The 62,500-nt window shown below is 44.5% G+C and overlaps 2 protein-coding genes and 2 non-coding genes across 8 annotated transcripts; 3 read left to right on the top strand and 1 right to left on the bottom strand.

Moving 5' to 3' along the window:
• Positions 1-3,122: 3,122 nt before the first annotated feature.
• Positions 3,123-13,446, bottom strand: Mgme1 (mitochondrial genome maintenance exonuclease 1). 4 transcript variants are annotated; one of them, NM_001289630.1, is made up of 5 exons: positions 13,007-13,446; positions 11,866-12,435; positions 7,819-8,035; positions 5,224-5,356; positions 3,123-4,869 (listed from the first exon to the last, which is right to left on the bottom strand). In NM_001289630.1, exons 2-5 carry the CDS (start codon positions 12,368-12,370, stop codon positions 4,708-4,710), a joined length of 1,017 nt encoding a protein of 338 aa, NP_001276559.1. In that variant the 5' UTR covers positions 12,371-12,435; positions 13,007-13,446; the 3' UTR covers positions 3,123-4,707. The 4 variants fall into 4 exon arrangements, with proteins under 4 accessions (NP_001276559.1, NP_083260.1, NP_001276560.1 ...); NM_028984.5 differs by having other exon boundaries at positions 13,278-13,446; NM_001289631.1 differs by having other exon boundaries at positions 13,336-13,446.
• A 1-nt stretch (position 13,447) lies between these two features.
• Snx5 (sorting nexin 5) lies at positions 13,448-34,227 on the top strand. 2 transcript variants are annotated; one of them, NM_001199188.1, is made up of 14 exons: positions 13,448-13,649; positions 13,891-13,973; positions 22,326-22,430; positions 23,515-23,625; positions 25,172-25,293; positions 26,357-26,480; positions 27,155-27,250; positions 28,746-28,851; positions 28,935-29,010; positions 29,408-29,447; positions 29,538-29,624; positions 30,529-30,688; positions 31,820-31,905; positions 33,118-34,227. In NM_001199188.1, exons 2-14 carry the CDS (start codon positions 13,923-13,925, stop codon positions 33,166-33,168), a joined length of 1,215 nt encoding a protein of 404 aa, NP_001186117.1. In that variant the 5' UTR covers positions 13,448-13,649; positions 13,891-13,922; the 3' UTR covers positions 33,169-34,227. The 2 variants fall into 2 exon arrangements, with proteins under 2 accessions (NP_001186117.1, NP_077187.1); NM_024225.5 differs by lacking the exon at positions 13,448-13,649 and having other exon boundaries at positions 13,778-13,973.
• Positions 18,148-18,368, top strand: Snord17 (small nucleolar RNA, C/D box 17). Its single transcript, NR_030762.1, has one exon. It is a non-coding gene; the product is annotated as a small nucleolar RNA, C/D box 17 (small nucleolar RNA).
• Positions 22,624-22,761, top strand: Gm26165. The gene has a single exon (XR_003954181.1). It is a non-coding gene; the product is annotated as a small nucleolar RNA SNORA70 (small nucleolar RNA).
• Positions 34,228-62,500: the final 28,273 nt, after the last annotated feature.

The following is a 62,500-nucleotide window of genomic DNA, read 5'->3' as shown; positions in this document are numbered from 1 at the left end:
TTCTTGTAAGGAAGCCGAGATGGCTCACTGAGCAAAGCCAGCTGCTTTCAAGTCAGACAATCTGAGGTAAGTTAGAGTCCCAGAACTCGGGCTGGAGAGATGGCTCAGTGGTTAAGAGCACTTACTGTTCTTCTAGAGGACCCAGGTTCAGAACTCACACCCACAACTTCAGATTCAAGGTATCCTCTTCTAGACTCAATTACTCCTGTGCACAAACTCAAACACACACACACACACACACACACACACACACACGATTAAACATATTAGATTTCTTGCACGTTTGTATGTACACCACACATGTGCCTGATGCCCCTGGAGGTGAGAAGAGGGCATCAGCTCCCCCGGAACTGGTGTTACAGGTGACTGTGAAACACCACGTGAGTTATAGTAAACCAAACTCTGGAAGAGCAGCAAGTGCTCTAACCAGTGTGCCACCTCTTCAGCTCCTAAGCTGTTGTAGATACTAAAGCTTTATTGTATTTTGAGACAGGGTCTGGTGTCACTGTATTGCCAGCCCAGCCTTGCTTTGAATATTCTATATAGCTGTATCTAGTTGAGTCATGGCAATCCTCCTGCTTCAGCTTCCTGAGGGCTAGGATTGCAGGTGTGTATGCTTGTACCACACTTAGGTTGTATATGTGTGGATGCACAGAAGGACGATCTGTAGAGCTGGGTCTCCTTTTGTCCTGCGGGTCCTGGGAGTTATTTTCCTTTTGAAAATTGGAAGCTGCCAGTATCTAAACAACAGCTTACAACTGTCTGTAACTCCAGTTCCAGGGCAGCTGACACCCTCACATACACATACAAGCAGACAGAACACCAATGCACATAAAATAAAAATAAATGAATCGGGCTGGTGAGATGGCTCAGCAGGTAAGAGAACTGACTGCTCTTCCGAAGGTCCCAAGTTCAAATCCCAGCAACCACATGGTGGCTCACAACCACCCGTAATGAGATCTGACATCCTCTTCTGGTGTGTCTGAAGACAGCTACAGTGTACTTATGTGTAATAATAAATCTTAAAAAATAAAATAAAATAAAATGAAATAAATGAATCACTAAGAATTTAAAAAATGTTACAAAAACAAAACAAGCCAGGCAGTGGTAGTGCACACCTTTAATCCCAGCATTTGGGAGGCAGAGGCAGGCGGATTTCTGAGTTCGAGGCCAGCCTGGTCTACAGAGTGAGTTCCAGGACAGCCAGGGCTATACAGAGAAACCCTGTCTTGAACAACCAAAAATAAAAAAAATAGAAATTAAAAAAAATTTATACTCGGAAAATCTATTTCATTGGATTTTAATATAAACACTATTTTTAGAGCAGTGGTTCTCAACCTGTGAGTCGTGACCTCCTTGGGGGGGTGTCACCTATCAGATATCCTGCATCTCAGATATTTACATTATGATTCATGACTGTAGCAAAATTAGTTATGAAGTAGCAACAGAATAATTTTATGTTTAGGGCTCTCCACACACGGGGAACTGTACTAAGAGTCCCTGCACTAGGGAGCCTGAGAACCATTTAGGGGGAAAGGAGGCATCCAAAAGTTAGTGATATTACTTATTCAAGTTTGGCTTTCTTGTTCTATGCCTTTAGTAGTGATCCTTGCTTCTTGAGCGTCTCACTATTTTCCTAGGCTGGACCCCACCTTTGGGGCCTTCCCACCTCAGCCTTCAGAGCACCAGGGACTGAATACATGTGGCACCGTGCCCCATGGTTTTTGTTTGTTTTTTTTTGAGACAGGGTTTTTCTATATAATAGAGCCCTGGCTGTCCTGGAACTCGCTCTATAGACCAGGCTGGCCTTGAATGCAAGGAAATCTGCCTGCCTCCCGACTGCTGGGATGAAAGACTTGTACCACCACCAGCCAACAGATTAAAACATTTTAAAGAAAATTATGCTTCTGTGTGTGGGCAGGTACCCCGAGAGGCAGAAGAGCGCCTCAGACTCCCTAAAACTGGAGTCAGACTATTGTTAGCTGCCATGTGGGTGCTGGGAAGCAACCTGTGGTCCTCCTGAAGGCAGCCACTGCTCTTTACCACCAAGCACTCTCCAGCCCTCTCCCTGTCTTTTAAAAACATGTATCTTGGGGCTGGAGAGATGATTCAGTAGTTCAATGCCTCCTGCTTTAAGAGGACTAGAGTTTGGCTCCCAGCACACGTCTGGTAGCTCATGCTGCCTGTAACTGCAGGTCCAGAGGATCTGATGTCCTCTTCTGACCTCTGCCAACTGTGCCATACACTCTCAGAGACATATATTCATCAGACAAATACAAATTAAAGAAAAAAAGTCTTTACAATGTCAATATCCCTCTCCTCAGGTCGAGGCTGTAACTGATGTGGTAGAAGTTAGCGATGCTGTGGACAAGCTGTGGCCTGTACGAAGGGAGCCCGTCTGGAGTTGTGCTTCACAGAGCTTGGAAATGCATTAGCATTTTCCAAGTCAGCCTTCAAACAGGGACTCAGCACCAGTAGCTCTCCAGGGAGCACTGAGACTGTCAGCTGTACCAGGAACTGCGCAGGCATTCAGCCTTTTGGAGTGAGCAGCTACCATGTTCTCTGGCCCTTCAGCACTGATCACTCTTAGACTACCCAGCCCTATAGTTTAAGTCAATCCAGTAAATCTTCTTTTAAAAAAGATTTATTATATACACAGCATTCTACCTGCATTTATGTCTGGAGGCTGGAAGGGGGCACCAGATCACATTACACAGATGGTTGTGAGTCACCACGTGGTTGCTGGGAATTGAATTCAGGACTTCTGGCAGAGCAGCCAGAACTCTTAACCTCTGAGCCATCTCTCCAGCCCCAGTAAATCTTTTTATATTTTCTTGGCTCACTTCCGCTAGAGAACCCTGTAGACATATCTATATCCTGGTGACTTTGTCAGGTAACTATGGTTGAGTTCACCTAGGACACCTTCTTTGGCGCATTTTTAGAGCTCAGTAAACTCCTGGGCCAGTGGTAAAATTTCAGACTTAAAGTCCAAGTGCAATGATTAGACTCAACGCATGTGCCAAGGGTTTGATTCCCAGGACTGCAGGAAATATATAAACAAATGATGATAAAGTCCAAACAATTTTCAGGTCTATGAAATCACCCTATAAATACACCTTTAAACAAAAACAAATAAAATGCTTTATTACCTTTTCTTTTAAATAAGCTCATTTTTGCTCAGAGAATACTGTAGAAGAGGCAGGAGAGAGTATTGTAGGAGCCATAGGGGTCATGAACACCACAAAAAAGCCCAGAGAATCAACTAACCAGGCAGGACTCATAGGGGCTCAGTGAGACAGAACCGGCAGTCAGGCAGCGTGAACCGGTTTGACCTAAGTCCCTGCATCTGTGTTAGGACTGGGTAACTTGGTCCTCTTGTGGGACCCCTAACAGTGGGAGCAGGGGCTGTCTCTGACTCTTTTGCCTGCTTTTGGGACCCCTTTCCTCCTACTGGCTTGCTTCATATGAGGGAGGTGCCTAGTCTTATTGCAACTTGATATAACATGTTAGGTTGATATCCCCGGGAGGCCTGCCCTTTTCTGAAGGGGAACTGGGGAGGAGTGAACCAGGGGGAGAGAAGAGGTGAGAGGCTGGGGGAGGAACTGGGAGGAGAGGAGGGATGGGAAACTGGTTAGGGTGTAACATGTGAGAAAATAAATAAAGATGAGAGAAGTCAGAAAAAAAAGCTCACTATTCATGTGGATGTATGTCTGTGCACGAGTCCTCAAAAGGCCAGAAGAGGTGCTGGGTCCCCCGGAACTGACCTCATAGACAATGTGAGCTGCCAGACATGGGTACTGGGAACAGAACTCTGGTCCACTGAAAGACTAGGAATCAGTTAAATATCTTTTATTTTTTTTTAAGACTAATGAAAACTAAATGTGATTGTGTAACTTATAATTTTAATGCTACTAGATTTACTTTATAAAACAGAAAACCGTCTCCCAAGAACAGCCAATGATTTTTTTTTTGTTGTTACTTATCAAACACAGAAAAAAAGTTTTACCATTGTTCCTCTTTGTTAACAAGTTCCACAACAGTATTTTTTGTAGTCCATGGCCTGCTGACACCAGAAATAGATACCCAAACCCTAGCGACGGTGACTTCCACACTCAGGCTTCCTGCTGCTGGGGCTTCTCTGGTAAGGAAAAGGACCTAGCCAATGATGTATTGCCTGCCCCAGCTCTCTAGGCAGCCAGGCTTCCTTAGGCTGAAATAAGTTTTTCCTAATGACACAGAGTGTATAAAACACCTTCTAGGAAACTGTGGTGGCGATGCCTACGTGCTTGCTTGCTCACTCTCTCTCTCTCTGTATACCCTGAGGGTGCAGGGCCCCTCCCATCCCTGAGAACTCTAGGGACATGTGTGGCACATGATGCTTCATTTGGCCTTCTGATCTCAATTCAAAGACTGGGCATCCTGCCAGGGACACAGAGGTTTGCAAGGGAGCCCAGAAGTCCCTGGGCAGCTGCCAATCCCAGTGTCCTCCTCTCAGGTGAGAAACAGCCAGAGGTCGTGCAGCTGGTGAGTCAGGCGCTGACCTCCAGACTCTCTGGCTTCTCGGTGGGTACATCCCAACCCACCACACCTTCAGCTTGTGTTAATGTAGCCCTCAGTTCCCCGCATTCCTCTTTAGAAACTCAGTGGACAGCAGTGCATCTCCCAAACAGAGATCGCCGCGCAGCATCGCCAAGCAATCCCGGGCCTCTACGCTGGCTCTGGAGCGCTCAGGTTCTTTTGCTTTTCTGTATATTCTTCTAGTCGGAGAAGCCACTTGGCCCAATACTTGGAACAGAGCTCTTCATCCATGAAGTGAGGGTGCGCAGGGGACCCATCCTTATAGGCCACCACAATTAATCCACACTGAACCTACAGAGAAACACAGTGCAGCTTCAGCACTTCCTCTCGTGCCAGGGCAAATTAGCCAGTGCTAAGCATGCTATAGGAGTATCTCCAAACCCACTGCTAAGATGGGCCGGTTAAAGACTGCACCAGGACACAGGAGAGCACAAAGATGGCCGACAGACCCTGAAGAATGGACCGTGCTCACGAAGCAGCAAAGCAAGGCAAAAACCCAAACCAACCAAACAGCAGCAGTAGCCCAGGAGGGGAGGAGAGTGCGCTGTAGTTAGAGAACGCTGAACAGCAGTAAGCAGTGCTTTAAGTACGAGTAAAACCCAAACCACCACAACCAGCTTATCACGCAGGAGCTCATGTTCTGACCTGAAAACTGTAGTGGGCATCATGGTTTACGGCACCCATGTACGCCACAACTTGCAGCGGGTTGTCATATGTATTTCGAATTAAAGGTTTTGGTTTTTCTGATGTCTTCCAATCAATCACACACAGCTTGCCCCTAAGGAGAATCCAGAGGAATTCTTTGTAAGTAGCAGTTCAAACTGAAAACTCAGGCCACCAAGATGGCTCAATGGGTAAAGGCGCCCTGCTGGCAAGCCCACAGACCCAAGCACAGTGCCTGGGACTCAAACGGTAGGAGAGCAAACTCCCGAGGTTGTGCTCCAATCTCGACTTGCAAACTGTGGTGTGAGAACCTACACATATGTACATGTACACACACAAACACACACACACACACACACACACACACACACACACACACTCACACACTCCAAATAAACACATAAACAAACAAACAAGGGGCTGGTGAGATGGCTCAGTGGGTAAGAGCACCCGACTGCTCTTCTGAAGGTCCGGAGTTCAAATCCCAGCAACCACATGGTGGCTCACAACCATCCGTAACGAGATCTGATTCCTTCTTCTGGAGTGTCTGAAGACAGCTACAGTGTACTTACATATAACCTATAAATAAATCTAAAAAAAACAAAACAAACAAACAAATAAATAAATAGGTAGATTATGCATGTATGTAATTTAAAATCCTATAAAACAGAAAAACTACTAAGTTAATTCCTGTGTTAAGTTCTTTGGTTTTGGTTCCTCGAAGACTGTTGCTTTTATCCTCTACTTTCCAAAGCAGGCTTTACTTCTTAGGATTAGAAAAGCATGACAGGCGTGGTCTTCATGCCTATAATTCTAACAGCTATGATGTTGAGGCAGGAGAATAACCATGAGCTCAAAGCCAGCCTGTGCTACAGAGTGACTTCTTGCCTTCAGAGAAAAGCCAGGATAGATGGGACTGGGCATGGCTCAGCAACAGAGAATCCTATTACACAGGAAGCTATTCAGGAGGAGTAGGAAGCACATTTTTGGTTAAAATAATAATTCTCTTTATTCCTTGTGACTCCTTTAACCACTAACAGCAACTGATATTACACCTCACATGTTTTTGGTTAATTTTTTGGAAGCAGAATGTATCAGTAGTAAAGAACTCATTATAGATTGATACATGTTATGGCACTTCACCATAAAAGCTGAGTTCAATCAGTAGGAACCTGTGATATGCAAACATAGAAGTAAGAAAACCTGGACCCTTGCCTAAAAGTTCCTATATAGACAGATACTTCCTCACTCGATCCATTCTGGTGTGATACTATACCTACTAACTATACATATTTAGAAGATCAGAATGTGGGGCCAGGTTTGGTGGTGCAAGCCTTTAACCCAGACACTCGAAGAGGCAGAAGCTAGCATATCTCCATAACTTTGAGGTTAGCCTGATACACATGTTGAGTTCTAGGCTAGTCCAGGCTACGTAGTGAGACCCCATTAAAAAAAAAAAAAAAAAACCAACTAATAAATAAATAAATAATTAGAAACAAAGAGGGCAGTTCTGTTACTTGGAACAACATGGATTAATAAAAGAGTATGCTAAGTAAACAAAGTCAGGGTCAGAAATGACGTCAGATCCATGGGCATCCATAAAAGTTAAGTTCAGAAGCTGGGCATGTGGGCGCACGCCTTTAGTCCCAGCACTTGGGAGGCAGAGGCAGGTGGATCTCTGGAAATTCTAGGCTAGACTGGTCTATGTAGTGAGTTCCAGGACAGCCAGAGCTACACAGTGCGACTGTTGTCTCTAAAACCTTACTACGTAGGCAGAGGTTCAACCGTCACCCAGATTCCACACTCTTTCCCTCGTATCCTGGTATTGCTCTCATGGTGTATTTGGAATGGAGTATCTGCAGATGACAGCAACTCTTGGAATCTGCAATGACTAGGAAAAACAGTAACAGCAGCAACTTAGAAGCGATAGGAAGTTTTAGCTGGTTCAGAGTCCTTATCATATCAGCCACTGCCTGGAAGCCAGGAAGAGAGTTGATGTTCAGGGCCAACAGATCACTGTACAATCTTTGGGAAAACAGGAAAAAAAGCATGGGGGAGGGGGAGAAGAAAGCCAGAAGAACACAACAGTGGTTAAAGAGGAAATAGAGAAGAGCGTTCAGGAGCCACATTGGGGCCTGGGACAGGCTGGAGGATAAGCCATACCCCTGACCAGTTTGATTTTCCTATTGGCACAGAGGAGGTGGCTTTCCTCGGTATGCCTCATGCCTCTCCTACCTCCTGCCCTGCTCTCCCCTTTTTACCTTAAAAAGATGGAGGCCACAATTCCTTTTTTTGTTTTTGTTTTTTTTTTTTTCCGAGACAGGGTTTCTCTGTATAACCCTGGCTGTCCTGGAACTCACTCTGTAGACCAGGCTGGCCTCTAACTCAGAAATCTGCTTGCCTCTGCCTCCCGAGTTCTGGGATTAAAGGCATGCGCCACCATGCCCGGCTAAGGCCACAATTCCTTAAGCACATCTTGAAGTAGGAGTTAAGAGACAGCAGCCCCATAGACAATCCTGGCCCACCCATTCACCCACAGTGACTGAAGGAGGCACGGGTATGTACCTGGTTACTTACCGGTACTCAGCCACACAGTCCAGCAGCCCTACATACTTCAAGGCCTCATGCTGGACGGCACTCTCCAGAGCTTGCACACCACTGATTTCTGTCAGAATATGCTGGATGCTTTCGATGTAGCCACACTGGGGGTGCTCTTCTCCCCCTGTTAGGTTCTCCTGGGGTGACAGTATGCTTTCCAAGGCTTTATGGAACTGTTTGCCTTGTAAAAACACATCTAAAAAGAAATGGAGAAAAAAATAAAAACAGAGCTAACCAAAACCAAACCAAAGCAGGATTTAAAATGAAATGCTATATAAATCATATAATAGAAATAATTTAAATTATACAAAAATTATCTTTAAATGGAAAACCCTTAGATACAAAATTTCACCCTTTTTTTGAATTTGTAGGCAGGGTCTTGTTTGTGTTATAGGCTGGCCTTGAACATGAGATTCTCTTTCTTCAGTCTCATGTGCTGGTAAGTACAACTATGCCCAGCTATATTCAGTTTCCTGTGAAACTCAATAATGCAATTTTTTTTGAGATGGCTCTCATTATGTAGTTCTGGCTGTTTTAGAATTACGTAGGTTAGGCTGCTTTTGAACTTACAGAGAACTTTGCTTCCTGAGTGCTGGGATTAAAGCATACACTACCACATCCTAGCTTATCTTTAAAAACATTCTTTTTGAAAGTTTAGAAGAAAAAGCATAGGACAGGAAGGTTGTAATTTTTTAAAAAAATGTGTATTTTGTCTAAATGTATATCTGTGTGTACCACATGTGTGTGCCTGTTGCCCAAGTAGACCGGAAGATGACATCAGAGCTCCTGGGACTGGAGTAAAGATGGTTGTGAGCCCCACGGGTACTGGGAATCCAACCTGGGTCCTCTGGAACAGCAACAAATGCTCTAAACCACCGAGCATCTCTCCAGTACACAAGCTATAAATCTTGGCAGCTGTCTAGAGGAGGGAAATGAGGAGGAAGAGGCACAAAGACATTCCTTTCTGAGAGAGCCATGAAGGTTTGACAAGCAGCCACATGCCAGAGTAAAAAAAAATCAAAAGTACCAGAAAAACAAAAACATACATAGGCTATGGTCAGAGTCGTTGTCCCCCCCCCTCCAAAAAAAAAAAAAAAAAAAAAAAAAGGAAATGTATGCCTTCAGTAAGGACTCAGAAAGGTGTCAGACCTAACAGAGCCTCATGTTGCTCAATTATACGTGTAGCCCTTGGGCTTCTGGGAAGGAAAAGTATTATTATTTTATTAAGGGGATAATTATTTCTCTCATCTCTCTGTGTAGTTAGGTGACTATACCTTCCTGAGGAGTGGTCTTTGAGGCAGGCTGACTGACCAGTTCAACTGGCTCAACTCTTAGTGTTTTGGGGTAGGTTGTCATGCTTGGTGTCCACCCAAGCTGGAGGGAGAGTTCATTCCTGAGAATGGAGGCCTTACTGGGGCCCTGCTCAGGCTGCAATAACAATGTCTGTGAGGAACTCGCTTAACCAACTACAAAGCCATCTCCCGAGGCTTCCTTACATTCTTTTACGTTAAGAACAGGAAACATAAACATACGCAATCAAAGTGCAACACAGTCACTTGATCGCTGCTGAAGGAGAGAGAGCAGTGTTAGGCTAGGGAGTGGCCTTGGTGCTTTCAAATAACTCAGCAAGATACTGACAGCGGCTCCTCCAGCAGCCTTGGCTGTCCTGTTAGTTTCCCCAAAGCCCAAGCTCTCTGGCTCGAGTCTCCTAGCAGAGCGAGGCTAAGCTCAGGGAGCATTCTGGACACATACAGGAGCCCAGGCTTGCAGACCAACCCCCAGGAAAGAGGAAAACCATCTCATCCAAATGGGGCAATGTTAAACCATATTATGTTTGTCAAATTTACAAAGACTTGAAAGACCAGCTCTACATTAGCAAAAATTAAAATTGCTTCTGGGTTACATGGAATTCAAGTTAGGAGGGGAACTGTTCTACTCCTGTATTCTTAGTCCTGCTGAAATTATCTGCATGTGAAAGGCTTAAAAGAAATTTAACCCTGCTGGAATTAAAATTTAAAGAGATGCCGTGTTAGCCTACAGACTACTTAATGAATCAGAAGACAAACTTGTTAAAAACAGGAGGAACCCAAGTAGCAGAGTACTTGCCTAGCATACACAAGGCTGAGTTTAACCACTAACACTATCAAATAATAAAAAAAATTACTGCACCCATTGCCATGCAGTTTAATTCCCAGCTACAGACCTCTCCTGGCTAGATTCTTCACATGTGTAACTACGAACATCTAGATTTGTGGACCCCGTGTACTCAGGATCAGAGGCAGGCAGATCTCTGAGTTAGAGGCCATCCTGGTTTCTAGAGTTCCAGGACAGCCAGGGCAACAAAGGGAAACCTTGTCTCAAAAAACAAGCAAGCAAACAAACAACCGAAAAGGAGAGCAGAGACTAGTTGAGTGGTTGTCACTACCCATCTTAGGAAGGCACTCAATCCAGCATGCAATCCTTGCCCCTCCCATCTGAAGAATGATATGAAGTTGTGAGTGCTTCTCAGCCTTCCTAACAGTGCAACCCCTTCATATAATTTAATACACCTCATGTTGTAGTGACCCCAACCATAAAATTATTTTCATTACTTCATAACTGTAACTTTGCAACTGTTATGAATCATAATGTAAATATCTGTGTTCTCCAGTGGTCTTAGGAGACCCTGCGAAAGGGCTGTTGGACCCTTAAGGGTTATGACCCACAGGTTGAAAACCACTGGTATAAAAAAAAGCCTTGGTCACTTTTGCCACATCCACACCTACATAATTAAATGCTTATACTTTTTCGGTGTTTTTTTCCTAAGATACCCGGAAAGGAGGACAATAATTTTAAAATAAAAGTGCTCATATGTCACCTCATATGTCACCTTTGTTTCTTGGGGAAGCAAAGGCTAAGGAACATCTATATAAGCTCCAATTTTGACCAAAGACATTTATATAATCCTTAGGAGACCAGCATTCTCTGACGCCAATGGTTTGCTTTCCCCTCCCCCACTCCGAGGGTCTCCTTATGTAGCCCAGATTGGCCTGAACATGTGACCTTACCTGAGCCTCCTATGTACAGGAACTAGAGGCATGAACTACCATGTCTATTATTTTTTTTAATCTACCCTTTTTTGTTTGATTTTCTCGAGACAGGGTCTCAGTATGTAGCTCTGGTTATCCTGGAACGCTCTACGTAGACCAGGCTGACTCACCAGAGATCTGTCTATCTGCTTGAGTGCTGGAACTCAAACACTATACCTGTGTGTGTGCCATTATACCTGGCTAGAAAGGACTGCTTTAAGGACGCTATCCTCTTCACTTGTCTAATGAGTCAGGAGCTGATGCCTGCCTGCCAATGTGATCAAAACACACTGTACCAGATTCTCTAAGAACTGGTCACATTTTTAAAAACAAGAGAGTTGAAGGCTGAAGGTTATTTAACCATTTCCTAGCCAAGAACATTTGATCAGTTCAATTTACCAAACTATAAGCGGGGATTGGGAGTTCTGGATTGTGGCTAGTCAAATGATACTGACTAGTAGAACAATGGGTAACCATTACATTCTGAGCAAGAAAAACTATTTAAAAACTAGACTTTTGGCAGGGCAGCGGTGGCACATACCTGTAATCTCAGCACTTGGGAGACAGAGGCAGACGGACTTCTGAGTTCGAGGCCAGCCTGGTCTACAGAGTGAGTTCCAGGTCAGCCAGGGCTAAACAGAGAACCCTGTCTCGAAAAACCAAAAACCAACCAACCAACCAAAAAAACCCTAGACTTTTGTCAAGAGATGGAAAAGAATTGATAGGTTGTTTATAAATTATGCAAGTTTGTCAAATAATTTGATCTCTGTTATTTCCATTTCTTTAAGTGTGAACTACAGTTAATAGTATCTACGAAGATTAAGCAAATTAGCAGACATGAAATGCTATTTGAAAGTACTTCCTCAGTAAGATTTTTTTTTAAGCTCCATTCTTCTGACAGGAATGCTCTATCTCCTAAAAACCAGTGACCACACATAACCAGAAGCAAGATAATTACTTGAAGTATATTCTGCAAACCCGTCTTCTCCCAGCTCCAGAACCATCCGCTCTTTCCACCTCTCCAAAAAGAAGCTCTGTTCAGGTGGCATGGTCTGCTGAAGGATGCGGGTCACACTGGGTATCGAGTTCCTTTGCAAAGGGATCTTCAAAGGGCTTGAAGAAGCATCTGTGTGTGGTTTCCCGGTTCTCTCTTCATTGAAGATAGGAAAGCAGTGTTGTGGGACTCTGGCCTGTGGCTCCGGCTCTGCAGCCTTATGCTTACTCACTGGTCCATACAGTACATCATCTTCCTTGAACAACGACTCTGGAGTCTGGGCCGGGCCTCTGGACAAGACAGAGCGTACTAAACGAGAGTACTTCGCTTGGTCTACTGCTTCGTAAGAGTTTTTCTTCTTCTGGCTACACAAATAAGAGAAAGTGGAGAAACTCACAGGAGGGCTTGCTTTTACAGAAAATCTGTTTAACCTGCTAAGCAGCCTGCAGAAGGTCAGAGGCAGTTTCATTTTTAGACTTCGCCCCTCTAACTTTTCTCTAGTCTGGAAAGTTTAAAAGTGTGTTCTGTTCGTATCTGAAAAAAAAAAAAAAGTGGTGTTAGGTTTAAGACATTTTCTATATTAAAACCATCAAATTGAAAATCACACAAGAGCCGGGTGTGGTGGCGCACGCCTTTGATCCCAGCACTTGGGAGGCAGAGGCAGGTGGATTTCTGAGTTAGAGGCCAGCCTGGTCTACAAAGTGAGTTCCAGGACAGCCAGGGCTACACAGAGAAACCCTGACTCAAAAAACCAAAAAACAAAAACAAAAAAACCCACAAGAACATTAAAAGTGCATACACTAAACTTTTGACGTTTCCAAAAAAAAAGAGAAAATCATTCCCAAGTAAGATTCATGAAAATTGTAAGTGGCTTTTGTTCAATGTTAATGTGTTGGCCGTTTCGGATATGACACCTTAAATCTGAATGTGACAAGGCCTGGAGGCATAGACCAGGAAACTTAAGTTACTTGGGTGGCTGAGGCAGTATGAAATTGAGATTTTGGGTTAGCTTGGCTTTGTCTCTAGAAACAAAACAACTACAATCTGCCCCCCCCCAACAAATTCACAAGTCTTAATTAACAGTTAAACACCTACATCTACATACCAAACTCTTACTAAATATTCTGTATGGGCATCGCTCATCTATTCCTCACGCCGCCCTTTAAAAAGTGGGTGCTACTGTGACCTCGTGGTCCAGACTCGGGACATGTCGCAAGTGGGTCTGCACAGCCCATCCAACGTTAATTCCAGAAAATGATCTCTGCAGGTGTCTCCCATGGCTGCGACAGGACAAGCGTGGCCCTTCGTGCCCGAGTTTGGATAGGGAAGAGAGTATTTAAATAGAAGGTCGGTCAGCGGCAGGGTTCTAGCTGTACCTGAGATGCCACCACGCTGTAACACCCAGCCCGCAAACAACCCTCTCGGGACCCGTACTTTCATCGGTCCCGCGCTTTCCCAAAGCGAGGCGGCCCCAGCATGCACTACGGCGTTCCCGTCGCACCTGTGAGGCGCCATCCCCTCCACGCCCCCGAAGCAGAAGCGCGGGCGCCGTCAAGCCGCGCGTTGTCGCGCTCACGAGATCTCGCGCACGTCACCGCCGCTCGCCATCTTGGACTCTGGCTGAGCCATAAATTGCCCGGGCCGCGGTGCGCGTCCTTTCTCGAGGCGTGCCTCGCCGGCGGAGGGTTCGGAGCCCGCGTTCCCGTCGCGGCCCTCCGGTGCTGGTGTCCGCGTGGCGCGGAGCGAGGGTAGGCTCCCCGCGTAGCTTCTATTGCCCGGCTCCAAGATGGACGGCCGCGGGGACGGGGGAGGCCGCACTGGGGGAGCACGTGGCGTGCCGCTCGCTGGCCTGCGCCCGGGGCTGCTGGGATGGTGGCGGAGTCCCGCGGCCTCCAGCCGCCGTCCGGCAAGGAGGCCGGCGGAGGCGGGGCCGCGGCCGCCCCTGAAAGGCGCCCCGGCGGCGGCCCAGCCTCTTCTTTCCTCGCACAGCCACACGGCCCCTGCTCGAGGCCCGCGTCGCCATGGCCGCGGTTCCCGAGTTGCTGGAGCAGCAGGAGGAGGACCGCAGCAAGGTGAGATCCCTTCCTCGCTCGCTACCTGGGCTGGAGGTTCCCGCCGGCCTCCTTGGGCTGGGTGGATCTTCTCTGGGGCTCGGACCCCAGCAAGATCCCGAGGTTTTCCCTCAACCACCCCTTTAGAGATGGCTTTCCAACGGGGTGTCTCTGCACGCTCATTCTCTGACCAAGGAGACCCAGACAAGTGGGACCCCACTTCTTGAGCTCTCGGTGGGAAGCTGACCGACGCTCTGCCAGTCATTCGACTGAGGCTAATCCTCTGAAGCCCTTAGGAGCGTGGTTTTTTTTTTTTTCTTTTTTCTTTTGCTCCTAAAACTTAAATCGACTACATGGTAATTGGAAAGTGGATCAAAGTTTCGTTTGCTATTCCTATCTCCTTTTAAGAAAATGGCCTTTTCGTTTAAAATAGTGGGGAGATTTCTAACGAGTATCTGTATGTAGCATGGTTTTTGCAACTTGGGAACGCTAAATGTGTCCTCGTGGGAGTTGTAATTTTTAGTAAATCCTGTGTGTTGATATAACCCTCGGGCTGCAAATATCTTGAGGACTAATGCAATAAACAGGGATTGCTATACGGGCAATAAAGGATTCTACTTTTATTGGCTCTTTAAACTTGAATTTTCCACCGCACAGGTAGGTTATGAGTCAGTTTTGTGGACAAAATCGTCAGTAATATGGGAGCTCTTAGATTTTAATAAGAGCTGAATTAAGATTTCATTTTAAGTACCTTTGAATGGGCAAACATTTTTTTTTTTGTTTTTGTTTTTGTTTTTCGAGACAGTTTCTCTGTATATCCCCGGCTGTCCTGGAACTCACTTTGTAGACCAGGCTGGCCTCGAACTCAGAAATCCGTCTCCCAAGTGCTGGGATTAAAGGCATACGCCACCACGTCCGGCGCAAACTTTTTATCTAGTAAGTAAATACCGGTCTCTGGCGCACCAACCAGTTGGATTGTTCCAACAAGGGTATTGTATTGAAATAGAGCTTTGTGCGAGGTGTTTTATTTCTTTTACATTAGAAGAATTAGTTTCTCTCCCCTGGCATATATAATAGGTACTAGGGGCAGGAGAGGCCCTGGTGGCTCTTTTTTTCCTCCTTTTTTGGTACGGAGCAGAATCATTTATGTAAAATGACTTGATCGTCTTTATTAACTGCTAATAGAATTTTTAAAAAAATGAGTTCACCATCACTCTGATAAGCAAAATTGGAGATGATCACAGTGGAGAAAACGACAACTTTGGCTTTCTCTTGAGTTAAAGAAATGTTGAGGTAAATGACTGGTTTTAGTACATGGTTTCGTTTGTGTTATCTGGTCTGTACTAGACTGGCAGATCACATCTGGATGGCAGTCATTTGAAGGGAATTTGGCAAGTGTCAAAGAACTGGAGTTCAACTTGGGCAAATTTGTCAGCTAATAAATTTTGCCATTTTATTTAAATGTTCGGATTATTTAGTTTGGAATTTCTATCAAAATGGGATTCTGGAAGTTGCTCTAGTGACTAGATTAGAATCTAAGGATTCTTCAGATGAGAATGAAACTCTGGGATTCCCTCTAACCCTGAGCTAGTGCTGAGGAGTTTGAATGCTAGTAAAGTTCCTTGGCAAGGTAAGGAGGCCTGAAAGGAGAAGTCTGATATCCAGACATTTTAATTACTATAAAGTCTTTTACCCCAAGGTGTTCTCTCCTTAAGATGACTTTAGGGTAGAATTGCATACCATATGTGTCTTACGTAGAAAGCCTGTGCACTGTTGGCTCCTATAATTTGGTTTAGTTTTCCTTTAGTGTGGTAGACAGAGGTAGAGATTTACCAAGTCTAGCTGGGGTATGTGTGTAGGTAGGGTCTCCCTGCATAGAGTAGGTTGAGCATTATCTCAAATTGTGTGTCTTGGGGTTTTTGATATTAGTCTAATGAGTCTAGTTTAGGGTGAATCAATGTAACAGCTTTGTTTTGTGTTGGTGTTCTGATTGTCCCTGGATTTTCTTTTCTTTTTCCTTTAGTTTGAAAAGCTTGAAATTTTTTGACTAGATGGATCAAGTGGTGTTGCATACTGTAATCTCAGCATTTGGAAGGCAGATACTGGTGGATTTCTGGAGACCAGAATGGTAGTGTGTTCCCAGAACAGCCAGGGAGAGACTGTCTCAAAAAGAAAACTCTGAAATTAAAATTTTAAAAAGTTGAGCCTATTTTAGCACTTGCAAGGTCTATATAACTTTCTATTTTACAGCCCTTAAACTAGGGATTCTCCTTTTGTGTTAGAGGGCTAAGGATGGCTTGTTTGTCTAACGTGAGCCAGACCCTGAATTCAGTCCTCAGTGACTATAGTAATATGACTTAAAATAACTTTCACTAGGGGGTTACATGGATTTAGTGAAGGATATTTATTTAGATTTAGTGACAGACATTTATAAATTTAGCTGCTGCTGTTTCTCAATAGATACTTCCATTAACAGTATAGACAACAGCCTTGAACTTTGATCAGTACTCTATGTAGCAAGTCTAAATTTATCTTTTTGTGTGTGCAGTGAGGTTTTACACTGTAGTCATATGACTCAGGAAGTGTGGCTTCTCAAAGCTGCCCACGCCTTAGTTCTGGATCAGCAACTTGCACATGATGTCTTACTGTCCCATTTGTGAATACTTGAGCAGGTTATGATGTATTCAGTTTTTGGCTGCAGAAAGTAGCCACTTTTCTGGGTTTGATTTACTATGATCTAAGTGTTTATTTGAGATTTTGTAAGTGACAGGCTTTCTAGCAAACCTGAGCACTGATGGTGGGTTTTTTTTTTGTTGTTGTTGAGAGCCTGTCCTTTCCATACTAGACCACTAACAAACAGTTTTGCTGTAGGTGACAGTAGCCACCTCTCCTGTAAACATTGTCAAATGTTCTTTGCACTAAACAGATTTACCCTTAGTTGAAACTTGGGGTTTAACCACCTTTTGAATATGGTGTGGTGGGTAGGGTGAAATTTGCTTGTAAGGGTTTACATTTGTGATTGATAGTTTGAAAGGAAGTAACATTAAGCTTGAACATCGAGCATCTTTGTCCTTGTCCAGATATTATGAGGAACTTTGTCGAAAGATATGAAGGGTGTGTTTCTTCAAGTTCTGTGCATTTAATGTAGCTGTTAAAACAGTACAGCTGTCTTTGGGTGATGTGGTAGGTTTTGGCTTTGGGAACCTTGAGGTTCTTTTGTTATAGTTACTCACCTAGGAATGGACTAATGGCCCGGTGCACGGCTTTAATCCCAGCGCTTGGGAGGCAGAGGCAGGTGGATTTCTGAGTCTGGTCTACATACAGAGTATGTTCCAGGACAGCAAGGGGGCTACCCTGTCTTGAAAAACCAAAAAAAAAAAAAAAAAAAAGAAAGAAAGAAAGAAAGAAGTGGATTAATGATTGGGTTTAAAGTCTGGTGAGTTAAACTTGATGAGTGTGGCTGCCCTGCAACCCTAGTATACTAAGGATATACTGCACATGACTGCCTAGTAGAATAGTAGCACTTCTCCCCTCTTCTAAAATTGAGTTGTTTGAACATTGTGTTGTGTTATCAACCTGTTGCTTGAACAATTGAGGGCAGTTTGTGGATAGCAACCTGAGTGTCTTCAAAAAGTAAGTATTCAAAGGTAGTGTGATTACAATCTTGTGATTATCTCAGGTTTTTGAGAAGACAGTTTTCATTCTTTGGGATCAGAAGGAAACTTCAGGACAGTTGTAAGCTTAAGTAATATCTAGCTTGGAAACATTTTCTTTTTGGTCTGATTTTCCTAAAATGACTTTTTGTTGCCAACACATTACCACTTCTTGGTTTTTGTTTGTTTTCATTTTTAAGTTTGTGTTGACACTTGGGAGTTTGTCTTCTCCCATGTGGGTCCTGGGGATCTAATCAGGCTTGGCCACAAGTGCCTTCTTGCTGGCCCAAACACCTATTTGCTTTTTTAAAAAAGATTGTGTATGAGTGCTCTTATCTGCATGTACATCTTCATGCAGGAAGAGGGCATCAAAACTCACTCTAGAGGGACTCTGGAGGAGAAACCCCCCCCCCCCCTTAAGCTATTGAAGGTCTAAAAGGGAGAAATGGAGTATTTTGCAATTATTTGAAAATAGTCCAGATAACTAAAAATTTCTTGATTCAGCATAGTACCTGGGCTTGCAGCCGTGTGAAATGATGATTCTGTTTATCCATTCGCTGAGTACGCTGCTCTGACCTTCTTCCCAGTCTCGGTTCCTGTTCTGGGAGCTTGGGGCTGAGTAGCCACCAGCCCTGCTCTCTGCAGTGTTCTATTGTGGATTGCTTGTGTGCTGGCAGGCTACTACTGGTAAGAATGGCTAGTGTCAGCAGGGATGGCTCCTCTCTGGGTTCCATCTCACCAAGATGAGTGGTGCAAATCTGATCACTTCCTGCAGCCCTTCTAGTTCCTTGTTCATGTTATTTTTTACATTTATTTATTATGAGTTTACACCTCCCACTTGTTGAGCCATTTAAAGGGAGAGTTGGTATAGTGCTTGTGGGTGGGTACCTCAGTTGCTTGTTAGGTTTTAGTAACACAGAAGTTGCCCAAGAATACATACAGATGAGTTTGGAATAGGAGTAAACAATAGAACTGATAATTTGATTTAATTCTAACATTTGAATTTATTTAAAGGGCAAAGGTTATGGTAGTAGAATTTCTCATAGGACTATTCCTAAGTATATGTGTTTCATAACTATCATGTAGGTCTTTCACATCTTAGTACTTCCTTTGGAGAAAAAAAATCTGACTTATGAGGTGTCTGCTTCTTTTTAAGAAGATTATGCCGGCAGTGATAGTGCACGCCTTTAATCCTGGCACTTGGGAGGCAGAGGTAGGCGGATTTCTGAGTTTGAGGCCAGCCTGGTCTACAAAGTGAGTTCCAGGACAACCAGGGCTACACAGAGAAACCCTGTCTCGAAAAAACAACAACAACAAAAAAAGAACAAGAAGAAAGATCACTTATAGATGACTTGGTTTCTTAACTCTGCCTGGCAAAGATGTTGGTTTCTTAGGCAGTAAAGGACTCCTTGGAGTGAACAGAATAACTGCAGGGAAGGCTCTTTGTTAATAAGTGCCAGGTAAGCATATTTTTCTACATTAGGAATAAGAAATGGAAAAAAGTCATTGAAATAGAAACAACTACTTTTTCTTTGTAGTGACCAAATAGAAATAATAGGGACTGACATTTTATTCGTGTTCCCCTGCTCCCACCAGGGTTTCTCTCGGGCACTTGTCCTGGAACCTGTCCTGTAGACCAGGCTGGCCCCAAACTCCAGAAATCTGCCTGTCTTCCTGGGTGCTGGGATTAAAGGAATGCCACCAATGCTCAGCTCTGTATGGCTTAACACTATAAAATGGGACGAGGTGACCAATGCACTTTGACTATATGGCACTAGTCCAAAGCAGAACTTGTAAGAACTGACGATGTAAGCAGTTGCAGTTCCGGTGTCTTAGTTTTGGTGTTTCTGTGTTTTGAGGTTTTGAAATCATACCTTTTAAAACATTTTGTCTACTTGGTGTTGGCTGGCCTCATTCCTGGTCTTCTGCCGCACAGCCTCTTAAGTGTGAGGTTATAGACATAGGTTGTATGCATTCCTTCATGCCCCTTTTGCACAAAAAGTTTTAAAGTTACTTTCTCAAACAATGATTAATTAAAAGTCAGCCTGATTTATGTAGCAAGTACAGAGGCCTTCCTCAAAACATAATTAGCAATCCTAAACCTCTCACTGAGGTAATAGCCAGTAACTCCATGTGCTTCAAGACTCAAGGAGAGGAGCTGACTCAGCCTGGAAAACAGTGTTTGCTGCTCTTTGATAATCTAGCAGTTAAGTTTCCAGCACCCACATCAACAGCTCATGCCTTTGACACCAGCTCCAGGGATCTGATCTGGCCTCAGCAACAAAAGGACATATGCATGATGCTAAAATTAATTATTTAAAATATTTATGGCGGGGCTGGTGAGATGGCTCAGCGGTTAAGAGCACCAACTGCTCTTCCAAAGGTCCTGAGTTCAAATCCCAGCAAGTACACGGTGGCTCACAACCATCTGTAATGAGATCTGATGCCCTCTTCTGGAGTGTCTGAAGACAGCTACAGTGCACACACATGTAATAAGTAAATAAATAAAATCTTAAAAAAAAAGATTTATGGTTATCTGAGCTGACAGTATTCTCCAGAGTATAAAAACAAAAACCTCAACACCAGGCATGAGAAGCCTGTTTCAAACCTTTGAGGGGTTAGTTAGGGTGGTCCAAGACTCCTAAAGACATTATAGACTATTGGCATTGCTCTTGGTTGCTCTAGAGGTGGAAGGTAAATCTGTACTACTGCTGAAGATACCATGCCCTTCAGACACTGGGCCCAGAGGTCTCCTTGGCTGGAAATGACCAGAAAGACCTTTGAGGACCAGCTTTCATGGTACCCTGCAAGTCTCCAAAGGAGGAGAGCAGTCAACATCCCTACTTATTCATGTATTCCCTGGAGAAGGAAACAGTGCTTGATAACTGAAAACCTACACAGGACTAGTGAAGTCATGAATCTTGGAGGAAAACCTACAACTGATACTTAACTACATTCTAAATATTTGTCCTTGTATATATAACCACAGGTATGTGTAGCTCTCACCCCTCATGCAATAGAGAAAAATAACCAAACTGCAGAGGTTTGGAGGCCAATCACAACTGCATCTGCAATACAGCTAAGGCTCAGGGGGATATTACAGAAAGGGGGGGGGGCACAAGACTGTAAGAGCCAGCAAAATAGAGAGTATGCTGTGGTATTATTGTGTCTTCTAGACCTATGAATTCTCACTAACATATCTGCCTAAACATGATCTGAACAATGCTAACTGGGTGAGGGAATTTCAGGAGTTCTTAACCCTACACAAAGAAGTTCAGACAACTAAGGAGTGCTGAGAGAATAGAAGTCTCCCCTGGGGAGGGAAACACTGGTTATCCAATACCAAATAGCCCCGTACACATACAAGTAACTTGGATAGACTCAGCAAGTTGTATCTAGGAGTGTATGTGTAACAATAATGAAAAGAGTGGCTGGGAATTTGAAGAATAAGATGTATATAGGAGTGTTTGGAGGAAGGGCAGAGGGGTATAATTGTATCATACATAACTTTAAAAGATGTGAGAGTGAAAGTAGGTGGCAGGAAGGCTGCCATCTTTTATCCTTGGTCCTGGTTTATTTAGCAAATTCTATGGCTTTGGACTACTGGGTGTTGGTTTTGCTGGTTAAGCATAAACAGGAATGCTGAAGTTTTAATCCTACTTGGTGATTCCAGGATAAGGATGTAAGTGCTGACTTAGAAATTGTAACATTACACAGCTTTTTTACTGCTGGATGCAGATATAAGTGGTAGAGGGTATCTACCCTTTTGTGGTTGTCAGTGTGAGTTAAGGATAAGGAAATAAAAAGCTAGGCTGTGTGGTGCATGCCTTTGATCCCAGCGCTCAAGTGGCTGAGGCGGGTGGATCTCTGAGTTCAAGGACAGCCAAGACTGTTACAAGAGAAGCCCTGCCTAATAAAACAAAACAAAAAACTAATAAGGACATGGATATTCATAAAAAATATGGATATTATGTGTAAGTGCACTGTAGCTGTCTTCAGATACCCCAGAAGAGGGCATCAGATCTCATTACAGATGGTTGTGAGCCACCATGTGGTTGCTGAGATTTGTTGGAAGAGCAGTCGGTGCTCTTACCCACTGAGCCATCTCTCTAGCCCGATGCTAACATTTCTAAAGCCTGACTTTTGGCTTTATTCCTATCCTAAGAGTCTGTCTGACTGTAACAGGAAAGATAGAGTGGCCAGTTTGTCTTTGCAGTTTGTATGTTGGTTTTTAAAGGCTGTGTCTACTTAACACTTACTAACTTACAGAAGGAAGGCTGCTTACCATAAATGTCAGAAATAAGCAAAATTGTAATTAAAGAATCCCTTGACCTTCTGGCTTTCAAATAAATGGCCAGCCTCTTGATATTCTCTGGTTATTGAAAAAAAACCTCATGTTTTATAGGTAGGCTTATGGTTCTGTATTGGTCATATATGTATAGCTATTTTGGTGTGCATGTTACTTAGCCACAGGTTGTCTGCAGGGATTTTGTGTTTGGTTTTTGAAGACAGGTTTTCTCTAGCTCTGGCTGACCTTGAACTCTCAGATCTTTGCTGGGATTAAAGGCACCACTGTGCCTGTTAGACCTTTTAGATCTTTGAATGGTTTGGCCTGTGACCAGCCTGCCATGGGTCACATCACTGAAGAACACTTGCTGGCTTGCCCTCTCCTGGAGAGAAATGATTCTGAATATGTAGCTAATATTAAAATGTATTTCAGTTAAGATCTGTGTCTGTGGACCTGAATGTTGACCCATCGCTTCAGATCGACATACCTGATGCACTCAGTGAGAGAGATAAGGTCAAGTTTACAGTGCACACCAAGGTGAGTGACAATAAATGACTGCTAGTGTTGGATACATTTTCAGAAGGGCGTGGGAAGATTTCTTAAGCTGAAATGGTCACTTTTTAGGGGCAATGCGGCAAACTGCTGAGAACTTCTGTCTTGCTTGGGCCTCCATATATGTTGTGCTTCATTCAGTTCCTTTCTGCTGGGATGGAGCCCTCAGCAGGCAAGTGTGCAGCTAATTAAGCCGACCAAGTCCCTTTTCCCCATAGGGACTTGGTGTGCAATGGTTGCAAACAGCAGCTTCCTTGGTGTGGTGTATGTAGCCTATTGTCTATATAGGTTGCTTCAAGGGACCTTGGAGACATTTCTGGCAGTTGGTAATCAAGCCTCTGATCACAATGCTGTCCCTGATCTAGGCCCCAGACAGGGATTCGTGGTGCCTTTGGGAAGCCCCAGGGCACATTGGCCAGATCATCATGTCCATCCGAACCAAGTTGCAGAATAAGGAACAGGTGATGGAGATTGTGGCTCTGCGCAGAGCCAAGTTCAAGTTCCCTGGCAGCCAGAAGATCCACATCTCAAAGATGTGGGGCTTCACCAAGTTTAATGCAGATGAATTTGAAGACATGGTTGCTGAGAAGCAGCTCATTCCTGATGGCTGTGGTGTCAAATATATCCCCAGTCATGGTCCTCTGAACAAGTTCAGAGCCCTGCATTCCTGAAGGCTTCCACAGTGCTCTCCTATACCCTACCAAATCATGATCAATAATAAATCTTGCATCAAGTTCAGGGGGGAAAAAAGAAAGAAGAAAAGGAAGCCAAGGATAATTTCCAGAATTATAGTTAACTGTAGAATCATTGTACTTGATGTTCTGTTTTTATAACCTGGGGGAGGTTCAGTCTCAAACTTGTCTGTTACTAGTATAATCTTTCATATACAGCAAGCTTCAAAAGGCCTTGTGAAAAGAATTTCCTAGGGATAAGGATGTCTAAGTTGCCTAGGTTAGTGGCTTTAGATCATATATTGATTGCTGTACTCTTTGAGTCTTGGTGTTGATTGTGTAATGTTCCCATAGTGCAATCTAGGAAATTTTGTATGTCTTTTTGTATGTCTTTACAGACCACACTGTCCACATTTCAGAGCCCAGAGTTTTCTGTTACAAGGCAACATGAAGACTTTGTGTGGCTGCATGACACTCTTACTGAAACAACGGATTATGCTGGCCTTATTGTGAGTTCATTTTAGAAAAGAAATAAGCTGGGTTTTTTTTTTTTAACCTTTTTGCATAAAGAGGCCATATATTTTGCAGTGGTTAGAATTAAGTATATGTGTCTATGTGAAGGTGAGTGTGGCTGCCCGCAGGTCAGATCCCCTGGAGATGGAATTCACAGTGATTGTAGTAAGCACAAGGGTGCTATGAACGGAGCTTAACCATCTCCTTCATACTTATCCTAGGCACCAGTAGAGTTGATTTCTAGGAAATTTCAGTAGTGGAGCATAGAGAAAAATTCCTCAGCGATACTCAGTGAAGGAGACAGTTGGCAAAGCTCTTGGCTAGTCTCCCCCCCCCACCCCCCAGAAAGTCAGGGTTTCTCTGTGCAGCCCCAACTGTCCTAGAACTCACTCTGTAGACCAGGCTGGCCTCGAACTCAGAAATCCGCCTGCCTCTGCCTCCCAGTGCTGGGATTAAAAGGCATGCACCACCACGCCCCACTCTTGGCTAGTTTTTTTTTTTTTTTTTTTTTTTTTTTTTGGTTTTTGGTTTTTTTGAGACAGGGTTTCTCTGTATAGTCTTGGCTGTCCTGGAACTCACTTTGTAGACCAGGCTGGCCTCGAACTCAGAAATCCGCCTGTCTCTGCCTCCCAGTGCTGGGATTAAAGGCATGCGCCACCACCACCCGGCTCTTGGCTAGTTTTTAAAGATGAATTCAGATACACAAATGTTCTGCTGGGCAGAATTAAGAATCTGCCCAGTAGTGATTTCTTTTTGTTTCTTTGGCATGAGATCTCATGACCTGAATTAGAGTTATGCTTTAAAAGGTTTCCTCAGAATGTTAATTCAAAAATAAATTTGTTTTTGTGATACTGAGGATCAAACTCAGGGCCTCAAACACACTTACATAGGAGCTTTGCCTCTGATTTGGATCTCCAGCACTAAAACTCAAATCTTTGGAAATAGGAAATTCCTTTGGATGTGTGAAGGCTTTGTTCTGAGTTAGCCATCCATTGTTGGCATTAATTGCACCTGTTTTAAGCTGAAACAAAGAAATGTATGTACACACGATGGTGTTCTGCCAGTTGTCTGAAACTGAAGAGATAGCAATCAGTGCTCTGGCATGGGAGATGGTTTTAGTTTCTTGAGAGGGTTTTATTGTCTTTCTTTTTTTTCAAGACAGGGTTTCTCTGTGTAGCCTTGGCTGTCCTGGAACTCACTTTGTAGACCTTGAACTCAGAGATCCACCTACCTCTGCCTCGCAAGTGCTGGGATTAAAGGCATGCACCACCACGCCCGGTGGGTTTTATTGTCTTAGTGGCTGTCCTGGAACTCGCTCTCTACACCAGGTTGGCTTTGAACTGGAAGAGATCTGCTGGGGTTAAAGGAGAATGCCACCATGCCCAGCCTAGAATAGTTCCTTTTTAGAAGGTCAGAAAGAATGTTTGCATGAAATGAGAGCTGTCTTAGCTCTATTGGGATCACCATCTGACTTGGCAGATGAGGTGCAGTCACCATCTACACTGGGATAAGGTACTCACAGAATCCTTGCCTCTGCTACAGATCCCTCCTGCTCCTACAAAGCCAGACTTTGATGGCCCTCGAGAGAAGATGCAGAAACTGGGAGAAGGGGAAGGATCTATGACAAAAGAAGAGTTTGCCAAGATGAAGCAAGAACTGGAAGCGTAAGTAATTTTCTTGAGCTCTGCCTTATGAGAAATATATTCAGAAGAAATGGTGGAAAACCTGATATTAAAAGTGTAACCTCCAGGCAGTGGTGGCCTGTGCCTTGGGAGACAAAGGCAGGTGGATTTCTGAGTTTGAGGCCAGCCAGGGCTACACAGAGAAACCCTGTCTTGACCCCCCCCCAAAACAAAACAAAACAAAAAACATTTGTTGCCTAGTGCTGGTTTCTAAAACTACATTTTGTAGAGTTTGACATGTTGGTGATATGCTTCTAGAACTTTGCTGGATTGTACCATATGCTGTTTACAAAGTATTCTGAATGGACCACATGGATGACTTAAGAGGGGGCCCACATTCACAAATTACAGCATCTTAAACATTGTACAAAAACATTCAGCTACTTATGAGACAAAACAACATGGTATGGTGCTATTCAAATGTCTGAAAGTTTAGGAGAAAATAATATACACATTGTCTCCTTAAACTTTGCTTATAGATGGGATTTTTAAAGTGTGTATATGTCAGAGAGCAAGAGCAGTGCCCCTTGGATTTCTCTCTCTTAGAGGCTGATCAGGCCTGCACTAACAGTGTGCTCATGTCCCTGAGAATGAAAGAGGCTTTCTTTTTAAATTTTTTTAAAAAATTGATGTGAGTTGTCTTCAGACACACCAAAAGAAGAGGGCATTGGGTCCCGTTACAGATAGATGGTTATGAGCCACCATTGCTGGGAATTGAACGAGGATCTCTGGAAGAGCAGTCAGTACTCTCTCCAGTCCCACGGCTTCATTCCTTTAAAGAGGACGATAGAAACAGTAATTGCATGTAGGCTTGGGGGGGCGTCTCAGGCTTTCAGTTATAGTGGCATTTTTTTTTTTCCTTCATTGGTTCATTCCACAGTTAACATTATTTAATTACCAAGTTGAATTACAGTGTTTAGATCTAGTCTAGTTGTATTGCTTTTCCTAGTAACCTGAGCAGTAGAGTGGAGTTAAATAAGGAAGTGAGCTGTATTGGGCAGGAATTGAGCAGTGCAAGCTGAATTCTTTGCATGTGTCTTTTCAGTGAGTATCTCGCTGTCTTTAAGAAGACTGTGTCCACCCATGAAGTCTTTCTTCAGCGGCTTTCTTCTCACCCTGTTCTCAGTAAAGACCGCAACTTTCATGTTTTCTTGGAATATGATCAGGATGTAAGGCAATTTTTCTATTTTCATGGTTGAAAACAATACTAGTTTCTTGTGTTTGCAATTATCATTTAAAAATTGGTAGAGAGAACACTTTCTCTTTAGATCCATTAGAGTTCACTTTCTAAAAACAATTGAAAGAACATTGACACCCCCACCCCAAACTAATTTTCTTCCTTCTGTTTAATTTGTTGGAAGGAATTGAAATGTATATTATGTATCTTTATCTCAGGGTTTCTGTTCTTTTCTTAAACATGCCTTTTCATATATGAAGCAAGCCCTGACTTCTACACACCTTTAACCTAAGCATATTTCTGTGAGTTGGAGGCCAGTCTACATAGTGAGTTCTAGGACAACTAGGGCTACATGATGAGAAAATGATAGATAGGTTTAGAAAATGATATCTTCAGATTCTTGAGTCCTGGTACTAGTAAGATCAAGCAAAGCAGTAGCTCTTCAGAGAAAAACCTCTGGGACGGTGCCACCATGATTGAGTGTTGGCCTAGCCATTGGAAATATCTGTATTTAGCTACTTAATTTTTGACTCCTGGTTTAAGGTTGGGTTAAAGTACCTCGTGTATTCATGATAGTAAAAATGTTACTTGTGTGATTACTCAACTAAAGATGCTAACAGAAACCGATGCCATGTCAGAAAATGTTTTGGAATTTCCTTCCTTTAGCTAAGTGTTAGACGGAAGAATACCAAGGAGATGTTTGGAGGCTTTTTTAAAAGTGTGGTGAAGAGCGCCGATGAGGTCCTTTTTTCTGGAGTTAAGGTAAGGTGTGGGCAGTTTGAGAAAACTCTTGATTGCATGGGAATGGGCAGGTTTTCTTTCAGGGGGAGTAAATAGGTGTTACAATACTTAGGAAATGGTTGCTTTGCTCTGCTTCTACTTTGGCAAGGCTTCCCTGTAGTTCCTGGAATGAATTTTTTTTTTTTTTTTAAATAGATAGAGTGACCTTGAACTCAGCTTCACCTGCCTCTGCCTAGTATGTGCTGGGACCAAAATACACCGCAAATTTAACTTTCAGTTCTGTCCTGAATATTTTTAAAGGTTTATTTATTTATTTATTTTATGTATATGAGTACACTGTAATTGTCTTCAGACACACCAGAAGAGGGCATCAGATCTCATTGCAGATAGTTGTGAGCCACTGTGTGGTTGCTAGGATTTGAACTCAGGACCTTCAGAAGAGCAGTCAGTGCTCTTACACGCTGAGCCATCTCCACCAGACCCTGTCCTGAATACTTTGATAAGGAATATTTTTTTTGTCCGGGTTGGGGGTGGTCCTTGAGTCTCTTTGTTTTTGTTTTAAGGATGTAGGTTGCATTATTTGTAGAAAAGAAAAGCATGGTTTCATAGGGCTGAGAGTTATACTGAAGAATTGTTTTTTAGATTGTGTTGAGATTGAAGTTAATATTGTCTGATTGGCTTTTATTGAGGAATGGGCAGAGCTGTTCTATCAGATAATGAGAAAAAAGAGGCCCTTGCTCACTCAGTGCCTCCCTGGTTCTTTGTAAATAATGGTTTTGGCAACTATCTAGTATCTGGCTTTGCCTCTCTAGGTCTTCATTAGGGAAGTCCAGAATACGGGTGTTAAGTAGAAAGGGAAGGTTAGAAATGGTGTTTCTAGCCGGGCAGTGGTGGCGCATGCCTTTAATCCCAACACTCCGGAGGCAGAGGCAGGTGGATTTCTGAGTTTGAGGACAGCCAGGGCTACACAGAGAAACCCTGTCTTAAAAAAAACAAACAAAAAAGACAAAAAAGAAATGGTGTTTCTTAGGCATACTGTATGGGTTTTGTGTATGCATTCTGGGTCTGTTGGTATTGGCAAAAGCTTACCAGGAGTGCCCATATTGTTAGGCTGAAATCAGCCAAATTAAAATAAAGCCAAGCCCAGGGACACACATGATATCAAGACTAGGTCGAGGTGGCAGTGTCCCACCTGACAAATGCACTAGAAGAATTATTGACTTGTGGAAGATGTCAGTATTTACTTGCTATTCATAAATGATTCTGTGCTGATTTAGTCTGTTAGTACCTGATTGTTTTTATCAGTCTTTAATTACAAATATTAAGTGTCAGGATAATCAAGTCTGTACTGGTTAAACTTAGGTGACCATTTTGTTTGGTTTGGAGGCAGGTTCTTAAGATAGACTCGATTCTTTAGTTACCACCTCAGCCACGAATGTGCCGGATTTCCTGTGTTTTCTCTAGCACTATACATATTCCTATCCTTGACATTTTGGTTCTTTTCCCTTCTTTTTAGGAGGTGGATGACTTCTTTGAGCAAGAGAAGAATTTCCTTATTAACTATTACAACAGGATCAAGGATTCCTGTGCTAAAGCAGACAAAATGACCAGATCTCACAAAAGTAAATATGTTTACCCACTTGGTTACTTAAACAGCTCTGATGTGTGCCTGTTCTGCTCAATGAAAATCTGCTTGTTTCTCCAGATGTTGCTGACGACTATATCCACACTGCAGCCTGCTTGCATAGCCTGGCCTTGGAAGAACCCACAGTCATCAAAAAGTACGTCTTGGGTGGCTGAGGTGGTAGTTAAGCAGAGTGCTGCCTTAGCTTATTCAAGGCCCGTAGTTCAGCCCATTGATCCTTCCTCTTCCCCATCTTCTCACTAAAAATTACTAGCTTTGCAAAGTCCTGGTGGCAGCATCACTTGCCTGCACTTCCACCACTCAGGAGGCAGGAGACAGGGTTTCTCTGTGTAGCCCTGGCTGTCCTGGAACTCACTCTGTAGACCGGGCTGGCCTCAAACTCAGAAATCCACCTGCCTCTGCCTCCCATGTGCTGGGATTAAAGGCGTGCACCACCACCGCCTGAGAGTCAAGTCTTAAGAGTTTTATAATAAATTTATACATCATAGAGAGCTAAGACCTTGAACTGTGACCTTCCTTCTGTATACTTTCAGGTACCTGTTGAAAGTTGCAGAGCTATTTGAAAAACTTAGGGTAAGAAGTTTTGTGTTGGTCTTGGTACCATTTAAGGTGCATAGATTTCTGCCTGGGTGATAACTGGTGACCTTTATTTATTTAAACTAGAAAGTGGAAGGTCGAGTCTCATCAGATGAAGACTTAAAACTGACAGAGCTCCTCCGATACTACATGCTCAACATAGAGGCTGCAAAGGTAAGGTAGGAATTATTTAGTCCTTAGCAGCACTAGTTCATCTTGCCATAACCAGAAATTGAATGCTTAAGATAATTCCTCTGGGTTAGAGAGGAATGTTGCTTTATTTTGAGGTATACTTGTTTTTAGTGTTGTGTGTGATATGTGAAGACCTGAGAACAACCAACCTTGTGGATTTTTCTTTCAGTGCCATGCATTTTACTCTCTTGTAAAATGGGGCCTCACTGGCCTGGATCTCTGAAATTTTAGGTTTTGTGTTATGTTAGACATAATTCAAGTTAGATACTAATTTCCAAAAGTGGGATTCATGGGGCAGGCTCTTGGTCATGGGTGTTGTTCTAGGTCATGGCTCAGTGGCATTCTCCCTAACTCAGTCAGCAGTAAATAAACATGTTTGATATGCTGTTTGATTTTCTGAAATATCTTCAATTACTGATTCAACTAGAAGGAAATTTTTATGTGGGATGTTTTATATAATGATTATGGAAATGATCTTCAAACATCAGAAACTAAATAGCCTCATTATCCCCCCTTCTGCCCCTGTTGCTTTGTATCAGACCTAGAGCATGCTAGGCAAGTACAATATTAATAAGCTATATTAGCATAAGATTATGCTGGGTAAAGGGCTAGAGCGATGGCCCAGCAGTTTAATATCCTGTACCCCACATCAGGTGACCTGTACCTCCAGACTCATGTATGCAGTTATGTCCACATAGTTAGAAAAATAAAATCTTTATGCAAGATAGAGAAATTGGCTAGAGGCTTGCCATTTCAAAATGTTGGCACTGGATGCTTTCTAGACTTTTGCGTGTACGCAATAGAGACACATGCATATGCCTAGACATTTTCAGATATGATTATTTCTTTGGAGATTTTTTTACATCATGATTGTTAATCTTTCCAGGATCTCTTGTATAGACGTACCAAAGCCCTAATTGACTATGAGAATTCAAACAAAGCTTTGGACAAGGCCCGGTTAAAAAGCAAAGATGTCAAGTTGGCAGAGACTCATCAGCAGGAATGCTGCCAGAAGTTTGAACAGCTTTCTGAATCTGCAAAAGAAGGTTGAGTGTTTCTTCTGTATCTAGTTTTCATTTGGGAAAAAAATAACAGAAATTATCAGAAGTAAGCCCCCTCCCCATAGGGCTGGGGTTAGAGCTCTACTAAACAGCTTCCCTAGCACTTATTTGTGAGACCGGGCTTGTCCCCAGCAACACAAGGAAGATGAATGGCAACACTAAAGAAACAACTGTTTCTGTTAGGTTGGGGAGGGGCTGGAGAGTCGGCTTATCTGAGCAGGTGATGCCTCTTCATGATAGGGATGTAAGCACGCAAATGCATGCATGCAGACACAGTGCATGCACACAATAATTAGGTCATTGTGAAAGGACACTGGTTATGGAAAGAAGCTATAGGAGTATATTAGAGTTATCACCATGAACGTGTGGGAGGTAGAAGAGAGTTCATGCCTCAATATCAGAAACAGTAATGGGTTATCTGAAAGAAATCAGTCAGTGATACAGAGTGGGATCGTTGGATAACTTGCTTCCCAGATGAGATCATGGTCTGAAGATGTGAATTAACTTGTTCACCAGCAATGTCAAAGAAAGGCTGGAATGTGAGGTATGGTCTTTTCCTGGGAGGATCTCATATATCTTGCTTGGGTGGGCATGAAACAAAGCCAGTACAAATATTAGTGTATTTCTTCAAAAATGTAATTATAATAGGACAGTGGACTTCATTCTACCCTCAAGTTTTTATAAGAAAACATGGTTTTTCGCTGAGCAGTGTCACAAACCTTTTATCCCAACACTTGGGAGGCAGAGGCAGGTGGATTTATGAGTTGGGCCAGCCTGGTCTACAGAGTGAGTTCCAGGACAGCCAGGGCTGTACAGAGAAACCCTGCCTTTAGGAAGAAAGGAAAGAAAAGAAAGGCCATGTATCTGTAATCCTGCCAGCTATAGTGAGTACTTGCCAACTTGGTGCAATCTTGAGCTACCAGTTCTCTGATCCAAGGTGTGCTTAGTGATTGAATGTTATGGCCCACATGCAGGCAATGTGTATGACATGTGTTTAGTGTATATTGACTGGCATTAGGTCTGGAGGTCATCTGTGATAGGTATTTGGATGCTGTAATGTGTGGGAAAATTAAAATTTCTTATAGTTTGGTAAATTTTAACTCTTTATTCTCATAGAGCTGATAAACTTCAAACGGAAGAGAGTGGCAGCATTTCGAAAGAACCTAATCGAAATGTCTGAACTGGAAATAAAGCATGCCAGAGTAAGTTGATTCTCACAGGCCTGACAGACCACTTTCTCAAGATTTTGCTTTGGTTTTTGTTAGTAATCTAATGAACCTTGGTGTGTGGTAGTGCAGATTTTACAGTGCTGAAGGCTAATGCAGGAGAAGTTGGAAGACTATCATGTATCCGAAGGAGGGCATTTCAGATTGGGTTTTTTTTTTTGTTTTTTTTTTTTAAGATGTATTTATTTATTATATGTAAGTACACTGTAGCTGTCTTTAGACACTCCAGAAGAGGGAGTCAGATCTTGTTACGGATGGTTGTGAGCCACCATGTGGTTGCTGGGATTTGAACTCTGGACCTTCGGAAGAGCAGTCGGGTGCTCTTACCCACTGAGCCATCTCACCAGCCCCCTTGGTTTGTTTTTGAGACATCTTATAACTATAAGCTCTGGTTGTCTTAAAACTTGCTTTGTGGCTTTAGCAGCTGATGTGGAACTCACAGAGACCTACTTCTGCCTGTTCAGTGTTAGGACTAAGTAAAAAATTTTATTCATTGCCTGTGGTGCATGCTTAGTGGTGACTCAGCAAAGAAATGGTACATGTTTGGTTCTTAGTTGAACGGTGGGTTAAGAATTTGATGCATGTATCAAAAGATGGCCTAGTCGGCTATCAGTGGAAAGAGAGGCCCCTTGGTCTTGCAAGCTTTATATGCCCCAGTACAGGGGAACGCCAGGGCCAAGAAGTGGGAGTGGGTGGGTAGGGGGTTTGGGTGGAGGGTATGGAGGACTTTTGGGATAGCATTGGAAATGTAAATGAGGAAAATACCTAATTAAAAAAAAAAGAATTTGATGCCTGTGCTTAAGGGTTCTCAGTGTAGTACACAGGTTTGGTTGTCTAGTAACAGCAATCCATGGAAGGGTCTTTGGCAGTTTCTAGCCTATTCAGAATATTGTTAGTCTGCGGCAACCTGGACAGGCGGCCTTCATCAAGTCTGCCTCAGTTTTCAACATTACAGAACAAAGTGTTTAGGGCAATTTGGGATTGGGGTGCTGTAGAAGGAGAGGCCACCGGATTTTTAGCCTGGAGCCCTCTGACTAGCAGGATGTGGGTGGTGCTAGGGAGTTGTAACTTAGAGGTTCATGGAGGAGAGTGTCAGCTTGGTTTGGTCACTTTTCAGATTCAGAGTTCATGAGAAAGCTGTATCTGGGTTTATTTCATTAATTTCTTCCCCCTCCCCCTTTCTTTTAGAACAACGTCTCCCTGTTGCAGAGCTGCATCGACTTATTCAAGAACAACTGACCTGTCTACTCTGAAGGACACCAATGTGAAAGCCAGCATCACTTGCACTTAAATCATTACTGCAAAAGAAATAGCTTTGACTAGTTTAAAATCATGTGAATAAATATTTTGATTTCTAAAAATCTTAACACTTAACCATGTTGGTTTAAAAATATTTTCATTGCATGTTACTTGGACATAACTAATCCTTTTCTTATGCATTTAATACCTCAAAGTAGGTAGAATCTAACAGATTCTCCTATAGACTGTCAGGAATTACTAAGAAATGGTATGGAGATGTGTGCCTTCTGGAAATGAGAAGCAATAGCCTGGCCCATGTCTGTCTGAACATTTCCTGTGTCTGCTCCTACAGACATGTCAGGTGTGAATTACAGCAAACAGTGACTGCTTGTGGGCAGGTGGCAGACACTCTTCTTTATTTAGGTAGATTTTGCTCCCTCTTGTCAAGATCACTTCAGATGCTTGTACGGTAACAAGCAAGAAGATCTCATATGTCTTTTTACATCCTTTACAGCTCCATTTTTGTAACTGGGATATAAATACTTGAGAGAAAGGAGAATCTAGAGTTCTGACACTCCCTGATGGTGGGGCATGTGTGTTTGTGCTTTGGATGTTTTTATAAAGTATATAATAAAGATAATCCATGTTACCATATGGAGTGCTTTTGTAGAAAACTAGACCTCAAGAATGCTGGCAGCTCCACAGGTGGAAAGGGTTCATTAGCTGCCCTCTTGTAACCTTTACTAACATCTTAGGGATTGAGCCAGGGCTTTGTGCAAACCATTGACAGTGCTTAGCCCTCAGTACTCCTTTGAAACAGGATTTGGCTCTGAACCCAGGACTCCACTGACTCAGCTTTACAGCCTCTGGAGTTCTGCAGTTATGGTATACCAACATATCTGGCTCAGTCCCAGGTTTGAAGACTGAGTCTTGGCTCTGTTTGCTGTATATGAATACTTGGGGGGGGGTGGGTCCTATCTAAACTGGTTTGTTTGTATTGATTCCATAGCACAAATTGATGGAAGTCTGGATTTATTTAAGAAAAGATTTCACAACAAAGTCTGGTTTCTGACTGTTTTCTTACCTGTCACTCCTAGACTGCTCACAATGGCACACACAACTTTCCATTTCAGTGGTAGTGGGTACCTGGACTCTAGCCACATGATTATGTGATCATACCTTGGCCTTGTTCCTCTGTCAAGATTGGTTGTTGCATGTAAGGGTCTTAGATCTACCTCCTGTCTGGAATGCAGCCAGCTGAAGCTTATTAGTTGGTTGAACCCTTGCACAGTTGTAGGTAGACTTGTTTATGCAGTGTTCCTTGGTTGGTCCCAGCAGGCACAGACTGAATGGAAACCATAAGTATACCTATACTATCGAGGCTGCCATTGGGTGGGTTCTCACAGGATGTCAACATAATTCAGCTGGCTTCAGAGTAAGGCTTCCTGAGTGCTTGGGATCCCAGACATTAACTCAAACTCATCCCAAAGTGGTGTAGGAGCAGGGAAGAGGCTTTAAAGGTGGGCTACTTGGGGTCCAATCCCAAGTGGTATCCCTGGGAAAGTTGTGTCTTTGCATTTGCCCACAATGTCCAAGTTCTATATTTCCAACCGTGAACAAGACTACAGATTTGTAGGGGCTAGACCATTGAGCTGAAGTGTACAGCACCCTCATGAGGCAGCTTGTATCCCAGTTCCAGATCAGACTGATGTTGAGTAGCAAACTAAAAATTGTGAATCTTGTTCCACCCTGTGAGTCCTGTGTTAGTCTCCCCTGTCTCACTGTGTTGGAGACTGAGATAACTGGGTCTTCTGTAAGGTGGGATATCCATTGAAAGGTATTTTCAGCAGAGGAAAAAGAGCAGGCAGAGCCTAGTTCAAAACTGGGCGGTCTTGGCCTGCAAAGTGTTCAGGTCATTTAGCTAAGATGTCAATCATAACAGCAGGAAAAATGACCTAATCATCTCTAGTACCATTAGAGTAGTAGGAAGCCTAGTTCCTAGTCAAGAGCCTTCCTGGTTGAGGCCCTTGTGTTCTGTAACTCATCCAGCAGCTGGGAGGTAATAATACTCAAAGCCACGACTTGTGACCTGTCTGAGAAGCAGAGCTGAAAATGAGCCTCAGGGACATTCTCACCTCTACCTAGTGTACCTCAATACATGGCTCTGCCTGTCTGGGCTGCCCAATGTTTCCTGCAGATTTGGATAGCTGAGATACATCTTTGTATTGCATATTTGACTGGAACAGCACAACAGTCAAATATCCCCAGGCTTCTTTTCCCTTTGGGGGCCAGTTTCTGGTTTCCAACTGCTTTCTTGGAATAGAAGGTGCCTTGAGAAGGCTGAGGATCACACCCCAGGGTGTTGTTACACACTAGGCCAGTGACCTGCCAGTGAGCTCTGCCTCTGCCCTTTTCCCCATGGAGTACTCCCGGGATGTTTCCAAGGGCCTAGGAAATTATATTTTAATATTACTGAGTGGGCCTGGCCCTGTGTGTCACACACAGGTCAAAACAAACAACTTAGGGTGTTGGATTTCTTCCAGCTGTGGGTTGGGTATACTGAACCGGGGGGGGGGGGGGGGGGGGCCCTGGGCTTTCCCAGACGCGCTTTTGAACAGATTCTTCTGCCGACTTTCAAACCTTTAAAGTTTGTTGGGTACTGTTTGAATTTTTAGTTTTTGTGCAAAGGATAGTTCTGATTGTTTATCAGTTCTTGCCCATGAGCAGTAGTTTGTCTGATTAATGGGACAGGGCATCTCTTTGAGAGGTTTCCACCTGACATGTTTTGCTAACACTGGGCAGATGGCCACTTGTTAGGACTGTTGACTGCAGCTTGTCTCCTATCATTTGAATGGAATTAGAAATGGCCCGGGGCTTTGTGGGTCCTTGTCCTGGTTCCTTCATGTTGCAAAACCATAGGAGGGAATAATTGTACTCCTGATGGATAGCCCAAAGCAGCGAGTGCAAACTGCTGCCAGGTCAGTGTAGCCCTGGCTGTCCTGGAACTCTGTCGACCAGGCTGGCCTCGAACTCAAATCCACCAGCCTCTGCCTCCCGAGTGCTGGGATTAAAGGTGTGTGTCACCACTGCCCGGCTAGTTCGGTTCGTACTTACTATCTGCCTTGTCGCTGCTTCAGGGAGGGTCCTGCAAAGCAATTTAGAGCTTTACTGGAGACAGCTTTGTGTGTGTGTGTGTGTCCAGCTGAATCCAGCTGCAGTTACCACAGGGCCTCAGGGCTCCTTGGATTTGTTGATTGTATAAGGATTCTGACTGGGATATGAGAGACAGGGCAGAAAGTCTGGCAAGAATAGATGCCTGAAAAGTATCCTGTAGAGACAGGGAAGAAGCCAATGAGAGTGTGTGTACATAGGCCGTGTGCAGAGCGGGTGCAGCTGACTGTGGCCTGTTCCTTGAGTCCTGCGGAAGACTGCTAGCTTGCAGTGAATCCCAGAATAGGAGGAATGAGACTGCCTGTCACTTGTTAGGGACGAGAGCTGGGGGCACCTGCTACTTGGAAGGGCCCTTGTTGGGCTGAGCTAAAAGGGAAGTGAGGTCATAGATCATCACTAACAACTTGGCTGGAGTCTGATTTCAGCTTAGCCTAGGACTCCATTCAATCTGGCTGTGTTCTAGGGACATGAGTGCCAGCCATGAAGGGGTGGTGCTGAGTGACAACTCCCAAGTATAGAGCAGAGGAAACCACGTTTTAGGGTTACTTCCTCATGGAGCCCAGCTGCAGTTCAGTGAGGAGCCAACCACAGATGGGGAAGGCCTGTCCCCTGCTAAGTCCCAGCTTCAAGTCATCTTGAGGTCTCCATAGCAAAGTCCCTTGCTGTTAGAGGGAATGCTGGGGTTTGGGTAAAATACAAAACACTGTCAATCTTGACTTTTAGGTAATAGCCAGATTTTTCTTTAGCATTTCTCATGTAGTATTTGATATACTGTTTCTTTGATCTGAGATTGAATTTTTGCTGGGAATCATGTATGTTTTATTTGGTGAGTCTGTCACTTCTATGCTGAGGACTTGAAAGGTAGCTAGTGCAATTGAGGAATGGAAGTTTTGTTTTTTGGTTTTTCAAGACAGGGTTTCTCTGTATAGTCCTGGTTGTCCTGGAACTTTGTAGAACAGGCTGGCCTCGAAATCCGCCTACCTTTGCCTCCCGAGTGCTGGGATTAAAGGTGTGCACCGCCACCACCAGTTGAGGAACAGAAGTTTAAAGTTCATTTTTTTTTTAAAGATTTATTTATTGATTATATGCAAGTACACTGTAGCTGTCCTCAGACACTCCAGAAGAGGGAGTCAGATCTTGTTACGGATGGTTGTGAGCCACCATGTGGTTGCTGGGATTTGAACTCCTGACCTTCGGAAGAGCAGTCGGGTGCTCTTACCCACTGAGCCATCTCACCAGCCCCAAGTTCATTTTTTAAAACTTAGTTTACATCTTAATTTGGGGGCACATGTGCACTGTGTGTGGGCATGTGCACATGCATAACCATGCATACATGTGTTCACTAGGGATTAGAAAGCCAGGACCTTATGCTTGTTGATTATATGCCCAACCATTGAGCTATGTTCCCAGTGCCAGATCCAGGCACACTGAAATCCTAGGCTGTTTATATTTTCCTAACTAAAGCCCCTAGCATTGAGTGACATAGCCAGACCATTCCACTCAGCCCTATCTGACCTCTGTCCAGATGGGCTTGACGTAATGCAACGGTCCTGGTTTCAGGCACCTGCTGCTCAGTGGCTTATACTCAGCAAATGGAACTGGAAGTCCTCAACACTCCCTGCTGTCAGCCCCACCCACATTTCATATTCACCACAGTCTCAGGTTCCTAAGGCCCCTCATGCATCAGGGCCTCCAATCCTTCCCAACCTTAAAGACCTATATCTCAGTGGGAGTGGAGACAGCTTGGGTATTGGCATTTTATTGTTTATAATTTGGTGGGTTTTGAGCCAGAGTTTTGCTTTGTAGCCCAAGCAGGCTTCTACCTTCTCCCCCAGTGCTGGGATTACAGATGGGCACCAGTGTGTCTGCAGGGTTGATAGTATAAGAGATACGCATGTTCTTGTGAGCTAAAGTCAAGGCTGAGACTACTTGGTTCATTCAGTGTGTCACTTCCAACGAGTTGGGATAGGTCAGCTTCATCTTGCAGCTGAGGAAGATGAGGTGGAGAGACTAGGCCCCAGGACCCAAGATCCCAGCTACATCTAGGACTCTCCCTTGGGGTCAGTCAGTGAGGGACAGGACCTGAACAGACAGGTATGGACCCCTAGGCTTTGATGGGACTCCCAATCATCTCCCCTCTTTCCCAGGAATATAATAACCTTCTCCTTGGCTTTCTCCTTAGCTGGGCCTCTTCCCAGCAGGTTGAGTTAATGAAAGGCTCCCGGCCTGCAGTTTCACTTCTGTAATTTACTCGCAGTGCTGGTCTCTAATTTCATTGCTTCCTCAGCTGTCTCTTCCCACTGAGAAGCTGGTCTCTGGCTTGATTGGTCAGCTTTCCTGCTGCCAGCTGCCCAAGGGGAGAGGCTGGTTCGCAGAGCCCGTAAGAGCAGTGTGGTAAGAGCAGGAGACCGCAGTGTTCTGAGTACCCACTCACACATGTGAGGTGAGAACACTTTACCACTGAGCCAGGTCCTCAGCTCCTCTGAGTACGTTTTTAAATACTTCTTGAGGAAGTACGCAGGGTTGGAAAGGGGTTGGAGGGAGCAGGAGGTGAGCTATCCAGAGCTGTGTGTGGGCATTCTGGCTCTGGAGTCTGCCCTTTCTTTTCTTGCTGCCTTCCCATTGTGGTTTAGCATTTATTTATTTTCTACACGGTATTTCCCGTGCCTTTGTAGTGGCTCCCGAAGAATAGGATTCTGTGAAGTGTTCAGTGTTCATATCATCTGGACTTCCTGTCACTGGTTCTTTCCCTGACATCAGTGAGCCATGTGCAATTTGTCCCTTTCTATATTCGAAGTACAGAAAGTGCCAGGGTGTGAAGGGTCTGGTCCCTACTTGCTGAGAAGTACTTGGGACACTGGTCCTATTTCAGGCGGGAGTGTAGGTATATCTGTCTCAATGATGAGCTGTGAACTTAAAAGGAGTTGGTCCACAAGAAGCCCCAGCTGTGGCTGAAGAGATGCTTCAATGGTTAATGGCACTGTGTTCTTCCAGAGGACCTGGGTTTGGATCCCTAACACCTGCAGGACTGTAACTACGGATCCAGGGGACCTGACACCCTTTTTCAGCCTCTCTGGACACCAGGCACCAAGCACACATGTGGAGTTCAGACGTGTACAGACAAAACACTAATACACAGAGAAGAAGCTGTAGTCATGGCTGCCACCCCAGTAAGGTTTAATGAGGGAGGTGTGGGCTTTACACTGGCATAGAATACACTGGACTGCATCTGTTGAATACTAAGCCAGAACATGAACAGCCAAGATGTAAAAGCTGGGGAGCTATAGCCAGTCGAGGCGAGCCTGAGAGGTAGTCCAATACGAACAAACAGACTCTATTCAGGGAGCTTGAATATAGCCATGTAAAGTTGGCCCATTTATGAGCATGCTCTATTGAAGGACTTAATTTCAGAAGGATAGATAGCAAAATGTTTTTGGGGCAAGTTGACCACTTAACCTGTGTGTGTGTGTGTGTGTGTGTGTGAGAGAGAGAGAGAGAGAGAGAGAGAGAGAGAGAGAGAGAGGTGTTATGGGGCATAATGGTTACTGGGAAGATCTTTCTGTTGTTAAATTACCTTGTCCCCATGAGAACCAAACTTAGTTTGATCCCCAGATTCCATGTTGAAAAACAACCCAAGAACTGGAGATCATTGTATCAAGCAAAATAAACCAGACTCAGAAAGACAAATCCTACCTATTTTCTCTTAAGAAAACTTGAAGAGGGGAGAGTTCGTTTATATAAATGGTGGTCTAAAGCAGGCAAAGATGAGAAAAATGGAACAGGCTGCACGTGTGTGGACAGGCAGTCTTCACAGGGTGTGAGTTCAGAAAATAATGCCTTAGAGAGGTCTTTTGGGGTGGAGTTTGGGGGCCACTGAGGTCAAAAGCTCACTTGCTGGGTCCTGCTCGTGCCCAAGGGTAGATGGTTTCAAACACTTTACTATTACAAGGCTCCTTCCAAATTCTAGATGATGTAAGCAGCAGTTTCCAGGGCAACCGTACATCTGAGCTATCTTCAGTAGTGATAACTGGTGGCATATAATGTAAAACCTGGCCACCTCTGACACCGAGACGAGAGGAGCCCCAGAAGGGAGTGAGATTCTGCTCTTCCTCGAACCCAGACGCCTTAGCCTTGGCCTCACCGGGTCTAAGAGGAGGCTGTCACCTAAGGCTAAAAGCCCTTTTCCTTCCTTTTAGATTCTCTACATAAAACAGCATCAAAGTTGGTGTGCTCAGGAGCTGGGGGTGCCTGAGGCTCCTGATTCTGGGGGAGGGCTCTGTGTCTCCGATATTAGGGACAGGTCAGGCCTCGATGCAGATCTTGAAATGAAAATCCTCAGACTGAACTCTCCTCCCTGGGGAGTCGGAAAGACACTGTAAGTAAGATGCTCCGTAAAATGCCTGTCTATAGATTGAGGAGGGAAGAGACTAGGAGGTTAGATTGAACCCTCCAAGAGCCTGAGCTGAAATAAACCTTCCCTCCCTTGAAGGCAATGAGACAGGCAGAGACCTTGCCTGCATTTTGCCTTCAGGTCTTCCATATTCTGAGAGGCATATTACAGTTTCTTTCATTTGTTGTGTTGTACTGGAAATTTCTCTCTTTTTTTTCTTTTTTCTTTTGTTCTTTTTTTGGTTTTTCAAAACAGGGTTTCTCTGTGTAGCCCTGGCTGTCCTGGAACTCACTCTGTAGACCGGGCTGGCCTCAAACTCAGAAATCCACCTACCTGCCTCTGCCTCCCAAGTGCTGAGATTAAAGGCGTGCACCACCTCTGCCCGGCCTGGAAATTTCTAGTAGCTAAGCTCATGCCATTATGACTTCAGGGCTGCTGGCCTTGTTGGTGGAGAGTGGCTGCCCCATGTGAACACTCAGTTCCAGCAGGGCTAGGCTAGACTGGTGCCTATCCTGGAAGAAGATGGGCAGGGCCTTGAGAGAGCAAGGGAGACTGCGGGAGCCTTCTGATGGGTTCTAAGCAGACTGCCTCAAACCCTTGCCACCTCCGCTAGAGCAGTGAACCACGGTGGTGCTTTTTACTGCCTTCTGTTAACAAAAGAGCTTAGAAGGTCAGTCCAGGCTCATGGAGAGGAAAAACAAACTCGCTATTTTGATGGCGAAACAGCAGGGAAAGGATAAACTGCCACAGCAAGTGATGTCATCTCTCACCCTCTGGATAAGGAGCCAGGGCTCGGCATCACAGGCACCAGCCAACCTATGACCACCTTGCTTCAAACCTTTCCTGTTTTGCTGTGTGTGCCTTTTCCAATATAGTCTGCCTGCTGACCAGGTATTGCCATTTGGTTTGACCTTTTGAGACAGTCTATGGAACTCACTTGTAGACAAGGCTGGTCTCAAAGAGATCCCTCTGCCTCTGCTTCCTGAGTGCTGGAGTGCACCAGCACAAACTGTTTGCCTTTTGTTGGAACTGTGTTGCCTTAATTGGCTCAAGTAATTCTCCTGCCTAAACTACCAAGTAAGTAGGAATTGAGGTATGTGCCACTGAGCGCAGCTTTATTTTCTTTTTAAATATTTATTTATTTATTTATTTATTTATTTATTTATTTATTTGAGACAGGGCTTCTCTGTGTAGGCCTGGCTGTCCTGGAACTCACTCTGTAGACCAGGCTGGCCTCAAACTCAGAAATCCACCTGCCTCTCCTTCAAGTGCTGGGATTAAAGGCGTGTGCCACCATTACCCAGCTAAATTTTATTATCTTATGTGTATGGGTATTTTGCCTACATGTAAGTCTGTGTACAAATATGCATGCAGGGCCCACTGAGGCCAGAAGTAGGTGTTGGATCTCTTGGAACTGGAGTTAGAGACAGTTGTGAGCGACTGTGTGGGTGCTGGGAATTGAACCTGTGTCCTCTGGAAAAGCAGCAAGTACTTTTACCCACTAAACAATCTCTCTAGCTCCCCTAGCTTAGCTTTCTTAAATTGTTCCAGTTTTTCCAAATTTATAATTTAAGGTAGAAAATATGGAAAGCCATAAGGCCACCGACTGTATGGCAATAATGACAAACATCCTTCTAGCCTCTTATCCTATACACACTGCACATGAATTTGTACTTCCCAGCCCAAACACACACACACACACACACACACACACACACACACACACACACACCTACCTTTTTCAAGTGTTATATTGTTTATTCTATGTGGCAATAAAAATAAAAGAGAGTTGAGGGGCTGGAAATCTGGAAAGATACTTGGTGGTTAAAAGTATCTGTTGCTCTTACAGAAGACCTGAGTTTGATTCTTATCACCTATATGGCAACTCACAACTTTTAACTTCAGTTACAGAGCATCCAAACCCTTCTTCTAGCCTCCATGGGCACTAGGCAAGCATGTGGTATACAAATATACAAGCAGGCAAAATACCCATACACATTAAATAAAATAATAATTAAAAAAATAAAGGACAGCGGCTGGGGCTGGTCTGGTGGCACCACCTTTAATCCCAGCACTCAAGGCAGAGGGAAATGGATCTCTTTGATTTTGGGGCCAGCCTGGTCTACATAGTGAGTTTCAGGATAGGAAGGCTATACAGAGAGACCTTATTTCAAAATACATACATACATACATACATACATACATACATACATACATACATACATTAAAATAAAAAGGAGGGCTGGAGAGTTGGCTCAGCAGTTAAGAGCACTGGCTAGTCTTCCAGAGGGGGTCAGGGTAGATTCCTAGCATCACCAAGTTTCACTGCTATAACAGAGTGGGAAGGGTTTGAGGAAGTCTAACCTCAGTCCTGGGGATTAGATGACCTCTTTTGACTTCATCAGGCCCCAGGCACATGCAGACTTACGTATAGGCAAAACACTCAGACACATAGAATAAAATAAATAACACTAAAATGAGAGGCTTAGGTGAGGAGTAGTTTGTCCCTGGACACAACTCTCTCCTTTTTGCTTTCCTGCTATGAGGTGATCAAAATTTCTCCGCTATGTTCTTCACCGTAATACTGTCGTCACCCTGCCATAGATCCAAGAGCACTGGAGTCAACCAGCCATGCATCTAAGCAGCCCAACTTGCGAGCTGAAAAAAAAAAAAACCATTTTTTGCCCACCCTGCTGTTTTACAGAGTGGGATAATGGGAATGTATTTCAGGGATTGAGTAGAGGTTGTTCAGTATGCAGGGAAGGGCAGTTGTCAGGCAGCTGGCATGGGGGATGAGTTTCTGTGGAATCCATAATATAAATATAGCATATATGAAGAAATGAGAGTTCAGGACCAGTTGTGCACAGCTGGAAGTGGTTAGGGTTTGACTTAGCTGTGGGAGTCATGAGAGCAGCCAGCAGACCCTCAGAGCTATCTGAGAACCATGAGGCAGAGTTACAGTGTGGTAAATAGGATAGAGGGGGGAGCATTGACTGGGTTCCAGAGAGCTTTCTGGTTATGAGAGTGGCCAACTTATATTGTGGGCGGAGGTGTGAGGCCTGAAGTGGGCCAAGGCTGGAATAGCTGACTCAGCTGTTGTCCTGCTTGAGGGGACAACCCACTGATTCCCCCACAGGGTACCCTCTCCTTTATTCCCAGTTCCTGCCCTTCTGGTGGTACCCATGTCACCCACTGCACACAGGTGAGGTCAGAGCATTTAGCCTGGCCCAAAGCATTCTTCCCTAGAAAGATGTGTCACCCATCAGGCCCTCAAGAGGCTGCCTGTGCTGGGCCTGTGGACACAGGATGTGCTTCTGCTGTGTCACAGTTGCAGAGAGGGGTGGGTTGATGAGATGCTGCAGAGGCCAGAGTGGCGAAGGGCAGGGCTGACATCCTGAAGAGATTCTTGGGGACCTTCCTCAGTCTTCTGTGTCCTCTGGTGACCACTGTGTGCTGGCCACTGGGCTGGGCTGGGCTGGGCTGGGACAGACTCGGTGTATAGTAACACTTAGGTGAGCAGACCCCATTCCCAGTTCTGGAAAGAGACTTTGCAGAAGTGAATGGGGCACCCAAGCAGAGAGGGCTTGCACCCCAAGATAGAAGCAGTTCTGTTTCCCTTTGTCCTGGGTGTGTGAGGCCACAGAGCAGCTGGGACACTAGCCCTGAGCCAGCCCACTGCCCCTCACAGCTTGGGGAACTACAGAATATTCTGGCCCCCTCTTTCTCTATACCCTGGCCCCCTTTCCTAACCCCACTGTTAATGGGCCTAGAAACCTCCTAATCAAGAAGGCATTTGGGAAACTGCTTCTTCTGGGGTGCATCTGAAGCACGTTGAGTCGGGTAGGGACACTCAGGAATATATCTTCTGACTCAGCAGCCTGGGGCTTCTGATGAGAACCCTGAGGCCTCCTGACTGAGGCAGGGTCTGTGGGTGGAGGGACACACTGCTGTAGCAGAACAGGTTTATCCCGGGGACTTCTCACCACAGCAATCCCTAGAGATTCTGGGTACCTTTGCCTGGCAGTAGCAGCTCAGTATCTAGAGGCCTGACTCTAAATCCTCAGGGGACTAAAGTGGCATCCAAAGGCACTGCAGGTGTCAGAAAGAGAGAGGTCCCTGGGGTGCTACTCAGACGTCAAGTTTCTTCTGGGTTCTCCTGGGACACCCTTTAGACACCCTTTAAAAGGATTCAGTCCTTTCCAGTAGGCTATTTCTCCTTTTGTTAATATTTATTTCTCTTCTGGCCTCAAACAGCTTGATGACTGTGTAAAGGGCAGGGGCAAACATGGTTGCCCTTCTTGTCTTGGAACTGTTTCCTGATGGGTATTTGGGGAGTTATCTGCACTCTGCAGGGGGACTTCAAAGCAGGCCTGTCTTTCCAGACTGTCTGTCTGTCTGTCTATCTATCTTCTATCTATCTATCTATCTATCTATCTATCTATCTATCTATCTATCTATCTATCTATCTATCTACCTATCTTGTATGTATGTATGTATGTATGTATGTATGTATCTATCTATCTATCTATCTATCTATCTATCTATCTATCTATCTATCTATCTATCTATCTTGATGTAGGGTCTTACTGTGTAGCCTTGGCTGGACTCAGGCTAGACTCAAACTCATATCTACCTGCCTCTGCTTCCCGAGTATTGGGATTAAAGTTGAGTGCCTCCATGCCTGACTTGGATTGTTTTTTAAATAATTTTAAGAATATTAATTTTATTTTATGTGTGTGCCTGAGTGTAATATATGTGCATACAGTCTATATTATGTGCATGCAGGAGTTCTGGAGGTCATGAAAAGCATCTTAACTGTTGATCCAGCTATCCAGCTCCACACCCCAATACCCAACCCTTGACTTCTGGGTTTTTTTTTTCCCCCAAAGCTAAAGGAATTGTGAGTGGAAAAAGCCTGAGTCGCCCAACTCCGGCCATGTGGCCTAGAATAGAGGTTCTCAGAATATGCCTAACAGCCCCAGGGACACTGCTGGCTGCAGGACAGGCTCTGGATCCAAATCTGAACAAGCTGCAGAGAGGCTGTGGTGTGGATGTGCAGTTCCAACAGATGCGCGTATCACCGCCTGTGAACCAGAGCCTGCTGTTGTTTGACTCTGGGATGCTGGCTGATGCCGTGATGCAGCCTGACCCAGGACAGTGGAGTCACCCTTGCTGTTGATTAAGTGAATGACAGGCCCCAGGCCAGTCCTCAGCATGTTTGCTGCTCCATCTATTCAGCTGGGATTTTATGAGTTTTCCTCTTCCAAAGCTCAGGGAGAGATCTGAAAGAGAAAACGCTTCAGTTCTGACCTCTTCTCTCCCACATTCAAAATATTTTGAGCTCTGTTGCCCTGGTGTCAAGCACCGTTCAACACAAACAGTGAGACACTGCTGGAAAACTGGGACATGGCTGTTGGCTCTTCTCCCTCTTTTCATTTCTATTAAATTTGTACTCTGGAAAAAAATAGTAGTAAAAGAAGTCAGAAGAAGGTTGGAGATGTAGCTCAGTTGTAGAACCTTTGCCTAACATGGGCAAGACCCTGGATTCTATCCCTGGGCCTGGAGAGATGGCTCCGAGGCTGAGTGCTTGCGGTTTTACAGGAACCAGGGTCTATTCCCAGCATCCATGTGGTGGTTCATGAAGGCCTGTAACTTTAGCTCCAGGGGATCAGGTGTCCTCTTTTGGCCTCCACAGACACTTGAACACAGATTATATACATACGCATAAATAAATAAATCTTTTAAAGAAAGATAGCTGGGCAGTGGTGCACATCTTTAATCCCATTGCTGGGGGGCAGAGGCAAGTAGATCTCTGAGTTTGAGGCCAGCCTGCTCTACAGAGTGAGTTTCAGGATAGCCAGTCAGAGCTATACAGAGAAATTGTGTCTTGAAAAACTAAAAATAAACATACATTAAAAAAAAAAAAAAAAAAAGAGGAAGCCAGGCGTGGTGGCGCACACCGTTAATCCCAGCATTCGGGAGGCAGAGGCAGGTGGATTTCTGAGTTCGAGGCCAGCCTGGTCTACAAAGTGAGTTCCAGGACAGCCAGGGCTATACAGAGAAACCCTGTCTCAAAAAAACAAAACAAAAACAAAAAAACCAAAAAAAAAAAAAAAACAAAAACAAAAAGAAAAGAGGAAGAAGAGGAAGAAGAAGTCGAGGAGGAGGAAGAGGAGGAGGAAGTGGAGAGAAGAAGAAAAAGAAGCAGCAGCAGGAAGAACAGTGTAACATTTACCACACCCCTCCGTTAGCCTCCTAGCCACACAAAATGACAGGAATATGTTGAGATCCAGGAAAGGATCCTTGGTGTGATGTCCTTAGTCAAACCTTGGACCATTTTTCTCACTTACCATCCTTTTCTTTCACCTGAGTCCATGTCAGAGTCTACCTTTGCAATGTAGTTATTTTTGTCTCTGGTCTCCTGTCACTTGCAGCCATGCCTTTGTCATTTTGGTACCTTTAGGATCCAGATGCCTCCAGACAGAAGAGATTGATTTCCGCACATCCTCTGCTCCGATCTCCTTCATCGGGTACCTGCATCCTGGTCATGCATTATGGATGTGCAGTGCACCACAAGGCAGGCATTGGTGTGGCACTTCTGTGTTGATAGGCTTGTTTCCTGGTCAGGTGCTCTCCTCGAGGCTGCTTCTGTGTCGGGTTTCTACCTGCCCTCTGCCCTGGCCACTGCTGCCAGCAGTCACTCAGGAGAGATAACCTGGGGCTTTGCAAATCGCTTTTCTTCCTGCCTCCAGCCACTGTGATTTGCCTAATGTCAATTTTCCCTCCCCTCCACCCTCCTCCCGCATTGGCTGATTGAATTTCCATCCCAAAGAAGAGCTGTCACTTCTCTAGCAATTTATCTAGCCAAATATTAATGGTCCTCAGGATGAACTCATGCCTATGTGTTTTATTCTGTGGGTTAAGGTGTGATGTTGTCATTTGTTTTCTTGTTCATCTCTCCCTAGACCCAACCCCTGGGAGCCTCCCCTGGGGCTTTGCATTCTTTAGACATGCAATGCCCTAGGATTTGCTACAAATGTGGCTGAGTTCATTTTTAGACCATTCTTTCCAGGTTATTCACTTGACAGAGAATATGGCGCTCAGCCTCTAAGCTGCTCAACACATCGGTTAGCTGTTTGGTGTATTGGGCTGGCATCTTTGAAAATCAGAGGCTGGAAGTTATGGGTCTGTTGGGAGCCATTAAACTAGACAGGAGCCAAGGCTTCACCTCTGAGTTACATACCTAGTCTCCATGTTTTATTGTGTAAGTCCTTTTTACTTTAAAGTCTGTACATAAGCATCGTGAGTGGAAAAGCGCCGGAATACCCACTCAAACAGACCCGTGGCTCCTTCTGCCTGCATACAGAACAGTGCCAAGATTTCAACCACACCGTGAGAACAGAGGGAAGTCTCTTGTCCCAGAAGTTAACCTTGTGACAAGAATTCAGATGCACACACTTTATGCTTATTATATGGAAGGGGTACAGAGGGGCTTGTGGGGAATTAAAACAACAGAGGTGAAGCTGAGGAGGCTGTGTAGTCAAATGCATCATCACTATGGTCCATGGGAGCTCAGGCTTACTGGCGAACTGGGGGCGGGGGCCATGTAGACCGCTTTCCTGACCCCACCTGACCTTGAGAGTCTAGGAGTCTGGTTAACAGCTCCTCTTGGTCCTTTTGCCAGCAGCTGTCTGGGCAGCTCACAGCTCAATAAGACTGACATGTAAAATGAACTCTCAGGAGGCCAGACCACCCAGGCTAATGCTGAATCTTGCTTACATTTTCTTTCTGATCAGTTTAAAGATAGTTTTGGCTGAAGTTTTACTTGAAAAAGTTAATTTTATTAGTAACTTTAAAAGCGAACTTATTTTATTTTTAATTTTGTGTGCATATTTTGTTAGGTGTGCACACACATGTATACTGTATACATGGAGGTCAGAGACATCAGGTCTCCCTGAAGGCAGGAGTTACAATAGGCAACTGTGAGTTGCCCCAAGTGGGTTCTAGGAAACAAACTCAGGACCTCTGCAAAGCAGTACATGTGCTTCATCATGGAGCCAGCTCTCCAGTCCTGTGGAGTTCTACTTTTTAAAAAATATCGTCTTTAGCTTCATATGCTTCCATTTGATTGTTTCCAATTGACATTTTTATTTTGACATAAATAAACTGGATTTACACATAGTTCTGAGAAACAGCACACAACGGTCCTGTGTATTCCTTCTTGCAGTGGTAACACTTTCTTTTTCTTTTTAAAGAAAATGTTGAGCTGGAGAGATGGCTCCATAGTTAAGAGGACTGGATGGTGTTCCAGAGGTCCCGAGTTCAATTCCCAGCAACCGTATGGTGGTTCACAACCATCTACAATGGGATCTGTTGCCCTCTTCTGTCATGCAGGCATACATGCAAATAGAGGACTCAGATGTATAAACAAATAAAATTTAAAATTCATTAAAAAAAAAAAAGAAAGAAAATGTTACTGGGCAGTTGATGGCACATGCCTTTAATCCCAGCACTCAGGAGGCAGATGTAGCTCTGAGTTCAAGGCCAGCCTGGTTTATAGAGTAAGTCCCAGGACAGCCAGGGCTACACAAAGGAACCCTAGCTTCCCTTTAGAAACTTCCCAAGCCAGGCCTCCATCATCTGAATTACTCTGAACATTCTTATTTTCAGATCAGCTCACTAAGCTTTGATTAGTCAGTGGCTTTTCTAGTTCAAAGTCAAAAGTTCTTCCACAACACTCCCCAGACAATATGGTCAAGTCTGTCACAGCAACACCCCACTCCTGGTACTAATTTCTGTCTTAGGGTTCCTATTGTGATAAAACACCAAGAGCTCTTAACCACCAAGTTATCTCTCTAATCCCTGTTTTTTTTTTTTTTTTTCCTCCACTTAGTGTAATTCTCTGAAGAGCCTTCCTTCCTTCCAGGCTGTCAATAGTCCCTTTCTTCTTATTGCAGAGTAGTGTTTCCTGACACAGATGCACTGCTGCTCCTCTCGCAACTTGCCTCTTAAGGGAGGATGGCTAATTTCTAATTCCAAATAAGGCCTTTTGAACTGACATTCCTGTGCAGTTTATGCCTTCATATATGTTTTTATTCTCTAGAATAACTCACAAAAGTACAGTTGCAATTCTCTTGCCTCCAAAGTGCTGGGATTAGAGGAGTGTACATTATGCCTGGCACTTGAATTACTATATAATTTTAAAAATGTTATATTTTTTAAAAGATTTATTTATTATGTAAACACTGCTCTGCTTGCATGTATGCCTGCAGACCAGAAGAGAGCACCAGGTCTCATTATAGATGGCTATGAGCTAATATGTGATTGCTGGGAATTAAACTGAGGACCTGTGGAAAACCAGTGCTCTTAACCCCTGAGCTCTTTTTGTTTTGTTGTTGTTTTTTTTGAGACAGGGTTTCTCTGTATAACCCTGGCTGTCCTGGAACTCACTTTGTAGACCAGGCTGGCCTCCAACTCAGAAATCTGCCTGCCTCTGCCTCCCAAGTGCTGGGGTTAAAGGCGTGCGCCACCACGCCCGGCTATAACTCGGCATTTTTATTGGCTGTGATTTTCTATAATGGTTATGTCTGTTGCAAAGAGAAGTTTCCTTAACAAAGGATAAGGACTACACCTATCTGTGTGTTTAAGGACAAATATTTAGAATGTAGTTATTTGGGGATTATGCTGGTTTAGTGAAGTGACAGTTGTAGGTTTTCCTCCAAGATCCTTGGTTAGTTCCGCAGGTCTCCAGTACTAGGAATGGGTTTTCTCTTGTTGCATAGGGACATTTCAATTCTTTAGAGATTGCCACCTGCTCTCCAGGGGTGGCTGTTCACTTTACAGTCATACAGAGGAGTAGCATTTGCTGTTGTCTCAGTGGTTCCAATTTGCATTTCCCTGGTGGCTAGCAGTGCAGAACGTGTTTTGTTGCCTGGATCTCCTCTTCAGAGAGGTGTCTGGGTCTCCTGGTTTTGTGTCTAATTGAGCTGCTTGTTTTGCACTGTGAAGCTTTGTGAGTGTGATCTTTGTTGGGTAGGTGGTTTGAAACATCATCTCCCAGCCTGTGGCTCGTCCTCCCCCCACCTTAACAAAGTCTTTCTTTCACAGAGAAAACGTTGTTGATGTCAGTGAGGTCCACCGTGGATGGGAGATTCATGATAAGCTCCAGCGCTGAATCCCAGAGATGCTCTGTGCTAGCGCTGAAGTATTTACTATGCTTTACATTTTGCACATAAGTTAATAGCCCATTTTTAATTTATTTATTATACAGGGTCTCATGGTGTAGGGCAGGCTACTCTTGAACATCACGATTCTCCTCCATAGCCACCTAACTGTGATTGCTCTGTTGTGTTCTGCCACCTTGGCTCTACACCCCATGTTGGGTTTTGCATCATCTTTGCCCCATGGGTGTCCATTTGCTCCCATTTCGCTGTGGCCTCTGTACCACGCTGAGCAGGCAGCTGGCTGGATCTCTGTGCTCTGCCACTCTGTCCACCATTTCTCTAATACTGCTGTAGGTCTTCAAACTGATTTTGTCAATTCCTCCAACTTTGTTTCTCCTGGAATTGTTTATTATGCTTCCTTTGTCATTCTATATAAAACATAAAATAATCTTGTTCATATCAATAAAATCCTGAAATTGGAGTTCTAATAGCAACAGCCTTAAGCCTGTCAGTTTGTGACAAACTGACTGACTACTGTTTGGGGTAATCTAATTCACAAATATTGTGACTCTCTGTTTCTTTAAAATTTTCTCTGAAAAAAATTTTTGTTACATTATTTGTGTGTGTGTGTGTGTGTATGCACATGTGTACTAGAGTACGCATGTAGAGGTTAGAAGACAACCTATAGAGTTAGTTCTCTTTTTGTATCCTAGAGCTCCAACTTGGATCTTTACTTATTAGTTTTAGTATTCATTTTCTTTTCTTTCAGATTCCCTGGGATTTTCTACATAGGCAATCACATACATCATCTACAAATAGGGACTCACTCACTGCTATGGAACCCAAGGTCTTATAGATACTATTACACAAGCAATCCATCACAGAGCTGTACCCACAGCCCAGGGCAGTGATATTTCTCCCTCTCCCTCTCTCTCCTCCTCCCCCCTCCCCCTCCCTCTCTCTCTGTAGCCCTGGCTGTCTTGGAACTCACTCTGTAGACCAGGCTGGTCTCAAACTCAGAGATCTGCCTGCCACATGTGACAAATGCTGGGATTAAATGAATGCACCACCGTATCCAGCCACATTCTGTACCTCTTTCATCTCTCATGTTCCTTTATTTGGTTTTTGCCTTATTTCACTAGCTAAAGCTTCTAGCACAGTGTTGAATAAGACCGTGGGGGTCTGCCTTTCTCATGATCTAATGGGGGAAGCCATTTAACATAATGTTTAAAAAAGACCAGTGTGTGTGTGTGTGTGTGTGTGTGTGTGTGTGCGCGCGCGCGCGTGTGCCCTGGCATGTGCTGAGCCCAGAAGAGGATGTTAGGTGTCTGCTCCTGTTGCTTTCCACCTTTTCCTTTGAGGCAGAGTCTTCCTATGAACCTGGGGCTTGAGTTTTCTCTGACTGTAAGCTAAACCTAGGAGCCCTACCAATCTTCCTGTCTTCAAACTCCTTGGAACTAGGGTTACAGGTGCGAGCAGGGCACCCAGCTTGTTATGTGGATGCTGGGATCCACAGTAGTCCTCATGATTTCACAGCAACACTCCAGCCCTCTGGCCATTTCAAGTCCATTTATCTTAATTATGAAGATGAATGATCAGAAGCAGAATATGATATCGTATGCTTTTTGAGGACTCTGTCTACGATGGGCATTTTAAAAAATTCAATTATAAACTAAAAGCCAGGCTTGCTGGCTAGCAACTATCATCCTAGCACTCAGAAGGTTGAAGCAGGGGGATCATGGGTTAGCTAACCTGAGCTACTCATGAGACTCTGTCTCAAAAGAAAAAAAAATTAACAGATTCTCACTGTGTAGCCTTGACTAGCAATGTGGACCAGGCTGGCCTCAAACGCACAGATATCTGCCTGCCTCTGCCTGGAGAGTGCTGGGATTAAAGTGCAGCCCCCCCCCAGTATGATTCTTATTAAATTTTATTTTATTTTGAGACCTGATTGCATATGTAGATCAGACTAGCCTCGGGTTTCCAATTCTCTTGCCTCCCTCCCCATATGTGGCACTTCATGTGTGCCCCACTGTCCCCCCTCTGAAATTAAGCAGATCTTGATAGGCAGCTTGGTCCAATGAAGAAAAACCCAAGAGATCAACAAACCACATCCTTGGGTGTGTCTGTGAGGTCATTTCCCCAGACATTAACCACCCTGAATGTAGGAGTGCAGTGCATCTAATAACCTGGAGGCTCTGATGGAATAAAAGAGAGGAAGGGAGCCGTTGGTGAGCACGGGCGCATTGTTTCCTGTTTTTTGCTGGCCATGAAGCGAGCATTTTCTGCCCCACCATCCATCCTGTTGCTGTGATCTCTAGCTCAGCATCATGCTCAAATCCATGAATCCAGCTGACCATGACTGGAGCCTCAGAAGCGTAGAAAAAGTGTCTGTGATGGAGTTACAGGGAGGAAAGGCAGGACAACATGCCGCACGTCTCACCTAAGTTATCAGATTCACACATGTATAGCCATGTGTCATACATGTGTGATATTTGCTTGTTGTTATTTGTTTACTGAAGGAGATCTGGCTTCTGGTGTTGAATGTATCATTTTTCATGGCTGCTCTGGCTGTGTCAGACATGTAAGTTATTAAAGGCTAATTAGTCCCCTTACCGCTCCTCTGTGACATGGTTGTAATAAATGCCAGGTCCCCTCCCACTCCTCATGACAGTTTGGGCTCTGCTCATGCTGGACTCTGACCCTGTAGGCAAACACCCAGCATTCCGCAGACACCTTGCCAAATGGGTTTCCGTTTGTCAGGAAGAGCCGTTTCTTTCTTATCTGCTCCTACAGTCCCCAAACCTCCGGTGAGGGCTCCTAGTTCTCTGTCAGCGTGAAAACTCACCCAACAGATCAGAGTCCATGCTAGTCCCCAGGCTGCTCCTGCTAACCTGCTCTCCTCTCAGCTCAGATACTGTTCTCTTCATAACCCTCAAGACTTTCCCCTGGTCCGTCTCTCTCTGCTTTTCCTTTGAGAGATAGCCTTGGCAGTTTATTCCATCCACAGAGCCTCCATTTCAGCGTTTTTGTTTTTTGTTTTTGTTTTTTTCTCTGTACTCCATTGGCATGCTCCATTTATACCATACGAGCTGGGGTTATTTCTGTTATATTATTTAAAAGCAGCTGCACACAGAATGAGAGTGGAGTGGTAAGGTTGGGGATGGGGAAAGCACAGTACTTGCCATTATGCCCTGCACTCTTGGGAAGCAGAGGCAGGCTGATCTCTGAGTTTGAGGCTCGCCTGGTCTACAGAGTGAGTTCTAAGATGGCCAAGGCTACACAGAGTAACCCTGACTCAAAAACAAACAAACAAACAAACAAACACCACACACAAAAAACCCCAAATAAATAAATAAATAGAAACATAAATAAATAAATAAACAAATAGCTTAATTACATAAAAACAGGTGTAGAGCGACAGAGGTGGAAAGAAAGGCTTGGCCAGACCTTAGGTGGGGCGGCGTTTATTCACTGTGAGGAGGTATTTTGTCACAGATGTGCAGATGCTCAAGATGCTTAGAGGAAAGGGTGGGATGCAACAGTCGACAGGGGCGGAGACAGCTCTGTAGTCGGCTGGGAAGTGTAGTCTTTCAGGAGGAGATTCTCAGTTTCTGCTCACGTGTCAGACATAATTTAGGAGAGGAAACGGAGTCCGTTGTGTTTCCCTGAGTGCGTTTTCCTTGAGGTATTTTCCTGAGCTCCAGGTGCCTTCTTTTGATCCATTTCTTTCCGTTAGAAAAATTCCTTTAACCAGTCTTTTAGCCCAGGCCTGCCAGAAAGCGTGCCATCTTTGTCCGCCGAAGGCCATGCTCCCGTTCTCTTACTGACTTCAACCTCATCCTTAAGTTTTACTATGATTGTCTCATGGATTTTTTTTGGGGGGGGGATATCCTGTTTGGGGTTTGTGGAGTTTCTATTTAAAAAAGATTTTATTTTTATTTTTTTTTTTATTTTTTTTATTTTTTATTTTTTATTTTTTTTTTAAGATTTATTTATTTATATGTAAGTACACTGTAGCTGTCTTCAGACACCAGAAGAGGGCATTGGACCCCATTGCAGATGGTTGTGAGCCACCATGTGGTTGCTGGGAATTGAACTCAGGACCTCTGGAAGAGCAGTCAGTGCTCTTAACCACAGAGCCATCTCTCCAGCCCAAGATTTTATTTTTAAGTGTGTCTGTGTGTGTGTGTGTGTGTGTATCTCCTTGGGAGTTCTGGTACCCTCAGAGGCTAGAGGTGTTAGATCCCCCAGGAGTTGGAGTTACAGGCAGGCGCACTGCCGGGTGAGGGAGTTAAGAGGTGCACTCCGGCTTCACAGGAGCAGTTAGCTTCAAGCAGTTACTGCTGAGCCCTTTCTCCAGCTCACACAGCTGTAAGCCTGACGCTGTTTAGCTTTTCTTTTTTTTTTTTTTAGGCAAACTAGGAAGTTTATAGTCATTATTTTTTTAGCTGCTTTTCTGTTTCAACCTCTTCATCCCTTCCCTTTACTCCAGTGACACGGGTGTCAGCTCTTTGATCACAGTCCCACGGGTCTGAGACTTTTATTTTTGCCCATTTTAAAAAAAAGTCTATTTTCCTTCTGTTTTGAGTCAGGTGACTGTGGTCTTGTGAGACTGTTTTCCTTAGTAGTTTGACTAAAGAGCACACCTCCCCTCCCCACCTCCTTCCTCTCTCCTCTGGGCTTTCTTCCCCCTCCTATGCCCTCCCCTCTCCTGCCCTCCCCTGCCCTCCCCTCCCTTTCTAGTGCATCTGTTTGTATTCGGAGACTGTGGTCTCTTCAGGCACCTGCTCCGGAATACATGAGGTCAAAAGAAAAGTCAGGGGAGCGGGACCTGATGACACACGCCTTTAATCACGGCACTGTGAGGTAGAGGCAGGTGGATCTCTATGAGATTGGAGCCAGCCTGGTCTACATAGCGAATTCCAGGTCAGCCAAGGCTATGAACTGAGATCCTGTGCCAAAAATCGAAAAGACTTAAAAAAAAAAAAGCCCAGGTTTCCAGGCCCCCCCATAGTCATGGCCTCTTCTTTTTCCCTTTTCCTTCTGGAGTCTCCTCACACTTATTTTGTGTGTTATGGTTAAGGTTTTTAGCTGTACTGAGAAGGAAGAAGAAGGAGAAACTTGCCTATCCCACATCCCTACAAACAGAAGTCTACTTCTATTTAATGGAACTTTACAATCTTGGCTTATATTATTGACTTCCACAAACACCATTTTTTCCCCTTCATTTTTGTTTTTAGATAAGGTCTCACTATGTAGTCCAGGCTGGCCTACCTGGCTATTCTCCTGCCTCTACCTCCACAGTGCTGGGCTTACACCTGACTCTTCCTTTCCACCTGCTTCTGATTCCTGGCACCCAGCTCTTGTCTCAGGGAATCAGTGCAGCCTTTTTGGTGCGCAATCTGCAGTTAGAGTGTAGCTTAGTCACCATTCTATTGCTGTGAAGAGACACCATGACCAAGGTAACTAATTTACAGAGGAAAGCATTTAGCTGGAGGCTTGCTTACAGCTTCAGAGGGCCAGCCCATGATCATTAGGGCAGAAAGCGTGGTGGCAGACAGGCATGGTGCTGTAGCAATAGCTGAGAGCTTAAATCTGACTGAAAGTTGTAGGCAAAGAGAAAGTCTGGGCCTGGTGTCCCAACACTTCCTCCAACAAGGCCACACCTCTTAATCCTTCCCAAACAGTTCCACTAACTGGAAACCAAACACTCAAGTATATGTGTTGAACCCTATGGGGCTGTTCTCATTCACACCACCACAGTGTGTTAAGGGAAATGTTCTTGCCCCCTACATTGATTTGTTTCTTTCGTAGTTTTTTTTTTTTCATACCTTGTTTAAGTAGACTTTAATTTTTTAGGTTAATTTTAGCAAAAATAAGAGGAAAGTACAGAGTTACGGAATTACGCAGCCTCCCCCGCACTCCCATCCCCCAGCATTGCACGCTGTCAACCTCCTGTAGCAGTGTAGTATGTTTGTTACAATGGAAGCATCCACAGTCTGTAGTCTGCATTAGCAGTCATTCTTGGTGCATTAGTCAAGGTTCTCTACAGTGTTAGAAGGAGGCGGAGCATCCCAGACAGACACACCATGCAGCAGGGCTCCTATGGGTGGGAGGTTTATTGGGAGCTGGGGGACAGAGGCAGCCCTTGGGAGACAGAGGAGAGAAGGAGTGGGGGCAGGGGGGATGGGTCTTTTATCAGCCCTGTGACGCATGCGTGAAGGTGTACCAGAGGCTATCTGCAGAGATCTCTGGCCTGGCTAGGTGGGAGGGTTCAAGCCTGAGCAGAGAGAGGGAAATTGTCACCACTGCTGCTGCTCCAAGACTCTGCACTGGCTGCGCTGAGCCTAGGTGGGTTGGGCCTGTGGGAGGTTAGGAGGGGGGCTGGCTAGCCATCGAGGGGAGTGCAGTAGAGCTTCTGGAAAGCGTGGAGAGCAGTTCTCTTCCCAGGCAGTGTTACAGTTTTTATGACAGGCGCTCTCAGATGACGGAGTAGTTCTCACACACCTTTATTCCTTCTGGATAGGATCTTTATATACAGTTTTGGGGCGGTGGTCTGGCAGTAGGTGCTTCCTATTGGCTTGGTCTGAGATGTTAGGGATGCCTCATCTACATGTGGAAGGCCTTGGGGGCACTACCCCTATGTGACTGATGGCCACAAATCTTTCTATGGGGTCTGCGGCTATGTGACAGGGACCTGGTGCCAGGAGTAGGCAAAGCTCTGACCATCCCTTCAGGGTCTCCATGGCTTCTAGCCTTAGCTCCACCTTACCAGGCTTCCTCTCTCAGTCCCCTGCCCCACAAGGGGTCATGGTGCATAAATCACCACATCCAGCTATTGTTGTTGAATTTGAAGAGTTCTTTGTATACTTTGAATGTATCATTTATTAAATTCAAATTCATCTTTTGCAAATATTTTCTCCTGGCAAGTGACGTGCATTCTCTTGACAGTACTGAGAAATTCCTGGTTGTCCGTTATGTTTTGCTTTTTGAGTCAGGATCTTACTGTGTAGACTACTCTTCTAAAAATAAATTTAAGGGCTGGAGAGAGGAATTGCCCAGTGGTTAGAGCACTGACTGCTCTTATTAGAGGTCCTGAGTTCAAGTCCCAGCAACCACGTGGTGGCTCACAACCATCTGTAATGGGATCTGATGCCCTTTTCTGGGTACTCACATACATAAAATAAATAAATCAATCTTTTTAAAAATTTAAATTATTTTTATTTTATGTATATGGACGTTTTGCCTGTATTTATATCAGTGTACCGCACGCATGCCTGGTGCCTATGGAGACCAGAAGAGAGCATTGGGTCCTCTGTACTGAGGTTATAAGCAGTTGTGAAATCCTGTGGGGTGTTCGTTCCTGCCACCTCTCCAGCCCCATTTCATTTACTCTTGTTTGTGTAGTTCCCAGGTGGAAGGCAGATCTTGTCTCACAAGCAGATAAAGCATTTTCTTCTGGTTTCTTTCAAGATTGTTTTCCTGTGGTTTGGGTATAATATTTCTGTGTGTTTTTTTTTAAAGTTCCTGAGCTTCCTGGATCTGGACTTTTTGGTGGAGAAATTCTTATTTATTATTATTTAAGATGGTTTGTTTGTTCTTGCTCTGCTGATAGCCCTGTGCACACATTATACAGCGTATGTCGCAGAGCCATAGACCTTCTATAGTTTGTTCCATATGTGTCTTTGGCACACACATACCTGCACTCCCTCCCCCTGGCCCCATCCCCCCTCCCCCCAGGCCTACTTTCCCTCTTTTCTTTCAAGTTTGGGAGGTTTCTATTGTCTCACATAGCTCAGGCTGGTCTTGAACTCAGTTGTAGCTGCCCTGGCGTTATAGGTATGCACCACCACGCCTGGCTGCCTCAGCCATGTCCTGTCTACTAATGTGGTGTCAAAGCCATTGCTCATTTCTGTTAAAACATTTATTTTATTTTTATTATTTTAAACATGTGTGCCCACGAGCACTATGGGCATGTGAGTGTCCATGCAAGTCAGAGGCTTTGGGTTCCCTTGGAGCTGGAGTTACGGGCAGTTGTAAGTTGTCTGAAATGGGTGCTGAGAGCTGAAGCTGGGTCCTCTGCAAGAACAGTCAGTATGTGCTCTTAAACCACTGAGCCATCTCTGCAGCCTCCTTACAGTGTTGCTGTCGTTGTTTATAAGTGTCTGTTTGCTTAGAGTATTTATCTAACATCTACCTTTTCCACTCAAGTCCTTATCTCACTAATCATATAGTGAAATATATCATATTAATCATGTGTGTGTGTCTGTGTGTGCGCGCGTGTGCTTGCGCGCTTGTGCATCTGTGTTTGAGAAGGGGTCTCTCTGTGTGGCCTCTGTGTAGCCAAGGCTGATCTCTAGTTCTCTGTTCTCTCAGTTTCCCTCGTGCGGAGATCACAGAGGTGCATCACCATGCCCAGTTGCACAAGGTTTTTTTTAAAGCCCTGGTCTGATCATTGCAACCTCCCTGCCCTATCAGATTCAGACGCTCGCTTTGGTCTTGTCATGCTTTTTACCTTTCAGCCTTGTAGGGTTTGTGGAAGTCAGGCATGGCGTAGCAGGTAAAAGGAACTGCAGTGGAAGACCTCTAACAGCACTGTGCTTCAGTGTGGGGGTAGAGGAAGATTCCGAATTCCCACGATTGCTCTCCGATCCTTACGGCGAGCCTGTGCCCCAGGCTGTGAATCCACGAGCCGGTTTCATCTTTCTCCTCTCATTTAGAGGAGCAGGACGGCTGCAGGAGGCTGCGGCTGGGATTTCCCTCAGCCTGGGTCAGCTCAACCTGGGTTCTGATTAGACTCTGGCAGACTAGGTTGTGGTAAAACGGTTTCTCTTGGAGGCAGACTTGGTTCAAAAGGACAGAGTGCTCTGGCGTATTTCACAGCCACAGAGCTTCCCATGCTACACGCCTACGCATGCACAAACACCAGTCATTACTGTGAGGACACCGTAACCTTAGAGCCACCAAGCGTGGGTGTGACCATCCTAGCCCTGATCGCTGAGCCATCCCTCTGACCTGTCCACGCTGTGCCCCAGCACACTGACAACGACTTTCGGGTGTCCTACCCTTATGCTGCTTGCTGTGGAAGCTTCTGCTGGTGGCTCTCACAGCACTGGGTCACACAGAGTCATCTATGTATCACTCTGCCTGTTGTTTTATTATTTTGTTTTGCATTTTTCCAGTGGTGCTGGGGAGTAAGGGCAGGGCTTTGCTCATGTTAGGCAGGCGCTGCACTCCTGAGCCACATTCCTAGCCTTGTCTCTTCTGTGTGGAGGGCGGTTTGCTTTGTGACCTCAGTTCTGTGACTTATTTGGGAAGGATGGGTTGTGTTCATTTTATTCCATCTTACTTAGTAAGCTGGAACAAGGATGTTCACACTGGTTGCTGAGAATTGAACTCAGGACCTCTGGAAGAGCAGCCAGTGCTCTTAACCACTGAGCCATCATCTCTCCAGCCCCCTCGTTCTTTTTTTAAGTTGTTGTTTTATGTATTGGCACAAGGGAACTGCTTGCTAAGCAACTCTGGGGAGGGAGTGGCTCAGTGGTGAAGCACTTGCTTTGATTGTTTGAAGCTCCAGGACTACACACACTGCACACACTCTCACATGCATATATATACACTCTCACATGCACACACACACACACACACACACACACACACACACACACATACTCTCTCATATGTACACACATATACATACACACACACACTCGCATGCACACCTACACATACATTCTCTCTTACATGCTTACATACTCTCTTATGCACACACACACACACACACACACTCTGTCTTATATGTACACACACTCTCTCACATGCACATATACACTCTCATGTACACACACGAACTCTCTCTTACATATACACACTTTCACATGCATATCTACACATACATACTCTCACATGAGTACATACTCTCTCTCTTATGCAAACACACTCTACATGTGCACACACACTCTCACATATATACACTCTCACATGCACACACACTCTTAAATACACACACTCTGTCACATGTACACACATTCTCTTATGCATACATACTCTACACACACTCTCACATACATACACTCTACGTGCACACACACTCTCTCACATGTACACACACTCTTATGCACACACACTTTCACATGTACACACATTCTTTTATGCCCACACACTCTACATGTACACACACATTCTCACATGTGCACACATACATACTCTCACACATGCACAACACTTTTATGCGCACATATGCTCATGTGCACATGTACATGTGTGCACACAGAGACACAGACACAGGCACATACAGACACACAGACACAGACACACACAGACACACACAGACACACACACATATACACACGAATACACCAATATACAGACTTCCCACACTTACTTTTAGTCAGTAGCCAACCAGTTGGTGCTGTTTTTGCTCTTTGCTTGGGTTCTGTTGAGTCCCTGGGGGTCTTTCCTGTGTATAAGCTGGTGGTCAGTTGGGGCTGACTGATCTTTTATGGCCTCAGCCAGGAGGACCTTGCTCTCCCCTTGCTCTTCCTCTAGCAGGCAGCTCAGCTGTTCCCTGGAGGCCTGGGCAGGGCTTAGCCACAGAGCAGAAAACTACAGGCTCTTTGTATCAGACCTTGCATCAGAATGACAGAATCACTTATTCTAACTCTTGTCAGGCATAGCATGTTACAGGAATATTTTGGATTCTAGGGGTAACCAGAGTAGTACCTCCACATCTTGACAGAAGTGTTAATGGATGGATTGAAAAGAGGAAGAAAGGGTTTGTTCTATCTTCAGGGTACTGACTAGAGCTTTGGGATTGGTCAGGGGGAAAAAAGGAACACAATTAAACAGTCCTGGTCAAGGCATGGTCCTGCGGGTCATGGTCTCCTCCCACCCCCCCTACTGTAGCATCACCTTCACAGATGACTGTCCTCCCTTGGAGGATCTGTCCCTTGAGATGCCTCACCTGTTCCTGGAATCCAGGCTGATCACAGACCTGGGACAGACTCTTATCTTCACTACTTTCCTCCATCATTTTGGGTACAAGTGAAGAATCAATGTGTTTTAGCCAAAGTGGTTTCTTTCTAATTTCTGATTATTATTATTATTTATGTGTACATGTCTGTGGGAAGCCACATGTGCCGTTGCAGAGTGGCACTGACTACTGCTGGCCACCATGCATAAGTTTGGACAAACAACCAATGTGTACATATGCAGTAAAGTTTTTTGCAAAGACACTGCTTGGCCCGGGCATGATAATGAGGCTTTGAGAGTATAACCAATCAGATGTGAGACATGCAAATGAGGTATGATAATGAGGCTCTGTGAGGTACAGAGAGTAGCCAATCAGATGAGGAACATGCAAATGAGGCTTAGTGCATAACCAATCCTGGTGTGAGACACGCCTCTCCTAGGCCTATATAAGCAGCACCAGTTCTGGGCTCGGGGTCTCTTCGCCTCTGCAATCAAGCTCTCCCAATAAACGTGTGCAGAAGGATCCTGTTGCAGCGTAGTTCTTGATGGTCGAGTCCAGCGCGCACAAGACATGTCTGTCTGTCTGTTTGTCTGTCTGTCTGTCTATGTGCATGTGCCTGAGGTTACAGGCATC

Source organism: Mus musculus, chromosome 2 (assembly GCF_000001635.26).
Source record: "Mus musculus strain C57BL/6J chromosome 2, GRCm38.p6 C57BL/6J".
NCBI lineage: Eukaryota > Metazoa > Chordata > Mammalia > Rodentia > Muridae > Mus > Mus musculus.
The sequence above is the reverse complement of the archived record's forward strand: the minus strand, read 5'-3'. Positions and strand labels throughout refer to the sequence as shown.

Bases quoted from the DNA above. Each gene is read 5' to 3' on its own strand.
- Mgme1 (NM_001289630.1), bottom strand. From the start codon at position 12,370: ATGAAACTGCCTCTGACCTTCTGCAGGCTGCTTAGCAGGTTAAACAGA. The intron at 5,357-7,818 runs GTAAGTAACCAG...GATTCTCCTTAG, and splicing joins GACTGTGTGGCTGAGTACCG to GGGCAAGCTGTGTGTGATTG. The intron at 4,870-5,223 runs GTCAGAACATGA...GTTTCTCTGTAG, and splicing joins ATGCCCACTACAGTTTTCAG to GTTCAGTGTGGATTAATTGT.
- Snx5 (NM_001199188.1), top strand. From the start codon at position 13,923: ATGGCCGCGGTTCCCGAGTTGCTGGAGCAGCAGGAGGAGGACCGCAGC. The intron at 26,481-27,154 runs GTAAGGCAATTT...TCCTTCCTTTAG, and splicing joins TCTTGGAATATGATCAGGAT to CTAAGTGTTAGACGGAAGAA. The intron at 29,448-29,537 runs GTAAGAAGTTTT...TATTTAAACTAG, and splicing joins AGCTATTTGAAAAACTTAGG to AAAGTGGAAGGTCGAGTCTC.